At 40.3% G+C, this 72,089-nt stretch overlaps 1 long non-coding RNA gene across 1 annotated transcript; it reads right to left on the bottom strand.

Moving 5' to 3' along the window:
- Positions 1-52,769: 52,769 nt before the first annotated feature.
- Positions 52,770-64,260, bottom strand: LOC119841284. The gene is made up of 3 exons (XR_005288487.2): positions 64,100-64,260; positions 55,636-55,760; positions 52,770-55,218 (listed from the first exon to the last, which is right to left on the bottom strand). It is a non-coding gene; the product is annotated as an uncharacterized LOC119841284 (long non-coding RNA).
- Between the last annotated feature and the right edge of the window lie 7,829 nt (positions 64,261-72,089).

The raw sequence follows: 72,089 nt of genomic DNA, 5'->3' as shown, positions 1-72,089 counted from the left end.
ATGGGTCCAGGCCTTGCATGGAAAAAAGGCTGCTGCTCTCTGGAGACAACACCCAAATGAGTGGGTGAAGAGAGCAAAAAGGAGCAGAGTCTTAGGGCTAACCACTCCCTTACTTCCTGGACAGAGTAGTTGGCCTGATAAGAGTACAGGAAGTAAAATGCACCTTCTCAAGGGCTACAGCAACTTAGCTTTCCTCTCTGGCAAAAGGGGGGACCAGGCAGGAGTTACTGCTCTATGAGGGTTGCTCCAGGGTCGAGAAGTTACATGCTGCCTCTCACTCAAGGCTAAGCATACAGGATCAATCAAAATTGGACAAGGACTGGCTTTCACTATATGTGCATGTAAAGTGTCAAGCACAATGGGGCCCTGATCTCAGATGGGGTCTCTAGGCACTACTGTAGCCATTATCACACTAGTAGCACTTACGGGACCAGGCTCTGATTTTACTGGAAAGCCATTTCTCCTATAATGACAGGTTTCAGAGTAGCAGCCATGTTAGTATTATCACTACTGTCTTTAAAAAAAAGAAGGAAGCTGTTTTGATTTCCAACTCCTTAGCAAAAGAAATTTAAACACTAGACAAGGCTAGTGCAACCCAGTTTTTAGAAAGCTTTAATTGATTTTGGAAGCACCGAGAAAGTCATTATGACTAACCAATTGTGGTTTACAAGGCAAATTGTAACCCTCTACCTTGTCACTGTATTTATTAAATGTTCTCAGTATTGCTGAGTTTTTAGCAAACTTTTTTTGAACAAAACAGTGCAAGAGAAAGATTCCCAGCCAAAATGCAATGTAATTCATCCTATGCAATTGTGAAAGACAGTTGAGCAGTAGCAGCAGTGAGGGGAGCACACCTTTCCTTCTAGTCTCTGCAGCTAAAGTAAGCAGACCTGTCTGCAGTGCCCCCCTCCTCCCACGCTGGTAAGATAAAAACTCCTTCTCTTATTTCAATCTAGTTTAATGACTGATCAGCAGAATCAAAGCTTCCTCTTATCTTTACGTATGAAGGGATGGGTGATTTTCAGTGGCATAACCACAGGGCTGGAAGCTAGGAATTCCTGTGTTCTAACCCCACATTCAGTCATGCTGCATGGCTTGGACCGAGTCTTCCATCTTCTTCCCCTCAGCTTCCTCATCTGTAAAATGAGGAGAATAATCTTCATTTAAAAACCCCCTGATGAGGTAAGTAAAGTGAGGGTTAATTAGCTTACATTTTACAGAGCTTGGAAAACAAATGTCTGACAATGTAAAATTCTCTTCACTTCACAGATGGTTTATACAAAACTGGAAAGTCTTAGCCATATCAAAAACTACTAGCCCTAGGATCAATTCATACAACTGATATCTGAACAAATGAATGCCTTTTATCACTCATGCTGAATCTTGGTGCAGGATTAAATGGCAACAGTTCATGAACTTTTCTCCTTATTAAGATCCCACATGATACTTATGACCAGCTGTGATCCATGGGACCATTTCTTTTCTTTTCTTTCATTGGTATTTTCTGTTAGACTCACTTTTTTTTTAATTAGTGACCACAACATTAATATATATGCTAGATGCTATTTTAATAATTTTTTTACTTTACATAGTTAACTTCTACAAACCTGAGAACCTAATAAGGTATTTGAATATTTCTAAATGCTCTACATGTAATATGCTCATAAGAATCAACTCAGCGATTAAGCATTTGGGAAGATATTCCTATGGTCTCAGCACTACACTCCCAAGTGTCCTTAGACTGATAGCACGCAGAGCAGGGACTATCCTTCTGGAGCGTTTGAAATGTGCCCAGAGCACATTAAGCACTATTGTAAAGCACAGTGTCTTAAAGAACCCCCCCCCCATATGATTCTGGCAAGTCCTTCTAAAGATAGTAAGTCTAGAGGGGCTGCTGTTTAAAGGTTGATTTACATGATCTCCTCTCACCCCACTCACTTTAATACTGTTTTCTTTGCTCTCCTTTTTTTATATGAATCAAAATGTTTCTGCTGTTGGAAATCTTGCACTCAGAATGCCTCCCAGGTCTCCCCAACTAAAACAATCTATAGCTCTGTGCACTGTGAAGAAATGACTGCTGGAAATGTTAATGGGTGGGCAGAGTGTGAATTTCTTTCTGGTTTTGTTTCTAGTCTGTCACTAGAGTTGTCCAATCAGTCTCATTTCAGCTAAACAGTTACATAGAAGATGAAAAACTTCAGTTTCCTTTAGAAAAAGGCACATTAAGGCAGAGAATGTAAAGCTTCATGGGCCCTTGTTTATGGCTCTGACTGCAAATGAGCAGAATGACGACAAACACCATTAGTGGCTGCTTTACTCCCCCTAAAGCCTTTCCTGATGTGCCAGAGAACTAGGAGATTCTTTTTAGAACCCAGGCTGTTCTCTAGTAAGGCTAATAATAAACCCCCTAGCTGGTGCTGATTAGAATAATCAATTACATGAAATGATCCCTGTGGTATAAAGGAGACATGTCAGGACAATTGTCATTGGAAAAATTGTTCCTCCCCACGCTCTAAAATAAAGGTGATTTCAGCTGACTGCCAGTAAATAAACACTCATTTCTTTCAGCATTAACCTTCCCTCCTCTGCCCCAAAACACCGAATATTTTCCTCTTATTAGTAACTTACTCTCATTCCTTAATGTCAATTTTAGTAACACTACAGCAACCGAAGGGAATCTTATAGAAGCCAAAGGATAACAAAAGCTCTGTTATATATACACAATGCACAGAGAGTACTGAACTAGGGACCCAACAGAATTTGCCTGGTAGAGTAAAACGGCTCTTTTCCACGTTTGTATCTTTGCACTGGATGGTAGAAACATGGCTAATGAGATGAGTTCTGTTAATTCCTGTTGACAGAATTTAGCAGTTAACTGGACTCTCCTCTGGGATCTGCAGATCACTAAGAGTTTTCCAGCTAGACACAGACTTTGCCACCAAACCATCCCTCTATCTTGACTTCATGCATTTAACTTCCAAAGCCAGGGCTCCATCCACCTTCTTGTGATTCACAGACTCAGCATCTGTCCCTCAGTTGCTGGCATGCAGTGTTTCTGAGTTGATTCAAAATACTGCAACAAGGTTGCTGCCTCCAGATCACCCTCTTGTGGCATAAGGTGGCTCTGCTGTATCCTGGCTTCATTTCCCTTTAGTCAGTCTTTGGCCTATTTCTGCTGTAGTGATGACTTTCTGCCATAGATATGACTTGGCCCTCTGGCCAAGCTACTTACAAAATCCCACACTTCCATTGAATCCCACCACATTCCATGGCATCCAAGTACAAACCAAACAAAAGTCAAAATCTTTGCCCCAATCTCCAACTGGGCCCAGCACGTCCTTTCCAAGGAGGCCATTGCCTCTCCTCTAATTTCAGACACTCTTCTGCCTATCCTCTGGCCTATGTTTTCGCCCTTCCTAGGTTCCTTTCTGTCTCTTCTCAAAGCCTCTCCTGGGCTCTTTTGTGTTGCCCCCTACTCTTTCCTGATCAGTAACTCCTAAGCTTTCCTATCTGGATCCTCCCGCAGGCCTCTCTCTGCCTTGGGCTCCCCTCTGGCTCCTCACATCATCTGTTCTCTCCTCCAGCCAATCTTCCATTGCAAGGCGTCCTGCCTCTTAAGTCCAACCATGCACAGGAGTATCAGGGCAGCGCTAATTGAACAGGACTGATTAAGGCCAAGAGGTCTTGGCCCAGAGGTAACAAGGTGGCCTGCCCAACACCCAAGGCCTCATAGTACAGAAACATTGTATTGACTTAGGAGCTAAATCCTTTTGGCACCTGTGTCCTGTGGAGGTGTGCCAACAACAGGAAATCTGCACAGAGGACATGGTGTCCAATTCATCTGTGATGCCTTCTGAGCTAGTGCACCTAGGGATCTCAGTTTCTGTTCTACATGGCTAAATATACAGAGAACAAGAGGATATGGTTAGAGAAAAAGTGTGGGGATGCTAAAATATGTCTCTAGCTCATATAGGTGCTCCTCTTCCTATGTGATTTTCTCTGTCAGAAGTGGAAAGTGAGGAGCAATTATGGTCATAACCCAGCATATCAGACCTTGTTAATGTGAAGGAGACCCACTGCCCTCTGGCTGCTCACCGCCACAATGCTGACATAATTCCTGAGTGTGAACTACTCCTCATAATCAGTATGTGCATCATGAACCACGCACTTCACCCAAACATCCTCCTCCAAGTAAAGGATAAGCACTTCCCTCTATCCTCCCCTTTCATGAGGACGACTCTTCCCTTTTTAATGCAGGGTTCTCAGGTTCCTTTTGTATCTTGTGTGCAGGCAGAAGATGAGAAAGATGTAAGCAGAGAAAACTCAGCATCTTCTGTCCTGTGTGGGGCTCCACCCCTAACTCCTCCACAGGCAGACCAAAATCAGAAGAGTATTTGTTCCCTTGTCAGCATTTCTGAGAGAGAGAGAGAGAGAGAGAGAGAGAGAGAGAGAGAGAGCGCGCGCGCGAGCACGCAACACTATGAAACAAAGATTATAATATGAAAGGACTGACCACACTTAAAACTGAATCCATGATTTAATTATATGTGATACTTTTCAAAATGAATCATCAGCTATTCTTAAATATTACTATTTCTGTCTTCCTTAAAATAGCTAAAAGTAGGGGAGGGACAGGGACAACCCACTCCTGTATATCAGCTCTGCATGCTTGGCAAACAGGGTTTTGACCCAGCTGTGTGTGGTCCTCTTTATCAATAAGGATCCCACTATACAACAGGGGGAGATGGGGAAAGAGGACAAAAATGTACAATCAGAAAGATAAAATTCCATCCACTACCCTTATGATATTTTCTTACCTGTCCCATTCTAGATAAATTACCTAATCCCCAGACGTGTGGATTACATAAACACAAACCCCACAATGTAACAAGGCACTTGTTACTAATCTCTCAATGGTACATTCACATTTAGAACTGGGGATGTGATTCTCAGCTTGAGTAGAGATACACTAGCTCTCATTGACCTAGCACACTAAAAATAGAAGTGTAGCTGTTGTATCATGGGCTAGCCATCCCACATATGTACCCACAAAATCCAGGTGTGTTTATACTTGGGGCAGCTAGCTCATGCCTCTACTAGTCACTGACCATGCTATAGCACAGCTACAGTGCTATTTTCAGTACACTAGCTCGATGAGAGCTAGCAGGGGTATGTCTGCTCATACTGGGAATTCACCCCGGCTCTAAGATGTAGCCATTGAGATGGATACACAACATGCCATCCCTAATTTGAATGGAAAAATGTAGGGAAGATTGTAGTAAGTGGTCAAGGGACTGACAATTATCACTTGTTTAGCAGATGTAGCCTTCTAATAAAAGTGAAGAATTGTAGCAAGTATGTTTGGAGTAGTCTTTTTAATACAGGATGCTGCCTAATAAGGGTGGTTTCCAGTACAGGTTTCATTGTAATTCAAAATCAATATAAAAGGAACAGGCTAGTGGAAATAGAGAGGTATAATTTATCTAAAGCTGGGGTATCAGATACTTCTCCCTTGCAAATCATATTATAGTCTAAATGTGTGTGACATATTTCATACTGCCTAGTCTTATCAGTAGTCCAGGATGAGTATGAAAATCCTTTCATTAAATGAGATGTTGTATGTCTCCTTCAATCATGATGTGCCTGATTAAAACTCTGCTATATTTTTTCTTTCATGAAAGACCTAATCCCATAATACTTTTTAAAAGATCTTATTATGGATAGATTGAGCTCTTTCCCCCCAACCCTTTCATCTTATTCAGTTTGATTAGGGTCACTGGGCCAAGTTTATCCCTGACATAATTCTCCTGAAGTTAAAAAAATGTTACTCCATTGATCAGTTTGCCTCAATGCAAGCAAACATTTGGTGCCCTATATTTGGCAACTCAAAAGGATAATGTCCCATTTACTCTGCACTCAAGTCTGAACCATACTTTGATACTGCATCCCAGATGTGACCGAGACAGATTACTGCCTTGGATATAATGTGTGACCAAAATTAACTCTCCAACCTGAATCCAAATCCCATTGCTTATTTGTCCTCAGCATCTGTAAGATGTGACCTTTTCTCTCTCTCTCTCCTGACTGCAAAATCTCTGATCTTGCCATTTGTCATCTCCAGTCTAGATTACTGTAACCTCCTCCTCTCTGGCCTCCTTGACATCCATTACACCCCCCCCCCCCAATAAACTGTACAAAACACATCTCTCTATATTATCTTCCTGCCGATCAATTGGACCACTTCACACATTCTCTTTGAATCTCTCCAACAGCTCCTCCACATCAAATTTAAGTTTGTCATCCTTGCCCTTAATGCCTTGCAGAACTCAGCCTTCTTCCAATTTATCCACCTTCATCTCATCACTTTTTTCTGCTCAGGCAATTATACCAGCCGTATTCCCTCAATTGTCCAGTTCTCCCACAGCTCTCTTTGTGCTTCTTTCCATACTCCCTATGTATGGAAAGCCCTCCTTGGACTAACCTCATCAGTTGCATCTCTCCCCATGTGTACTGCAAGACCTGCAAAAAATTACCCAAGTAACAAAACAAACAAAAATCCACTGAACTAACTGCACTTGTGCCATCAGCCTGGTCAGCTAGCTTGTATGTTTTTATGACATTCCCTCATTTTCATCTATTTCTTTTTTTGCCGCTCACATTGTTCTTTACTAATGCATTGGGGGTGCATTATAAATAATGAAATTTAAATAATCCCATGCAGGGGTCCCCCATATGCCAATCCAGCTTCTACTCAAAGAAGAGTCAGCCACCTCTACAGCATTGTCTCCTCCCTCCCTCCATCCTCTGACTGTGGCAAGCCCTTCATGGTCCAGGCATGTGTGTGCAAGAGAGGGGAGAGTGCGTGAAGCCATGGGTGTAGGGAGTTGGATGCAGTTCATTCCCACCAGCACTAAATCTGCTAAGAAGTTAATGCAGTAGTCTGCATCCTTTGTCCATAATGGGGCAACTCCCCAGCCCCCACTCATGGGAGTGAGACACACAGATGGCTCCAAAAGAGCTGCACTGTTGGAGAGAAAGAATTGGGTTGCGGGGGACAGAGGCATGACACTTCTATGTAGAGGGACCTGTGACTCTAGAGGATCTTAGGAGATCCATGGAATTTGGAAGCTGGTCTGCTGGGCCCATAGAATGATCCAAGGGAACCGCATGAAGATTTTCTTTCCCAGGCCCACTGTACTTGAGAAGAGACACTCCACTTCCCTCCCACTAGCACAGAAATCTGACCCATCTTAGTCCAACAGATAACTGAATGGAACTGGTGCTTTCCACCCTTCTTACACACTGCTAACTATATGATGAAAAAACCTCATTTAAGTGGGTCAAAGAGCAGACCCTGACCATGAAAATATATTATATATATCAAGAATGTCTATCGTAATGCCCAATGAGATATTACAGCACAATGCTGTCAATTCTGCCTTATTCAACAAGTCTCCACGATACCGAACAACTGAGTTAAATAGCACAGTTGTCATATCCATTTGGAATGGAAATGTACAAAAGGCAGCTTAAAAAATAAAAAAAGCTGCTAAAGTCCTTGCAGCCAAGTTGTATTTCAACTGCAAATCTTTATAATTTTTATCTCATCACATAATATTTGGATTTTCAGATCCATTCAATTTAACATACACTTTTAGTAGAGGTTGTTAGTCCCCTTTCATTTCATATTCCCTACTTTTGCTGCCTTTTTATTCTATTAATAATAAAAAGGTGCCACAGATAATTAAAGACAGACTCAATCCCAACATTCATTAAAGAAGAAAATACGATCTTCTGAAAAGCTGTCACCTATCACAAAGCAGCGATATCTGCCTAGAGTTACAGTTATTTCAAACTGATAAGTGTAGAGGAAGAAATCCACTGAAATGTAGTTAAATTAATTGCTATTTTACAAGGAGGTGTATAAAAATGCAGTAATTAATTGACCTACTATTTGAGACAATTTTCCTATAGTTAACAACCACTCTTGCAAGAGATGAAAAGACTGCTCTTTCATTTTGAAAAAAAAATACACTAAGAAAAATCAGCATGCAACAACACTGCCAACCTCTTCTACTATGCACAGAATACATAGTGGAGACTGGAAAGTGTTGTACCAGATAGGCTAAGTTCTGTATGCAATTACACTAGTGTCTACCTGGAACAACTCCATTGCACCTAATGGAGTTACTCCAGAGTGGGACTGCTCTACTCCTTTGTCCCGATCTTTGTATATTTAGCCTTGGGCCTAAATTGAATAGGAGGGGGTGGGGGAGTAATTTGAGATTAATTGAAAAAATAATTTGAATTTGGGGTGTGGCAGGGTGGTCACCCTGCCATGCTTCAAAGGGCTTAAAACAGCCCTAAGAGAATGCTGTAGCCAGAGGAAAGCTAGGCTGATTGGGGGAAGTAGCCACAGGTTGGGCAATGCCCCAATCAGGCCACAGCTGGCCCTACAAGAGGGCTGTTAGCCAGGAGCTGAGATAGAGACACTCTCTCTAGCTACATGGAGAGAGGAGGGCCTGGCTGCCAGGGAAGCTGAGGAGGGTACCTAGGGCAGAGCAGTGTTGGGGAAGGGTAAAGGGAGCTGGGGCGCTCCAGCCTAGCAGAGCTCCAGGCCGAGGTAAAGGCCCATGAAAGGGTACTAAGGCTGCAGAGGAGCAGCCCAGACCTAGACAGAGGCAGCTGGTCTGACCCCCCGTTGCCAATGATGAGTGGTACAGACTAGTCTGCCCCAGGGAGCAGGGGCTAGACAGGGACTGACAGTAGCCACTGAGGCAAGGGAGGGATGGGGCTTGGGGGTTCCCCTGGGAGGGGAGACCCAGACTGAGGGGTACTGACTGGGGGCAGAGCCCTAATCTAGAAGGGCACCGGGGTCTGGCAGGGGCAAGGGGCCAGCAGCATGCGAGACACCGACTGGCAGAGGGCACTTCTGGCTGAAAAGAGCTAATTCCCTGGACAACCAGCAGGAAGTGCCGCAGTGGTGAGTTGTCACTCCGCGACAGGGATTTAGAAAAAAATGGCTATTATACTATTATTTCCTTGTTCATTCATAACTCTTAAACCGCTTGGGCTAAATAGTTCAAACCCTTTTCTCCTCTATGGGATGGGCATCCCAGCTGGACTGCATCTCCTATTATGCATCTGATTGAACCACATGGTGCATTATAGATGATACTATTATGGTGCATCATGGAGATGTAGTCTGGTCAGGAAGCCTAGCCTGCAGAGGAGAACAAGGACATGAGCTACCTGAACTACAATTTCCCCAAGGCAATGCAGCCACTAAAGCAGATGCAGTTTAATATCAAACTGACTAAGCAAATGTCTGCATGTGTTGACCAGAACTGTGTTGGCAATTCCAAATCAAACATTTTCCAGAAAAAAAAATTGACATTTCAACTTTTCTTCCTGATTAGGCACAAAACCACAATTTCAAAATACTGGAATTTCGCATCAGATGAAAATTGTTTTGTTTTTGTTTTTTTGCTCATCTCTAATAGAAAGCTTGCTCTGAAAGAAAGATACAAGTGGAGACTTGGTTGCTGCAACACTAGGTATTAGAACAAAAATGTGATCTGAGAATTTTAACTTTCTGTTTATTGCACATTTTTATTGAGGAGTTCTAAGCATCTCAGCATGAGCAACAGGCCTAAACAAAGATCTCAGATCTGATCACCTCTCAACTTTGGAAGGATTGCAGGATGTAAGTTTTACAGATGCCCCTTAAGTAGAGGTCTGAAAGAGACATCCTGCAGGTCTGAAACCCAATGAATTTTGGAGAACTTTGGATCCAGCACCAGCTAGCCACTTTGAAGATTGGGCTCACCTCTACTCACAGCTGGATCTATAATCGAAAGGCAGACTGATCTTTATTACTGGTTGCAGATGGAAAAAAACATATGCTGTATGATTTTTTTTTAATTTTAATTGCATGGATTCACTTTTTGTTGATAAGATGCTTTAAAGTAAATGCGTATTTTTAATTCTATACGCACACACACTGTCCAAAAACCCAATAAAGAAATGTTTGACAGCACATTATATTTTCCATGTATAATATGTGGTGCGATGTTCACCCCCACACTATCCTGAAAAGGTTTAACATGTAGCAGAAAGGACCAATCAACCTGATAGGCCACACCTGAGTGACAATTAGGCTTGATAAGTAATCTCTATCTGAGAACAGAACCCACCTGAGCAGGAACAGACGGGGAAGGTATAAGGCCAAGAAGAGAGAATAGAAAAGAGCTGCAACATAGAATCTGTCACTCTCTCTGGACTTAGAAAGGTAAAGGAGGAAACACATGGGGCGAATAGAAACCTGGGTATCCCAGGCCTGAAGGTAGAGTTTACTCAGAAGGGTGGTGGAGCAGAAGCCAGACAGAGGTGGAGTAGAAAAAGGCTCAGGGAAATAGCCTCAAAGTTTTGGATAGTGCAGACCTATGCTGCTGATTTGAGGGTCCCTGAACTGGAACCCAGAATAGCGGGTGAGCCCAGGTTCCCCTAGGGCCACTAGGAAGTGACACAGTCTGGACAATAGAGTGGAAGGCTGCCTGAGACAAATCATCCAGGGAGACTTTGATAATCTGGAAGGGGGAAACTACAGTGACCTGGCTGGAAAGCCAAGCCACAAAGAGGGAGCATTCTGAATTACAAGAGGGAGCAATTCAGGTGAGAGAGAGAGTCATGCCATGGGGCGAGCAACTGAAGGCAGGAGCATCATACAAGTGGAGAGCTAACCCGGATATGAGCCACAATGAGGTGCTGCAGTGCTGAGTAGCAAACCCCATGACAACATATTCCATTAGTCTTTACTTGTGCTCCCAACAAAAACCATCTACTGAATTTTTTTCTAAGTCAAATGGATCCTACTTGAACAGGTTTATTAAAATATATAGCTCAGATTTTTCTCATGAAGAAAGCTGAGGTATATGCATTTCAGGATCAAATCCCTTAACCAAACAAAAAATGACAAACTGTTCCAGCTAAGGATTAATTGAGCCAATTCAAGTCAAACAAAATATATTTTGGCATTGCTTCTGACAGAGGGAAATAAAACAAACATTAGGAATCAGCTTGCAGCTAAAAATATGTAAAATGAAAATATAAAAATCTTAAACTTTTGTGGAAGTGATGATTGGTTTTTGTTCTGAAAGTCTCAAAAGAAAGGCTTAGCTGTTAATCTTGTTATGCATCCACTTAGCAAATGGAAACAAGGATCCTTGAAAATCCTGCTATTCAGGGAAGATAAATATTATTCATACAATATCTTAAGTAGCCTATGCAAAAATGGCATATTTTATTTCTGATTAATAAAACAATCAAAAAGTTAAATTCTTCTAAATTCATGTAAGACTACATAAGCTGATTATAATGAAATCTAAGGACTAAGTATTTTTCATTTGAAGGTTAAATTCTCAATTTTTTCAGCATGTTGCCATCTCTACTAAGCACCGCCGCTAATTGCAGTAAAACAATAGCAATCTCTGAATTCAGCATATAATTCAAGACACTGTCAAAGATCTAATAGGCTTGAGTTCTGGAAGTATAAATCAAAATTACTGTATTCAAACACAATGTCAGTCTCAGGTTGTTTTTGTTTTATTTTTGGTTTTGGTGGTTTGTTTTGTTTTTTAAATGAATATCTTATAGTAGGAAAAGCTTAGTCTGTTCATTTTTAAAAAGTTTGCGTTTGAGACCCTTTGTCTAGCTTTTTTTTAATGTAAACAAAAGGTTTAAATACTTATTTCCAATTATCTCCATTAACATGTACATACAAAAAATAAGGAAAGCAAGCAGAAATACTTTTAAAAAAATCATATACTGAAGTTAGGTACTTCAATGTGTATTTGGCCTGGATAATGCCCATATTTGGAGACTGCAAACTTACAACACTAGATATTAAAATTAATGTATTTGCACATTAGTGAATTGAACTATACACAAAATATAATTTTGAAATTTGGTTCTTTGGGTAGCTTCAAGACAATGCAAAAACAGTATCTTGCATAATTTATACAGTGCTTTTCATTGTGAAGGACCAAAATCCATTACAGATTGTATATTAGTGAAAGATATGCACAACCTAGGCCCTGATTCAGGAAGGCATCCTTATTCAGAAAAGCACGTAAACATGTGCATAAGGTTAAGTGAATGCAGCTGTCCCATCAAAAGAGAAGAACTTAAACTTGTGTCTACCTGAATCAGGGCCTTCCTCAGATAACTCATTTATATTAGTGTGTGTATATACATATGTATATATACATATATACACACACACACACACACACACACACACACACACACACACACACACACACACCCCTACTTCCATGAGAATTTTCAAATAGCTGCAATGAAAATAAAAATTGAATATACCACAAATGTGTTTCCCCTTTTCCTTCCAGACATGGAATTTCCTTTCAAACCTACAATAGGTTTTATTCGGTTCTGGATCAAGTAGACCAGTGTAAGGGCTGTTGTCTCATGGTCCTTCATGACAGGAAGTGGGACCTTTATACCATTGGAAAAGAAAGGTTTCCAGTTTCCACATAGAGCAATTAGACTTTAAAATCATGATATTGTTGTGTAAACAAAAGCTATTTTGGGTTATGTAAGAGGTTTTTGTGTCTCCGGCTCAGTCACGTACAGTTGGTCTTGAAATAGCTAGAGTTCCTGTCATTACAGGAGAGGTACAAAAACAATAGCTCTAATGCATTTCTTCAAAATACACTACACCATTTCTAAAATTTCCCACAGAATATGTAGCACATACAGAACACCACTCAGGAATAATGTGACCAACCCAAACTGTAGTCCCTCTGTGTGTGTGTACACATACACATACACACACACTTACCCATTCACCCAGAACAAGGAACTTTGACAGGCAAGTAAAATGTCATTAGGTTTTTCATTATCACCATCATTCCTGATGGTAAATGTTTTGTGCCTAAGCTGGTACATTTTCATGACAGTTTTGCAACATTGATGACATATGTATTATGGGGTCTGTTTAAGTTTCCAAGTATATCTAAATCTAGCACTCTCTCTTAGAGTCTCTCACCACTTTGTGCTACACTTTAAGGGCAAAAGAAAGAGAAAGCTGCCATGGGTATAAACATCATGCCTTTAGTACATCTCTCATCTCCCATTCTAATGGCAACTTTTCTTATCTTATAAATGCCAGGAACAACTTATTGTCTGTTATAAAACAGTTTGCGTGAAGAAAGCTTTGAGGTTGGTGAAGATTCTAAAGGTGAAAGATAAATGCATTAGAAACCACACAAATTCACTGCTCAGGATTTTGGCCCAGAAGAATGAAAATCTTCAAAATAATGTGATGACTTTTATAATAGCAAAACGTCTCAATGAGGTGTGGTTGTGATCAGATAATCAGACCCTTACCAGATTATGGGAGATGTGGGAAAGCTTGGTAATACTTTCTTGTAATAATGGGATGAGAGCTGAAGAATGAGTTTCTCTCACACACCATGTGTCTGGCTTAGTTCTAGATTCCATTTCCTCTGAGCCCAATGCTGACTTATTTAATATTTTCACAAATTAAACCATTCTCCTAGTCTCAATGCCTAACAAGACCTCTTCTCCCTAACCCCCACTTTGTCTGAAGTAACATTTCAGGTAAATGTTCCATCAACCAAGCCTACATAAGCAACAATTGGAGTATAAAAGTACAAAATGCAACAATAGGGCCTCACATTTATCCAGTTTATTCATCACATTTATATGGCCTCATCACCATAGTACCTGAACACCTCAGGATCATTAATAGACTTCTCTCTCTTAGTTATCTCACAGGAAGTTGGGAAGATAGGGGAACTGAGGCACAGGGTAGATTAAGTGACCTACCCAAGGTCACACTGGAATCCTGTGTCAGGAACAGAACCCAGGTCTACCAAGTTCCAGTTCAGAGTTCCACCCACTAGACAATTCTTGCTAACCATTTCCTGCCCTACCCTTGACAAAGAGGTACTGCTTTACAAAGTTCAGGCCAATTCAAAAGGGAGTCTAAATTAATCTTAACTCCTTTACACCAATGGACTGAAATGAGTGGAAACAGAAGGAAAGGCAATTAACAGAAGGCTGAGGGGGAATAATAACCATACATTGTTTTCTTAAAAGTCCTGGATGTCTAAGGGTATGTCTACACTACGAAATTAGGTCAAATGTATAGAAGTCGGTTTTGTAGAAAGCGTTTTTATACAGTCGACTGTGTGTGTTCCCACACAAATGCTCTAAGTGCATGTAGTCAGCGGACTGTGTCCACAGTACTGAGGCAACCCTCTACTTCCAGAGCGTTGCACTGTGGGTAGCTATCCCACAGTTCTCGCGGTCTCCGCCACCCATTTGAATTCTGGGTAGAAATCCCCAGGTCTAATGGGGCTAAAACATTGTTGTGGGTGGTTCTGGGTACATATCATCAGGCCCCGCTTCCCTCCCTCTTTCCGTGAAAGCAAGGGCAGACAATAGTTTTGCACCTTTTTTCTTGAGTTACCTGTGCAGACACCATACCACGGCAAGCATGGTCTGCTAACTGTCACCGTATGTCTCCTGGGTGCTGGCAGACGCGGTACTGCATTGCTACACAGCAGCAATTTATTGCCTTTTGGCAGCAGACAGTGCAGTATGATCGGTAGCCGTCATCAACATAGTCCTGGGTACTCTTTTAACTGACCTCAATGAGGTCAGGGGCACCTGGGCAAACATGGGAGTGACTCAGCCAGGTCATTTCCCTTTTAAGTTTCGTCTCATGGTGATTGAGTCCTACCGGCAGTGCACTGTCTTTTAATCAGCAGCCAGCAGAAGATGGTGGCCAGCAGTTGTACTGCACTGTCTTCTGCTGAGCACCCAGGAGATGACAATGGCTAGTGGTCGTACTGCACAGTCTGCTGCCAACAAGATATATAAAGATAGATGAAGTGGCTCAAAACAAGAAATAGACCAGATTTGTTTTGTATTCATTTTCTTCTCCCTCCATCCGTGAAATCAACGGCCTGCTAAACCCAATTTTCAGTTCTATCCTTGAGGTTTTGAGTTCTATCCTTGAGGGGGCCATTCTGTTTCTCACAAAGCCACCCCCTTTGTTGATTTTAATTCCCTGTAAGCCAACCCTGTAAGCCATGTCGTCAGTGGCCCCTCCCTCCGTCAGGGCAACGGCAGACAATCGTTCCACACCTTTTTTCTGTGCAGACACCATACCACGGAAAGCATGGAGCCCGCTCAGATCACTTTGGCAATTAGGAGCACATTAAACACCACACGCATTATCCAGCAGTATATGCAGCACCAGAACCTGGCAAAGTGAAACCAGGCGAGTAGGTGACGTCAGTGCAGTGATGAGAGCGATGAGGACATGGACACAGAGTTTTCTCAAAGCACGGGCCCTGGCAATGTGGGCATTATGGTGCTAATGGGGCAGGTTCATGTGGTGGAACGCCAATTCTGGGCTCAGGAAACAAGCACAGACTGGTGGGACCGCATAGTGTTGCGGGTCTGGGATGATTCCCAGTGGCTGCGAAACTTTCGCATGCGTAAGGGCATTTTCATGGAACTGTGTGTCTTGCTTTCCCCTGCCCCGAGGCACAAGAATACCAAGATGAGAGCAGCCCTCACAGTTGAGAAGCGAGTGGCAATAGCCCTGTGGAAGCTTGCAATGCCAGACAGCTACTGGTCAATCGGGAATCAATTTGGAGTGGGCAAATCTACTGTGGGGGCTGCTGTGATGCAAGTAGCCAACACAATCAAAGATCTGCTGATATCAAGGGTAGTGACCCTGGGAAATGTGCAGGTCATAGCGGATGGCTTTGCTGCAATGAGATTCCCTAACTGTGGTGGGGCCATAGACGGAACCCATATCTCTATCTTGGCACCGGAGCACCAAGCCGACAAGTACATATACCACAAGGGGTACTTTTCAATAGTGCTGCAAGCACTGGTGGATCACAAAGAACGTTTCACCAACATCAACGTGGAATGGCCGGGAAAGGTACATGATGCTCGCATCTTCAGGAACTCTGGTCTGTTTCAAAAGCTGCAGGAAGGGAATTTCTTCCCAGACCAGAAAATAACCGTTGGGGATGTTGAAATGCCTATCGTTATCCTTGAGGACCCAGCCTACTCCTTAATGCCATGGCTCATGAAGCCATACATAGGCAGCCTGGAGAGTAGTCAGGAGCTGTTCAACTACAGGCTGAGCAAGTGCAGAATGGTGATAGAATGTGCATTTGGATGTTTAAAAGTGCACTGGCACAGTTTACTGACTCGGTTAGACCTCAGCAAAATCAATATTCCCATTGTTATTACTGCTTGCTGTGCGCTCCACATATCTGAGAGAGTAAGGGGAAGACGTTTATGGCGGGGTGGGAAGTTGAGGCAAATCGCCTGGCTGCTGGTTATGCACAGCCAGACACCAGGGCGGTTAGAAGAGCACAGGAGGGTGCAGTGCGCATCAGAGAAGCTTTGAAAACCAGTTTCATGACTGGGCAGGCTGCAGTGTGAAAGTTCTGTTTCTCCTTGATGAAACCCCTCGCCTCTTGGTTCACTCTACTTTCCTATAAACTAACCAACCTCCCCTCCTCCCTTCAATCACCGCTTGCAGAGGCAATAGATTCATTGTTGCTTCACATTCATGCATTCTTTATTAATTCATCACACAAATAGGGAGATAACTACCAAGATAGCCCAGGAGGGGTGGTGGAGGAGAGAAGCACTAGGAGGGATGGTGGAGGAGGGAAGGACAAGGCCACACAGCACTTTAAAACTTATTGAATGCCAGCCTTCTGTTGCTTAAGCAACAGAATCCTCTGGGGTGGAGTGGCTCAGTGGCCGGAAGCCCCCCTACTGCGTTCTTGGGCATCTGGGTAAGGAGGCTATGGAACTTGGGGAGGAGGGAGGTTGGTTACACAGGGGCTGTAGCAGTGGTCTGTGCTCCTGCTGCCTTTCCTGCAGCTCAACCATACACTGGAGCATATTAGTTTGATCCTCCAGCAGCCTCAGAACTGAATCCTGCCTCCTCTCATCACACCGCCACCACCTTTCAGCTTCAGCCCTCTCTTCAGCCTGCCACCTCTCCTCCCCGTCATTTTGTGCTTTCCTGCACTCTGACATGAATGCATGGAGGCAGTCAGTGTGGGAGGACAGCATGAGCTCAGAGAACATTTCATCGCAAGTGCGTTTTTTTCACCTTCTAATCTTCACTAGCCTCTGGGAAGGAGAAGATCCTGTGATCCTTGAAACACATGCAGCTGGTGGAGAAAAAAAAGGGACAGTGGTATTTAAAGAGACATATTTTATAGAACAATGGGTATACCCTTTCACGGTAAACCTTGCTGTTAACATTTACATACATAGCACATGTGCTTTCATTCCAATATTGCATTTTGCCTCCCCCCCAGTGCGTGGCTAGCCCCTCACCCCTCCTCGCAGCTAACAGTGGGGAACATTTCTGTTCAGCCACAGGCAAACAGCCCAGCAGGAACAGGCACCTCTGAATGTCCCCTTAAGAAAAGCACCCTATTTCAACCAGGTGACCATGAACGATATCACTCTCCTGAGGATAACACAGAGAGATAAAGAACGGATGTTGTATGAACGCCAGCGAACATACACTGAAATGCTTTGTTTTACAATGATTCCCAAGTACGTGCTACTGGCCTGGAGTGGTAAAGTGTCCTACCATGGTGGATAGAATAAGGCTGCCTCCCCAGAAACCTTTTGCAAAGGCTTTGGGAGTACATCCAGGAGAGCCACGAATGCCAGGGAAAATTAATCATTAAACATGCTGGCTTTTAAACCATGTAAAGTATTTTAAAAGGTACACTCACCAGAGGTCCCTTCTCGGCCTGGCGGGTCCGGGAGGCAGCCTTGGGTAGGTTTGGGGGGTACTGGCTCCAGGCCCAGGGTGAGAAACAGTTCCTGGCTGTCAGGAAAACCGGTTTCTCTGCTTGCTTGCTGTGAGCTATTTACAACCTCCTCCTCCCCAAAACCTGCTTCCGTGTTGCCTCCATCTCCATTGAAGGAGTCAAACAACACGGCTGGGGTAGTGGTGGCTGAACCCCCTAAAATGGCAGGCAGCTCATCATAGAAGCAGCATGTTTTGGGCTCTGACCCGGAGCGGCTGTTCGCCTCTCTGGTTTTCTGATAGGCTTGCCTCAGCTCCTTAAGTTTCATGCGGCACTGCTTCAGGTCCCTGTTATGACCTCTGTCCTTCATGCCCTGGGAGATTTTAACAAAATATTTTGGCATTTCAAAAACTGGAACGTAGTTCTGATAGCACGGATTCCTCTCCCCATACAGCGATCAGATCCCATACCTTCCATTCGGTCCATGCTGGAGCTCTTTTGCGATTCTGGGACTCCATCATGGTCACCTCTGCTGATGAGCTCTGCATGGTCACCTGCAGCTTGCCACACTGGCCAAACAGGAAATTGAAATTCACAAGTTCTCAGGCCTTTTCCTGTCTTCCTGGCCAGTGCATCTGAGTTGAGAGTGCTGTCCAGAGTGGTCACAATGGAGTACTCTGGGATAGCTCCCGGAGGCCAATACAGTCTAATTGTGTCCCCAGTACCCCAAATTCGACCCAGTAAGGCCGATTTCAGTGCTAATCCCCTTGTCGGGGGTGGAATAAGGAAATTGATTTTAAGAGCCCTTTAATTCAAAAAAATGGGCTTCGTTGTGTGGACAGGTACAGGGTTAAATTGATTTAATGCTGCTAAATTCGACCTCAACTCCTAGTGTAGACCAGGGCTAAGTTAAACCAATATACATTCCCTTACACTTCGGCAATGTGGGTCAAATTCTGCTGTTGATTGCACAGTGTAAATGTGAAGAGAAATTTGCTCACTTGGTCTCATACCTTAACCAGTTATCATTATGTAATTTATATCACCTTACGGAACACCTCAAATTGGCTATTTTCAATATTGTAATGGTGAGCAAGTAGAAAGAAAGGAAATGAGAGAATTCATAAAAAAAAAAGCTTAGTGAGAGAGAAAGTCATACCAATGCAAGGATGCAAAAATCATTTAAGATCATCATAGTCTGAGATTTTTAGATCCAAAAGTGGATTACCAGATTGATTTTTATAGCATTCATTGTGGTATTATTTTCTGTTAGGATCTACTTGGCACACTGGATAGCTATAAAAAGGGTGGCTAGATCAGTCCATTAATACCATGACTCAAAAAGGGTTTCTTTGTTTGAAGCTAAGAAACATGGCCTTAACTCAAGCACAGTTACAATCAATGAAGAAAACATTAATCACTTGGAAAGTGCTGTTTTGGGACGCGTGAAACTGAAATAAATCAGAATATGAAAAATTCAATTATTTTTAAGGGGTTTGTTTTGTTAACGTTCAATCACTCACATTGTAATCACTCAATCTGCCCTCCTCACTTGTGTTCTCTGGGAGACCTTTTTTTGTTTGTTTCTTTTAAATAACTGCCTTTTTGGTGCTCAGTACATGCTGGTTCCACACCTGCTCAGCAACACACAATAGGTCGCCTGAGGAATACCTCATATACATTAAGCAACAAAAAACATTACGTGGCAGTGATCTTGCTCTGATTAACTCATCTCAGCATCTCAATTCAATCCTATACTCTAAGCCGTTTGAATTTCCTTGTGGCATGAGAGTAGAATTTCTGGCTTTATTTTTTAGGCTCCATCTTCATCCAAGGCCTAGTATGGATGCATTCAGGCTTGTGATGAATCAGGATTCATGATTGGCTGTAAACTTTGGGGCTTTGAAAGTCTTGTCCCTCTGGAGATCTGATCCTGCCAGGTAGAGTTGCAGTGAAGCAATCACCAGAGTTCTGTGGGACCATAGAAGCTACAGTCAGTTGATAAAAGTTCATTATAGATGCCAAAGGCCTGCACTGGAGACTGAGACCAGGAAGAAAAGCATGGCACAATAATAGCTCCCTGACTACTGTTGCAACCCAGCATAAGCAGGATATAGCTTTTACTCCAGCAGATTCTCTGGTAAATTATCTGTCCTGTTGAAATTTAGTCTGTCATATATATATCACACACACACACACACACACACACACACACACACACACACACACACACACACACACACACACGTAACTGAATACCAGTTTCAGAAATTGATTGCTTTCACTTTAGTTGTGATAAGTCATATGAGATAACATTTACCAAAAAAACCAGGGCATCTCAATTCCTTTGAATTAATACACTTCATTAATTATTTTATTATTCTGGCAAGCCATTAACTGGTAAGCAAAGTATTAGAAATATTATAGTTATGAGTATTGATCTACATATGCACCATAAGGACTGAATCACAATGAAGATCTTTTAAGTTCTATCATAATGCTTCTGCATGCATGAAAATATTGCTAAACATTTAAAGTTGTCACTTACAGAGGATAAAATCACATGTGCTCCTAAGGGACTATGGCCTTCCCTCTATGTGATGGGAAAAAAATTAGTCTTAAATTACTCTGATCAGAGAAAAAAAAAGAAAATGAGTACTTGTGGCACCTTAGAGACTAACAAATTTATTTGAGCATAAGCTTTCATGAGCTACAGCTCACTTCAGAATGCATTTGATGAAGTGAGCTGTAGCTCACGAAAGCTTATGCACAAACAAATTTGTTAGTCTCTAAGGTGCCACAAGTACTCATTTTCTTTTTGTGGATACAGACTAACACGGCTGCTACCCTGAAATCTGATCAGAGAGTAGTGGACCTGAATCTGTTCCCATGAAGTTTTTCCCTGGGCTTAGCAAGAGCAGGGATCATGTCCTTCGTTTGCAGACATCTACTTTTTGAACACTATATCGTACAACCTGAATAGTTTTCACAATCAAAGTCCCATTAACTTCTGTGGGATTCATTGTGTGAGCAGTAAGCACTTCTTGTGTTGTAAAATTGCATCCTATGCCACCAGCTGGGGGGAGGGGAGCTGGAGAAAAAGAAGCATAACAGAAGAGAACATGTTAATTGTAATTGCAGATTGAGATTGAGAACATGATGCCTTCAGCTGGATGAGCTAAGGACTTCTTTGTAGCATGGAGGTAGTATAATAAAAAGGTAGAATTACTTTAGCTTCTGGTAACATGGTATAGGCTCTCACTTTGGAAATCAAAGGCTTTAGAGGAAGTTAATCCATCAGAGAACTATTGTCATTGCTTATTTTAAAAATTGTTTCTTGCAGCCAGCAAGTAACAGACTTTTAGCCCTCATGAATCAAGTGAGAGATGAATGGGGTATGGAGAGACTTATTTACATCAGCCCTCAACCTCCATTCATCTCTCCGGCCCAACCTGCATGACAACATAAATGACCCTGTTTCTCAGCCAAAATTCTGATCGATAGGTTGGCTAGTTGCAGAACTGGGATCTATGTCACCCTCTGGAATGAACAAGCTCCAGACAATGGTTATCTCAACAGGGTTTGGCTGTGCCCTGGCTGGAAAAGCTGGACCTACAGTTTCTAAATACCACTAGAGTCCTGTGGTATAAGCTGCATAATAAATGATTGAATGAATGGTTCATAATAGGACAACACTGTGACTTTAAGCTTCTGTTTGTGTTAGTGTGTGTGATGGGGGTAGAGGGCTAGGAAGAGCTTTGTACTAGCAGCCATCCCCAGAGACATCGAGCACAAGGCAAGGGGAAAAACAGGCTGAGCTTCATCTTTTGACAGTGAGCAGGGTGTGCTGCCCACCCACAGTGAATGACCCGGCTCTGTTGGCTCCTATGGGACGGGGAAATAGTCCTGCTTCTGTTGCCTTTCAGGAGCTTGCTACCACATCAGGTAATGGAGTGAAACAGGTGTTCAACAGGGAAATGGAAGGGAAGCTTCATTGAATTCTCCCCACCTCTTGCTGAATCATGCCAGACTGGACCCCCTCCCCCAAAAGCCATATTTACTGTATTATCCTGATTTTACTGATAGAGAAACAGAAGGTTTGAGGGTCTTATGCTGTGTGATAAATCAGTAATAAAACTCACATTGAAGATGGAAAAAATGACCTGGATAAATAATTGGCTCATTGATAGATTATCTCATGGAAAAAATCAGCTTTTTGTCATAAAACTGAATATCTTACTGTTCAGCAAGCCAAAACCACAACATTTTCAATTTAAAAAAGGTTTGTGTGGCTATATGGGGTGGAGACATTTTCTGTAAAATTTTCATTTGGTTGAAAACCCAATGTTCTGTTTAAAAAAAAAAAATAACAGAATTTTTTGACCAGACCCACTGATTGAGCCACTGTTTGCCCAATGCCACAAAGTGAATCAATGAGCTTGAGGTATAGCTCAGCAGTTTCTGGCATATTCTCAGGCCACTAGATCATGTTGATAGTTTATGTAAAATGTATCTAGTCCATTTTACGTTTAAACAGTGATTTAAAACCATGGTCTCAGACCATGTAAGAGATAATATGCTAATTTGGTTGCAAAATTCTGATAGAGAGCTCAATTCTCCTGATTTTATTTTACTGATTTCAAATGGAGCTACTCCTGATTTACATCATCATGAGGCAAATTTAGTGCATAAATTCCCCTATAGAGATAAACGGATCCTCTGCAAAGTCTTCAGATCTCATATTTGTCCACTGATTTCTTATATACTATGTTGTATGCATACCTGAGTGCTTCGATTTTCTAAATCATTGGGGGCAGATTGTGAAGTAGTTGCTTACATGAACAGACCCAATTAAGTCAATGGGATACTCATGTGAGTAATGGATTTGCAATCTGGCCCTTAGACTTCCACTCTTACACATCCGATATTTATGATAGACATATAAACAGACGTATTAAACCGACATGAGCAGACTCACATCAATTACAAAAGCTGTATCGTGTATTCCGCTAGACACCAAGGAGCCCTACATGCAAAGCAGCATCACAGCTATTGCTCTCCAGATGTTGAATTCAATCATTACACTAGTTTGTATTTTACTAATTATTTTCAAATGATATTTAATGGAAATAATTTATTTGCATGTCTATTTGTGTCTCATTAGCAACATGCGTAGAGTCAATTAGGTTAATTGACTGTTCTGCCAACCAAACAGCTTCTCACTCAATGATTTCATGCAGAATTTATTTCTTGCATTTTGACCACTTGAAGGTGTGATAGATATGGGAATTTCATGCAATATATTTTAAAGACTTTATTGTATTATGTTTATGCATTATTGTGGGCCAGGATTGCATGTAATCTCTCTAGGGGAGATATGTGACATTGGGAGTTCAAAAGACTATATTGAAAAATATCGCAAAAGACCATACTTTTCCGATTCTTCAGGAAATCCACTTAGGCAGAACTTAATGCAAATCCCCCAACTTTGTGTCAAGATCCTGACCAGGGCCATGAAGGAACAAGGATCAGAGAAGGGTCAAACCTGAGGCTGAGAGTAGCAGAGCAGTTTGTAGTCAAGGTCCAGGCAGGGATCGATACCAAAGATTGGAGTCTAAGTCAGATTTCAGGGTCAGTTTCAGGAGACAAGGTCCAAAGCAAGCAGAGGTTGAAGCCAGGAGTTCAACAACAGGGAGCAGAAATAGTCATGGTAGCTATAGGAGATCCATGCTGTTGCTTGGACACTTCCTGAAATGCCCCTTGGGTTTATATAGGGCAGGGAGCCAATTAGAAGCAATGAGGCTGCTGCCTGGCAGTCCCTTTGAGGTGGTACTTGCCGTGGCTTGTGAGTAGAGGAGTATAAGCTAGTCAAAGCTGTCTCAGTGGTAGCTAGGCACGCTTGAATTTGAGACCCACTGGGCATCACACTCTGGATATGCATAAGGGCAGCTTTTTAAAGATCTGCCATGAGGAAAGGGTTATTGTCTTCCAATGATCTGTTACAGAAGCCCTAAATCAAAGGCCCAAGCTATACAAAGAAACTGCTCGTCTGCCCAGCCTTTGTTCTGGATCTAAGACTTATGACTTTTAACCACTGGGAAAACCCAGTTGTGAGTTTTGAAGAACTAAAACATACCAGGGCCCTAGATTGGTAAGGTGTTTAGTATGAATGTAGGCACTTTTACTGTTTTGATGTCTTCTTTGTAATGCTTTTACCTTAAGATTAAATGCGCTTACTTGAAGGAGCTCTGTGATAACTTATAACTGAGCAATACACTGGTCATAGCCTCTGGAAAGGAAGAAAGAAAAGCACAGACACTGGCCTTTTAGGTTTCAGAGTAGCAGCCATGTTAGTCTGTATTCGCAAAAAGAAAAGGAGGACTTGTGGCACCTTAGAGACTAACAAATTTATTAGAGCACTGGCCTTTTAGGTAGTCTGGCTTGCTGGGGATATCACAATGGAGGCAGGAAGCTGTGCATCCTTAAAAATCTCTGGGCAGAAAGGAGCGAGATGTGGGTCTCTGCCCAAGAAAGTCAATGGCTGGGCAGCTGGAAACTTAAAAGTGGGTGCGCTGGATGGACCATGCCAGGGGGAAATACAGGAGCAGTTGCCATGAAACTGTGACAGAAGTCCATGTGCGTGCGCATGTTTTAACATGGTGATTTGCTAAACCTTGATGTCAGCTCAGTCCACTGGTTATCAGATTGTAAAAAAACATGCATTTGAGAGCAAGGAGAAGTGAAAAGTTGTCTTGAAGCGTGAATAGAAAAACCACAGGGAAAGAAACAATAAAAAGAGCTCACCAATAAGAAAATTTGATTGTGGTGGTCTCACTGTGTGAAGCATGCTGTTTCCCAGATAAAGTTTATTTTGCAGCTTAGCAGACTTTTTTTTAAACAGGGAAATAGAGACCAGTGTGGAACTTTTAGAACAAACAAGATTTGATCTTTGACTCCTAATCTTTTATTTGCTACTTTCTCTTTGCATAACAAACTGTTCCTGGCAGGTAGTGGGGTTTGGTTCCAGACTTTGCTAACTGAAGTAATACTTGTTGATGGTAAAAACACCTTAATACATGTGTGGACACCGCAGGCCAGAGGAAAAATCTTTGGTTTTGTTGCTGTTTTATCAGCACATTTGTAATCTCAACTCAAAGATTCAACTGAAGCGTAAATATTTGTTTCTCCTTCTTATACTGTTGTGTAGCCCACTGTTTCTTTATGGATATGTGTTAGTAATACATACAGAAAAGTCAATAGTTTTCTCAAAACATCAGTAACAGAACATATCTACAGTGCTTCATTAGTGATTAGATACTGTACAGATGCTTTTTTCAGACCAAAACCTGGTGTCGTTGGGATATGGGGTACATTTTTGCTGAACCAAAGTTCAGACTGGAAAGGGATCTGATGTTGGTTTCATTCTCTTCAGTAATATGGCAGACTGGGACAGTTTTTGTTTTGCAAAGCCTTGTCAAATCACACTTTGGCAAAACAAACTAATTTTTCCAGGTTTGATTTTTTATCAGAACCATCAAAAATTAGATGAAAAGTTCTGGTTTTGGTCCATCTCTAGCTACAATAGAATGTCTAACAGAAAATGATGTGTATATGAGCTCCACAGTACTACCAAGCAATCATTATTATAGTCCTTACTGTAATTAAAATTGATTGTACTTGCAATTTATATATTCTGTGGACTTAGGGTTTTTTTTGGGGGGGGAGGCACTAGGCAAAAAGACAGGAGGGCAAAACCTAGTTCTATTGATGTCAATGGGAGTTGACTTTAGTGGGATCCAGATTTCACCCAAGGACTAGGAAGTTCTGCTAGTCTGCAAAAGACCCGGCAACAGCACATAAAGCTATCAAAATCTGTAACTCTTTGGCTATACACAACAGGAACATGTTCTCTCTCAAACATTCAGAGGTTTGCAGGAGTAACCCCCCCTTTGGTGAATTGCATCCCTGTGCATAGGGCCAGCAAACATACTATGCAGTGGAGTGAATTTTAACGTAAGTAGCTGCTGAGCTCCTGTGACAAATCAGAGTTCGGTTGCCTTCTATGAACCTTACAAAGCACTCAGCAGCCTTTCCAAACCTTTTCATACTTAAGGTCCAGAGGGACTGAGTCAAAGGGTAGTGCATTGTTCATTCACACCCTTGGTTCACTACACAGCTATATAGAGTTACAGAATTACTTTCTTAGCTATGCCTTTTCTTAGTTTACTGAAAACAGTAGAAAATATTACTTGCATGTACAGATTACATTATATTATAACCAAATTTCATCTGAACTCTTAAAAGTCCTTCCTGGAGGGTGCTATTCCATGACAAATTCATACTTGATACTCCAGCTGACAGCTGTTCAAAACAGGTCACGTTAATTGTTTTATAATTGGGAAACATGTATTTGTTTCATCCTCATTATACTCAAACACGGCAGACCAATTTTTGCTCAAACTTCTAAAAAACAAAAATAATAATTCATGTTTAGGCAGAGATCAAGCCTGGAATACATCAGCCCTGAGGGAGAAAACAACTGTCAGAAAGTGACATGAGTGTGGAAGCAGGAGGTTAGAATAGAAACCTTCATGAAAGCCTTAAACCACAGCAGTCATGCTCTATCCAGTTCTTTGTGAAAAGCAGTGTCAACATTTTAAAAGTTAATTTTAAAGTTCATACACAAAAGTTCAGAACAGGAAGCTAAAAATAGCCTTATGGTACTATGGACACTTTAAATAATTTTTTCCCCACCAGAACAATGTTCATTTGGTGTATGGACAGGTAAATTACCCCCCCACGCCCTCCTCCAAAAGAAATTGCAAATGACCACTGAGGTGGGTACAATACAGCCATCTACATACAACCCTAACCAAGTTTCCTGACATACCTGAGTGTTTCTACAACAGAGCTTGCTACAGATAGAAGAATGTTCATTTCATTTATCACTACATCACCTATTCTAAAAATCCACTTATTCAGGGTGTTCAATTTTCCTTTGAAATTAATCATCAGCAGCACTGACATGTTGCTAAGGGGGCAGCTAATATCTGCTCTACATACTTTCTGAAGACGTTAGTTTTATGCCTTCTTGAACATTGTTAAATACTGCTTTTTATACAGAAATTGACATGGGTTAAATTTCCATGCTAAGAGGTAAATCTATGCAACACCCCTAAACCTTGTATGTTCTACATCCGAGTCCCACTGAAACCAATAGGAAAACTCCCATTGACTGCAATAGGACCAGGATTTGTCCCTTGTTATTGCAGTTTTCACTGAGTTCTTACTGGACTCCCACTGAAGACAATGTTTATATGAGAAACTAGACCATTTGGTATGATCACAGTGAGCCATATCCTATCATATCAGATCCTGAAGCACTTCTGAAATTAGTAATCAAAGGTTCACATGATCCAGCATTGAAATGTCATAATAGGTACAGGTTTCAGAGTGGCAGCCGTGTTAATCTATATTTGCAAAAAGAAAAGGAGTACTTGTGGCACCTTAGAGACTAACAAATTTATTTGAGCATAAGCTTTCGTGAGCTACAGCTCACTTCATCGGATGCATCGGAGCTGTAGCTCACGAAAGCTTATGCTCAAATAAATTTGTTAGTCTCTAAGCTGCCACAAGTACTCCTTTTCTTTTTTTGATAATAGGTACAATTATTGCATTATCTAGGAGGTTAGCTTCGTTATATTTTTAAATGGAGGATAGGGAGGTGAGTGGTTGGTAATGCAAGTTAGAGAGCTCCACTGGATGATTCAGACTTTCAGTGATGTGCCACTCAAAATTATGAAACAACATAACATGTTAAGTTTCTTTCTGGTGTGGGGGATATTGTTGCCGTCCCCCTCAAGCACTCCAATCACTCCACAGGTGTTTAAAGAGATGGCTATTAATACAGAATCCTTGTTTGGGATCCATTCCAAATTCACAATGTCAGATAACTCAAATCAGTGCAAAACTGTGCTTTCAGGATTACCTCAAGATATGATTGGAATTCTCCTTCTAGCAACCTTCTTAGCTGCAACAGTTTGACAGTTAAATACTGGTAGGCTCTATTTTATTTTAATTAATTTTGTAAGGTTTTATGTTCAATGTCTTTCACTGTGGTTTCTTTCCATACATGTAATTGCCTTGCATTAAGTAATCTCTGCAGAGCAGCCTCAGTAACCTTTTCCTATTGTCTTTAATTTTGTGATGTGGTCTTTGGCATAGCTTTGAGGGCTGTATAATGCCCTTTCTGATGCCTTCATCAAGCTTTCCCGAGCACTGTAATATGGTGTTCCAGCACATCTGTTAAAGCCATTGAGCGAGTTCCAGGGCTTTCCATTCTTTTTGTGCTGTTCACAATATTTTATTCCCCCCCCCGTCATTGTTATTAGTGCATAAAATATGATTATACACGGAAATGGCTGTGATATGCTGCAATTAATTAATTGAGTTCTGCTTTATCTCAGCAAATGCAAACCAGTAATTTTAAACAAATAAATTGCATGCTATGTCACACTAGAAAGTGTGAACCTCTGCACAGGTGGCACTGCACGTGAGGTTATCTAGAGGCTGTGGGAGACGATAGGAGTGCAAATATGTCTGTCTCTCACCTCAAGACCCCCTGCTATAGAGAGGGTGCTCTAAAGCCCACTGAAGATAATGGAAATACACCCATTGTCTTCAGGTCAGCCCCATAAGGGATAACCATGATCTTCGCACTGGCCCAAACACAAACAACATTAGTGACACTGGACACCCAAAATAGGTGAAAGAGCAAAGCATGCACTAGCCACCCATGGAAAACATTACAGGTGTTCTAAAGGGCTCAATGTATTTAGCTTATTGAAAAGAAAATTAAGGTGGTACTTGATCACTGGGTATAATCATTACCCACACAGGAGATCTTTGAACATAAGAGAGCTCTTTAAACCCAACATATAAAGGCATAACTAATAGAGCTGGTTAGGAATTTGACAAAAATGTCCAAAAATGCAACACGTCAAAAATGAAACTTTTTGTGGGCATGTACCAGTTTTAACAAAACTGTTTCTCTTTGACTACCTTTCCCAATCAGATTGCAACCACTAGCCTGGTTATAACGCTCACATGGGATGTGGGAGACCCAGGTCTCACTCAGGCAGAGCAGTCATTTTGAATCTGGATGTCCTCCATCCTTGGTGAGTGCTCTAACCATTGGAATATTCGGGGGGAGAGGAGGGCTGTTGGTCTGCCTTGTGGAAAAAAACTTGTAAAGGTCTAGGTTTAGTGTCAATGCGGAACAGGAAAACTTTTGAAATCTCAAACACTTTCATGGAACAGGAAAACCATTTCCCATCCAGCTCTAAACAAGAAGATCCTGTGGCTGGAAGTTGAAGTCAGCAAAGTTCAAACTGGAAATAAAAATGCATATTTTTAACAGTGAGATTACCTAAATATTTGAACAGATTACCAAGTGACATGGCCATCATTTCCCACATCACATGGAGTCTTTAAATAGAAATTGGATATCTTTCTAAAAATATATATTGTAGTTCAAGCACAAGTTGTTGGGCTACATGGAGAAATCACTGGATGGAATTCTATACCCTGTGTTATATAGGAGGTCAGACTAGATCATCATAATGGTCCCTTCGGCCTTAAAAAAAAAAAAAAATCTATGGATCTATGCTGCAACCTCTTTAAGGGTAGTACAGCAGCTACTGAAAGTCTGACACTGCGGTAACCCCCAATGCTGAGCAATAGCTTTCTATCCCTTTAGCTTTTACCTACATTTTCCTTCACTTCTGGTCATTGCTATACATGAATGCAAAATGTATTAAACACTATACCCTAATCAAAATATTACAATATATTTTCTTAATGTGATTTTTGAAAGCATCTTTATCTTAAACTCAGCCTAGCCTAGTTAGGTCTAAACAGTCACATTTGCCCAAATTTAATGGATTTTGATTTCCTGAAACCAACATTATGTATTCCAATGAAAGCCTAGTTTTACTGGCTTTGACTTACTTTTCAAAAAAGGCCAAAACTCTAATCTTGCTGGAAAGTAACCGATGTGTACATAGATAAAAAGGGGACAGAAGGAGGTTATCTCTACAACTTCAACTCAAGAACTCCTTAGGGCCCTCCTCTTTTTCCTCATAAAATCCTCCACAGACTCGCACCTGCCCATGTGACAGACCTTAACTTTCTGCTGCCCTTCCTGCTACCTCCATTCATCTGTCTCTGGCCTCTTCGCTGTTCCTCCACAAAACCTTATAGGTGCTGGAGCAGTGTCATTTTTACAGCTCATGATATAAGAAATGATCTTCCTCTCTCTCTACCTCGTTGATTCTACGTCACTTTTCAAATCTCCATCGTAAAAACTGACCCACCTTTGTCAAGTACTTTGAGATCTACAGATGAAAATTTCTAAATAGAGTAACTGCTTTGGAAATATTTACTAAGCACTAATAGATTGTTCCTTCAGTTTGAGCTTGGTTAATATCGAAACAAGAAATACATATATTGCAGTTTTCTTTTAAGCAGCATTGAAGTGTTTTGATTAATTCAAGCTTGCTTTCAGATAGAAATCATTTACAGGATTCTTCATATGATAAGAATTTTAATTATTGTAATTATAAATTTTATTTCAGTCAAATGGCATCCAAACTAAGCAGCTTAGAGTTTGTTATACGATTATGTCAACAAGATTCAAAACTTGCCTTTTAACTAGAGAGCCTACTCCAAGCTTCTGAAAAAATGCTAAACGACTATAACATCTCTCTCGCCATCCGAAATAGGTCCAGTAAAAGATGACCTCACCTACCTTGTCTCTCTAATGGCAAATACGTGCATTTTCACAAATATGTACACAAAAGCAATATTTTTCAGTGCTAAGTTTGTGTGGTAGAAACACTACTCCTCTCCAACATTTTAAGAGCTCATTGAAATAATAAAGTGGCTACAGTTATTTCCATTAGAAGGTTTATAAATATGTTTGGTACATTAGAGAGCTATTTTGTAGCTACTAGAATGTCAATACATCTTCCCTGCTAAGTTTTAAATTTTATGCAGAAGCATGTCTTACTGTAGGAAGTCTGTACAATGCTACCCACTTCTTTAGTCCAAGTATTGGCAATTTCATTTGAACCATGGATCAAATCCTGCTTACTTTTCCCATGCAATTAGTCCCAATAAATTCAACAGGACCTGCGATGCTGGCTCATGTAGATTTAGGTTTCATACATAATATAAAAGCCTGGAGATAAAGATAAAAGTAATTCTTAATTTTATATCTTTCATGAGTCCAAATCCGTAACCCAGCCCTTAGCAACAGTATTACGAGCTGCATTTTTCTATGTGTGGGGTGAGTGAAGTGAAGAGTATCCTCCCCTCAAAACTGACACCCCTCTTCCCTCTCCCCCAGCTACTTCAGTCACAGGGCTACAGATACCTGTGCATCCATCCACCCTGCAAGGAAGAAGGCTAATAGACACTGTTAGTGCTGGACCTATCAATCCCATCCCAGCTCCTTTGCTACTCATCCTAAAAACCTGCCTGTGCTGGGATGCAATAAGCACCCACAGAGAACATAGGATGAAGGTCCCCTGTATCCTTCCCAACTTTTCTACAGCAAAGCCAGTCAGAGAAGGTGAGGGAAAGGTAATAGGATTTGGCCCTACTTCATGGCAAGTCTACTTCACTACCTCTGGCTCTATTGAATGATTAAATAATCAGATCCATAAAATGGAAGTCAGAGAAATGTGGCTTATGCACATCAATGTGTTATATTTCTGTTTATCTGAGACTAATCACAGTCAAGTGATCATGATCATCTCCCTAGTTTGTCGTCATGGGTTACTCATATTTGTGGTCTCTTACAGGGGTATAGAAAGGAGACATGGTGACTGGTTTTTTTTTTATTATTATTATTTTGTTTAGGGCAGGACCCACAAAGGGCATTTAGACTCAGCATTGTGATACCTAACGTTTGGGCACCCTGCCATCAAGCAGAATCCACAACCCTGAGTTAGAGACCCAGCTCCCTATGCAATGCCTGGGGGAGTTAGATGCCTAAAACGTCAGCATGCTAAGCAGGGAACCACCTAAGATAGCCAAAAGAAAATGCCAAGCAGAGGAATGTGACCTAATCCCCACCCCTCAAAGAAATTAGGGACCTAAACAAGAACCAGAGGAATGCACTGTCCTTTGCTTGGGATTCACAGCCACGAAGCCTCTCTTGGAATTATGTGCCGAATATTTCTTGAAAGGAAAGGGGGGGAAAAAAAAACCACACACACACACACACACACACACACACACACACACACACACACACACACAAACACACACACCATAAGAAATGAGGAGGAGAAGGAGAACACAAGGTGGTGGTGGCAGTATCCTTCTTATGATTTTAGACCAGAGGTTAGAGCATTCTCCCAGGATTTCCTTGACTGGTGCTGTTTCACTAGCGGTAGGGAAGGTGTGAACACAAGCATAGACTCGTTGCTGATGCTTTAATCATTGTCTTGTGATCTTTGTCTAGACCAGTTCTGACCATGTAGTGTTTAAAATGCTGGGGATTGGTGGTATCTTGTTTACAATGGCCCTCCCACCAATGTGAAGCAAGCATGGTAAATGTTATGAACAAACAAGCAAACACATCAAAACCACATCAGTGGTACTGGGCGGTTGTTGCCGATTTGGTAACATATTATTGACCCTTCTTCTAATCACTAGAGTCCTGTTCTGAGTGTCATCCTTTTGCCAAGCAGTAGCAGATGTTTATGGCTTTGCAGGTGAGCTTGCCAGTGGAGGAGACATGAAATGTGGATAAATACTAACTGTAACTTGATTTTATTTTATTTAATATACACCGTCCTAGAACAGAGGTGGTCAACTTGCATGTTAGCAATTTCTTCTTTCTAGAACAGAGGTGGGCAAACTACAGCCCGTGGGACCCTCCTGCCCGGCCCCTGAACTCCTGATACAGGAGGCTAGCCTCCTCCCGCTCCCTTGCTTCTCCCCCTCCCCCCAGCCTCAGCTCACCGCGCCACCGGAGCAATGCTCTGGGCGGCGGGGCTGTGAGCTCCTGGGGCAGTGCAGCTACAGAGTCAGGTCTGACCAGTGCTCTGTGCTGTGTGGCTGGCTCCAGCTGGGCGGCACAGCTGTAGCACCACCAGAGCTCCAGACAGCATGGTAAGGGTGTAGGAGGTGTTGGATAGAGGGCAGGGAAGTTCGGGGGGATCATCGGGGGCGGGGGTGGGGGTGTGGATGGGGTCAGGGCAGTCAGAGGGCAGGGAACATGGGGGTTGAATGGGGGCAGGGGTCCCGGGGAGGCAGTCAGGAAGGAGAGGGGGGTTGGATGGGACAGCGGGGGGCAGTCAGGGGACAGAGAGGAAGGGGTGGTTGAATGGGGCAGGGGTCCCGGGGGGGCAGTCAGGAATGAGAGAAGAAGGAGTTGGATGGGGCAGCAGGGAGAAGTCAGGAGCGGGGGTTCTGGGAGCAGTCAGGGAGCAGGGGGGAGTGAATGGGGCAGAGATCCCAGGAGGACCATCAGGAATGGAGGGGGTTGGATGGGCCCGGGGGCGGGCACGCGTCAGGGAGTGAGAAGGGGGGGAAGGAGGAGGAGGAGGATGGGGTGGGGACAAGCCACATCTGGCTGTTTGGGGAGCCATAGCCTCCCCTAACAGGCCTTCCATACAATTTCCGAAACCCAATGTGGCCCTCAGGCCAAAAAGTTTGCCCACCCCTTGTCATAAATATAAATGGAAGGGTAAACACCTTTAAAATCCCTCCTGGCCAGAGGAGAAACCCTTTCACCTGTAAAAGGGTTAAGAAGCTAGGATAACCTCGCTAGCACCTGACCAAAATGACCAATAAGGAGACAAGATACTTTCAAAGCTGGAGTGGGGGGAGAAACAAAGGTTCTCTCTCTGTCTGTGTTATGCTTTTGCCGGGGACAGAACAGGAATGGAGTCTTAGAAATTAGTAAGTAATCTAGCTAGATACGAGTTAGATTCTGTTTTGTTTAAATGGCTGAGAAAATAAGCTGTACTGAATGGAATGGATATTCCTGTTTTTGTGTCTTTTTGTAACTTAAGGTTTTGCCTAAAGGGATTCTCTATGTTTTGAATCGGATTACCCTATAAGGTATTTACCATCCTGATTTTACAGAGGTGATTCTTTTACTTTTTCTTCAATTAAAATTCTTCTTTTAAGAAAGAATGCTGACTGCTTTTTCATTGTTCTTAAGATCCAAGGGTTTGGGTCTGTGTTCACCTATGCAAATTGGTGAGGATTTTTATCAAGTCTTCCCCAGGAAAGGGGGTGTAGGGCTTGGGAGGATTTTGGGGGGAAAAGACATTTCCAAGCTGGCTCTTTCCCCGTTAAATATTTGTTAGACGCTTGGTGGTGGCAGCAATAAAGTCCAAGGGCAAAAGGTAAAATAGTTTGTACCTTGGGGAAGTTTTAACCTAAACTGGTAAAAATAAGTTTGGGGGGGGGGGTTTCATGCAGGTCCCCACATCTGTACCCTAGAGTTCAGAGTGGGGAAGGAACCTTGACACCCCTGTTCTAGAATCTCAGCCCAACAGCAATATCAGGTTCCCAGAGAGCAACTCTGTCTCCAGAATTGAATCCAATCTAATCAGAAACCAAGGCAAAAGTGAAAAAACTTTCTTGCTGCTTACATAGTTTCTCTCTACCAAGGACCTCTGCCCCTACACAGAAACGTGTCTAAAAAACCTTATAATTACACAACATGTCTTCCTGAGATTGAAAAACTTGCTTGCAAAGTAAGAGCACAAAACCTGGAAGTCAATGTGAAACAGTAACATCTGGGCACCCCTCCCACAACACATTTACAGAATATTCGTGATGCACTTAGTCTCCTGGATAAAAAAATAATACTAGTCATAAGGTCAGATATCTAGGGACCTTTCGGAGAAAGTAAAAGCATCAGTAGAAACGGGCAATGTTGGGATGGTGCCAGATTATTATGAATTACTGTGGCTGATATAAATGACTGTGGTAAGCACGAGTTTGGTGTGGCTTGGGATGTCTGAATTTGCTGGAGGATTCTGGGAGCAGGATTCTCTTAGCATTAGACAGATGGAAATTTACTGGAAGTGCTAAAATGGCTCAATTTGTGGGTATGTTTCGACATCGAATTTTGGAATACATCAGCCGGGGGACCAGCTCGCAAAATAAAGAAAACATAAAAACATGTAAACAGTGAGCTTGGTAGAGGCTGACCCGGGCTGGTTCAGGCTGACCCCTCTGGATGACACCACACTAAGAGCTCAAGTGAATGACTGATGAGAGAGTAAAAGTTGATTGAGCTTTGGTCTGTCTGTTTTGTAGCTCCCTTCTAAAATATTAATTTGAAAAACCAGTAATGAAAACACCCACAGGGCATATTTCCGGGACATGTGACTCCTTGAGAACAAAAAGGTATGAATATTAAGCAGGGTAAATTAGTTAGTTAGTTCCCCAATTAACATCTGAAGAGGTCCGTAACGTTGTGAAAAAGGAGGGCTCAGAGGAACCAAGACCCTGCTACAAGGGATTTTTGTGGGACTTTTGAACCAGAAGGCCTCGGGTAACCAAGACCCTGCTTCAGAGGCCATTTGACAGACCAAGTATCTGAGAGGGGGAAAGAAGAGAAGAAAAAGAAGTCTCCGTCTAGAATTGGTAGCTATACCTACTTTGTTTTCCAATCAGGATTCTGTGTAAGACCAACATAGTTACTGAGGGTTTATGCTTGTGGAATTGAGGCTTATTAGTAGGATTACCAGATAGCAACTGTGAAAAAATGGGAGAGCGTGTGGGAGGGGGGTAATAGGCACCTATATAAGAAAGAGTCCCAAAAAACTGGACTGTCCCTTTAAAAACAGGACATCTGATCACTCTACTTATTAGGGAGATGTGTATTATATAACCTTTACTGCTTGTGTGATTCTCTCTCAATAAAGTACTATGCATTAAGCATATTGTTTTCCGAATTTTCACTGGTACCAGTAACAATCTGCCCAGCTGTTGCCCATTAAAGATCCATTTCAACAGGGAACAGAAAAAGAAGGAACAGATTATCCAAGGTGCAGAGAATGAGGATTATTATTCAAAAATTTGAAATGGTATGTGGTAGCAATAATATTGGTTTTATTATTAATTACTTCCACATTAACAGTGTCCGTTAAATCAATAGGCTGGCAGGGGCCACCTCTGCCTGAAAAAGGAATTGATAATACTTATAACTATGATAGTTATAAAACAAAGGTAAAATCACACAGCACCTTCAATAAAGTACATTTCAGAACTCGATTGATGGCTAATCACCTATTTGCTGCTTTTTCATTGCAGTCTTTCAAGAGATCACTTATTTTGCTGGCACTGAGCCACGTTGTCATGTAGTTTCTTGGACTTTATTCTGTGCAAAATCTATTTCACAGTTTTATAAAGTTGTACAGACAGGAGTCATACACAAACTGAACAGAACCAAGGGGGATTCACACACATTACCTAAGATATTTTGAACTGCTGGTTGAATATGCCTACCAGAATCAGGTCTCTTACCAGTGTGACATCTCCATACACATGGTTTAATAATACTAGCAGCAAGCTGCATTTAAAGAACTGAAAACTTACCAACTGGAAATTGCAGAAAGCTGTTCATGCTGATGCAGGCAAGTAATAATTAGACAAGGTAGATGCTTCTCTGACCTCAGCTCACTGGAATCCTATTGCCAGGTAACTTTGCTTACATTTATTGTATGTAGAACTTTATCTCTTACATCACAAATACTATATATAGCATGCATGAACTCAAGTTTGAAACCGAAGGTGAGACCATTGCAATAACACACGCAGGATATTTTTAGGAGTGCAGAATAAGTAATATGTTGCCAATATTGCTTGACCCATGATGCAAGGACGAAACTAATCCTCTTTATGCATACAGTACATGTACTAATTGATAGAAGTATGTTCTTGTACTGCAGTATAAGCCATTAAAAATAAAACCACCGCCCCTGGCTTACATCCATATTCCCTACTGTTTTGCTTCTGTCAGATCTAACCAATTTAGCAAGTTGGGGCTACATCAGTAATTGGATGGGAACACTTGCCTGTAGATGCTCATGCTGTAAGAATTGGCATTGGAGAAGTGGTAGTTTTTGAGTCATTAGAGGGAGAAAGTCCCAGCCTGATTTTAGGAGGTTCTGTCAGAGCCATCTTTCATAAGAGATAAAATCAAGACCCTGGCCAATCATCATTAAAAATCTCTTGGAACTTTTTGTAAGAGTAAGCATGTTATGGACTTCAATTTCAGGTAATTAGATTCTATTAACCTAAATTCCTCCTGCAATTTTATTGATAGCCTTCACTTCCTGCTGCAAAATATTGTGTAATTTACTGTACAGGGTTCATCAGCTTCCAATTTACCCAGAGGTAGCTGCACTATAAATTATTAGTGTTGAAGCTCATTTCAAAAGTGTTTGTAGTGGGTGTAACAGGTTGATAGATCAACTGAAAAATCCTATCTTGTTAGCACAGGCTGGACACTGTACGAAGGGGTTGATGGATTCATGATGCACCAAAGTAGCAGATGGTGTCTGAGCAGGCTCTCTGAGCAGGGATGGAATAAGATCTCAGTCCTCAGGAAGGAACCCTAGGAGCAGCCAAGTACACATGAAAGGCTTGGGCTGAAATTTGTGTATAATAGATTCATAGATACTAAGGTCAGAAGGGACCATTCTGATCATCTAGTCTGACCTTCTGCACAGCGCAGGCCACAGAATCTCACCCACCCACTCCTATGAAAAACCTCACCCATGTCTGAGCTATTGAAGTCCTTAAATCATGGTTCAAAGACTTCAAGGAGCAGAGAAGCCTCCCTCAAGTCAACCATGCCCCATGCTACAGAGGAAGGCAAAAACCCTCCAGGGCCTCTCCAATCTGCCCTGGAGGAAAATTCCTTCCCGACCCCAAATATGGCAATCAGCTAAACCCTGAGCATATGGGCAAGATTCACCAGCCAGATACTACAGAAAATTCTTTCCTGGGTAACTCAGATCCCATCCATCTAATATCCCATCTCAGGGCATTTGGGCTATTTACCCTGAATATTTAAAGATCAATTACTTACCAAAATCCCATTATCCCATCATACCATCTCCTCCATAAACTTATCAAGTAGAATCTTAAAACCAGATAGATCTTTTGCCCCCACTGCTTCCCTTGGAAGGCTATTCCAAAACTTCACTCCTCTGATGGTTAGAAACCTTAGTCTGATTTCAAGTCTAAACTTCCTGGTGGCCAGTTTATACCCATTTGTTCTTGTGTCCACATTGGTGCTGAGCTGAAATAATTCCTCTCCCTCTCCTGTATTTATCCCTCCAATATATTTATAGAGAGCAATCATATCTCCCCTCAACCTTCTTTTAGTTAGGCTAAACAAGCCAAGCTCCTTAAGTCTCCTTTCATAAGACAAGTTTTCCATTCCTCGGATCATCCTAGTAGCCCTTCTCTGTACCTGCTCCAGCTTGAATTCATCCTTTTTAAACATGGAAGACCAGAACTGCACACAGTATTCTAGGTGAGGTCTCACCAGTGCCTTGTATAACGGTACTAAAACCTCCTTATCCCTACTGGAAATGCCTCTCCTGATGCATCCCAAAACCGCATTAGCTTTTTTCACAGCCATATCACATTGGCAGCTCATAGTCATCCTATGATCAACCAATACTCCAAGGTCCTTCTCCTATTCCGTTACTTCTAATTGATGTGTCCCCAATTTATAACTAAAATTCTTGTTATTAATCCCTAAATGCATAACCTTACATTTAGGTTTATTTTAATCAAGCCAAATTTTAGGAAAGGATGGTTGCTACCCCTTTTCTGATCCACATAGTGTATGTAGACTCTTTTTAGAGAAGATTGGGTCTGACACCTGTTCAGAGTGAGTTTATGCATTTTAGATAAAAGTAACTGAGATATAATGTGGTCAATAATTGCCAAAGGTGACATCCATGACCAAATGCTTCTTATTTTACTCATGTGAGTATTCCCATTAAGTATATCTACTGAAATTATGTGAGTAAAATGAGCAATAATTTAATTAGGGGGAGATTTCAGAGTAGCAGCCGTGTTAGTTTGTATTGGCAAAAAGAAAAAGGAGTACTTGTGGCACCTTAGAGACTAACAAATTTATTTGAGCATAAGCTTTCGTGAGCATCCGATGAAGTGAGCTGTAGCTCACGAAAGCTCATGCTCAAATAAATTTGTTAGTCTCTAAGGTGCCACAAGTACTCCTTTTCTTATTAGGGGAAGAGAAGTTCAATATTTTTTTAAACTGCTAAATATATGGCCTCCATATCCTATTCTTCTGTCACTTCCCTTCATCTTCTTAAGAATTATTCCTTTAGCGTTATTTACACAGTTCCATCAGAATACACTTTACAAATATAGAAGACAGGTCTCCCTAAAGAATCTTACAATTGCAAGTCTATAATCTCATCATAAAGGAAGGTTGATCTTACCTGGTGGTTAACACTTCAGACAACATGAAACCAAAGTCAAGATAGAGAAAGTATTCACTTTTGACAAGTGTATAGTAGGTATAATCAGAAGAGAATATTTTGGTTCACTAAGAATTTTTTTGCTACTTTGCTTCACAAGGAGCGTGGGAAAACTTCCTTAACTTTTTTATTCAATTTTTTAAAAAGTGAAAGATATTGCCTACAATTTTCTTCATTGTTATTTACTGACAATATTTGATCACTCATATCATTAACATTGATAAAAATTATGCAGAAAATTATAGTCAAACATATTCCAATCCAACCTAAGTCTAGGCACACACCTCCTCCTCCCACATTATTTTTAAATCAAAACATGATTAATAGGAGTACTTTTAAAAGTGTCCATTCCCGTCTAGTCTAGTATTGTACATTTTCCCCCCAAATAGGGAAGTGGGGCAGTCCTAGTTTTGGACGGAGATGTTTCAAATGTGACATATCACATGTGTTTCTACAAAATGTGTTTCTAAAATGTTTTGTTTTTAGTCTTAACCCTGTCCTGCATGTTCCTTTTTTATCCCACATCTTTCTGCAATGACCAAATACTAGGATATATTAAGTCATTGGGACAGATCCTCAGCTGCTGTAAATTGTCATAGGAGAACTTATACCAGCTGAAAATATGTCCCAAAAATCTCACTAAAGGCCCCTACCCTGCACTGCCTTCCCCCGAGACCATTTGAAAAAGTTGATAGGATCCCAGTGTAAGATAACAATTCACAAGTTCATCAAGAAATCACAGAATACTGAATATCCAGGCATATCTTGCCTCTTTTATGGTTCATTTGTGTAGAGAACAAATGTGAACTTTTGCGGTTAATTAATTAGTTAAGTTACTTAGAAGAAACAAACAGCATTTAAATAGCAAGAGTAGAAATGGTGACTAGTCCGGTATATCACTAGTTAATGTGCTACAGAGTACATAACTATTGGGAGTGACATGAAGGAAGGAGAATCAATCAGATTTACCACCTGAGGCAGGCTGTGAGGCAGTGCCAGTTATCTGAACTGAAACAATGAAACTTTGTGACTAGAATATTACTGATTGAGCTCTTGTAGGTTTCTGTCTTTCTTAATCCAACAGAAATTCTACTGTCTCATACCTGCCAATTAGAAACGACTTCACTTTAAAAATGTATTGATGCTGATAAAAACAATGCCAATTCTCATGAAGTGCAGCATTAATTAGATGTCAGGGAGACAGAGTAAATTTAGATATACATAAATGAGAGCAAATATTCAAGTTTCCCATAAACTTTATTCTGGCATCACTGTAGCAACACACTAATTATGGTTGAGGAAGCACTCATTTTAATCCACTGTTGCAAGACTCATCTTTCGGGGGGGGGAGGGGAGGACTACTCAATCATGAAAGGGGGCACAGTCGATGTTTTATGGAATTGATAATTGTATAAAAAGAAACCCTTCACTATTAAGAAGTAATCTCTAACGAAAACCAGATCAACAGTGACATTGTTAGAAGTAAAAATGGGAGGAATTTTTTGGCTTAAACTTTTTTGATGACACACATTTTACAAATTTGGTTTTTGGATAACCAAAATGGAATTTTTCTGGTTTGCACCTAGAAAACTGTCAACTTATCCTTCTACCCAGCTGCCAGGGAGGCACAAAGCCCAGCTGTCCAGTCTTCCATGACAACCCTGGGAAATGCAGAGCACCAGGGCTGTCTGCCTCTCCATCTCCTTGAGCATAGGGATTGGAGCAAGAGGTGGGTGGGGAGGGGGAAGCTCAGTCACTAGAGCCTAACATGAAAGTTTGTCAGTTTTCACTGTCAAACTGTCAGCTGTCCAGGCAGGCAGCCTTCATTTTTAATTTTTCCCAGGAGAAGGCTGGGGGTGGAAATCGATATTTTTAGGCAAAACCAAAATTTTATTGTAGAAAAAAAAAATCACTCAAATGAAAAAATTTCAACCATCTCAAGTCAATAGGTGTTTTCTGTCCAGATGCTAGTAACATTTTCCACAAAACCACCAATGCAGAACTCTCATTAACATTACTCTCATTACTAACCATAATTCTCATTAACATTAGCAATAATACAGAGGTCAGACATGGAGAACAAAACTTCCCTCTTAGCATCAGAAAGCTCTCACCCCCACCATTGTTTGTGTTGTACCTATTCCTTAGATAAAATAAAGGATATCTGTCGGACTCCAAAAGCATAAGCTTAAACAAGCATCAATTTATTAAAGGTTTTTTTTTCTCTCTTAACAGATTTCTTATGCAGATGAATTTCCGATGCACAAAAGGTGAATTTTTGTGGACAGTTTGATAAAATTATTCTTGGACATGACTGAGTGTGCTTTTAACACAGTTCATGCTTTCAGGAGGCTTGCTACCACTTATCTCTCAAAACTAGCTTGGGTGGAGGGAGGGGACTTTGACCTTGAAATGGATTAAGAACAAATTCTGCCCTCTGTTCTATCCTTCCAACTGCACAGGCTTCATGATAATGTTGAATCTTTCAGTGCTTTTATTCTATCCTTTAAAAAAGGAAACTCAGTGGAAAAGGTTATATTCTTATGACTGAGAATTCAAATATACAACCCCAAAAAATCAGTAACAGAGATGACAGCCACTGCAAATCAGCCAAGTTGAACATGTATTAATAGCGACATTTAAAAAGTGTGTAGATTAATATAGACTACAACAAGAAGTCAGTTTTATTTACACAGGGAACTGTAATTTTCCAATATCCTGACTTTAGTGTGTTAAAATTCTCAACTATAACATGCTTTTAAAACAACTACAGAAAATGCTCCCAGCAAATTATACTGGATTTGATTAGAGTCTGCATTGCCTTGTAACAGTCAAAGTTCACAGGATAATTACTGGGCAACTGAATGACCCACAAATTACTTTATTTTTCAATATTTTCAGTTTTAAGTTGTTCAACCAACATATTTCAAAATATAAATGCTAATTCTTTGCTCTGGACTATGTCACAGTGCCATGAAATGTCCTTGAGTTTATCTCCTCCTTCCTCTAACCCGCCACTCCCCCAGTAGTCATACTATATTAAGCTAAAATAATTGTTCCTGGTAGAGCATTCTTTTAAAGAGAAATGCTTACTGAATAGAAATGCTTAATGGATGCAGATAACAGGACAGTGTGTATATCTTTATCTTTGGCTGATATGTAAAACAGTTATTTTTTCTTTTTCTATAGAAATATTGAGCAGTAAGTAAATTGCTTTGTTTCTGCACTGCAGTAGGATTATTTCACTATTCTTGGAAATCTGGTTTACCATTTTATCGTGATGTGGGCTTTTATTCAAAAATAGAAGATGTGATTCTGCAAACCCTTATACAAATAATCTTTACTCACAAGAGTAATCCCAGTGAGGTTAATGAGCAGAGACTACTCATATGAGTTAGCATTTGCAGGATCGAGCCATAGACTATTTTGTGGTAATAAATGTCTTTCCTCTCTGACAAAGTCATGCTCTGAATATTAGTGACAAGTAATAATAAAAAGTTTTCTGGTTACTATGTTAAAGTGTTTTTTGGAGGCAGAGTAATTTATAACAACATTAAGCAGAGTTTTAGAGTAAATGGAGTGCAAATGGTGATCTTTCTAAAAAGTAGCATATTTCAGTTTGCAACATTCTCTCATGAATTTGCCACGTAATGCAAATACTGTGTGTTGATAAAAATGAGATAGGAGACATATGAGCTTTGGCTATTTGTATTATATTCTGAAGCCGAACAGTCACTTTTGTAAAGCAACATAACTATTAAGATGTGTTTATTATGGAATGACGCTAGTTGCTCCATACTTTGGTTTTGAAACTAGTTTCCTGTGGCATGCCCATATTTTCAATGGGCTTCCTCCCATCCCCAGCTTCCCCAAAATAAATCAATTGTTCTGAAGCTTAACATGGCATCACACCCCAGGACATAGTTTTGCTTGAAGTTTGGAGAAAAAAATGAGAAAAGACCTTAAAATGAGGGTGTTTAGACATGCCCCTTATACCTCCTGCATATACAAGGCTGCAATCTTGCAAGTGACTGAACAGGGATCTTCTCTGGTGGAGGCATTTGTAAGAACGTAGCCTCAGAGTGGAAGCGGTCAAAAAAGGGACTCATTAGAGCAGAGTTATAAAGGGGAGACAGTGAAAGTAGCTGAAGGAAGGCCCCATCTGGGGAGCTGGACAGGGTAGTAGTGAGCAATGAAGGATTATATGGCAATGGGGAACTGACTAGTTACCTTAAGGTTCATTTCAAACTCTTACAAAAATTCTCCACTTAACAATGCAAGTTAAGTGCAATTTCTCAGGGGTACTCAAGGTCCTTTTGAAAAACACACTTGCACCCTTAACTTTTAAAAAGGAAATAGATTTTTGTTTGGGAACATTCCAGGTTGTAGGGTTTGCAGAAGCAGGCAGACATTCACAGGTCTCTCTCAGTGCTATAAAACCCAATTCTGCCTTCAGATACACCCAAAGCACTTCCATTACCCTGAGGAGGATTGCACAGGAGTAAAAGCAAGGGTAGAATTTTGCCCACACTAGCTGCATTTTAACTCTAGGATTTATATATAATATATATATTAGCCAAATTCTGCCTCACTTTGCCCCATGCAAAACCAGTGAAGTCAGGGTTGTGCTATACATTGCTCAACATGTATAAATTATTATTGTGAAAACAATTATGTATTTTTAAACAAGGGCTTTTATTCTTGGGGGGGGGGAGAAATCTTTAAAATGTCCTTTTAAACTGCAATCAACTTGTATTCCGTGAGCATTCCGTAAATTTATTTTACCGCTGCTAATCAGAGAGACAAAAGAAAGGTTTTGTTCCTCCTCTTATTTGATTCTCAAGAGTCTAGCCCTGCAATCTCCATGCAGGCAAACCTCATGTGGGATTCAATAAGAGCTTGTCTGTGTAACAACTACACGATCTAGTCCACAGTGAACATTTTTTCCCCCGGAATTTGTGGCATCATAAATGTTTCCATGGAAGCAGACTATCCAACACAAGATTATGGCCTCTGTGGAGGATCAAGGGTAAGGGAAAGCTTAATTATAAAGGAAACTCATACCCAGCCCCAAATATGTTCAACACATATGGTAGCACTAGCAAAGAGAGCAGACTTTTTTTTTTTGGGGGGGGGGGGGAGAATAAATTATATTTTGTGCAGAGTAAATTATATATGTTTAAAGTCTCTCTTTTTGTGTATTACGAAGTGGTTATTGTATTTGGCATGAAGACAAAACAGACAGCCTCATCACGAACTCCATTTCACCTAAATATCTGTCAGACTCTCTTATCATATCACCCTCTTTGATCTGTCAGTGATTCCAACCTCTATATTCCTTTCATCCAGCTCTTCTTCAAGGTTGCCCATGCCTGTTGCCATGCCACCCTCTACACCTACACATGAAGGGTGAAAGCCTGATCCCATTGAAGTCAATGGGAATTTTACCACTGACTTCACCTGGATCATGATTTCACTCAGATTTTGATGCTAATCCATCAAACCATTACCCTTTCCTATTTCCATTTTTAAGATCACTTCCTCCACAGAGATTTGCTTCTCTAAGAAATGTACATGCCTTAAACTGAGTGCAGTCTCTTTGCTGAAATCCTTGTCCTTCCTCCTTCCAGTTTGGTAGCCCCATTTGTAGCTCCATGCTTAAAAGTAGATTGTAAGCAAGGACTACATCAAATTCTCTGTTGATGAAAATTATTATATTGCCATTGGCGTCAGTGGAGCTGCACCAGTTTACACCAAAGATTTGGCACCAGGTCATTCTACAAGTGGTGTCAAAACACCTCACCTACTTTTGAATCTGTAAAAATATACTATTCTTACTTAGGCAAAAATTCAAAGTAAGTACTGCAGGATCAGACCTACAGTGTACATCATCCCAGAGAGTATACAAAACATGTTAAATTGTTTAAAATCAATACACAATAATTCTTCAAATAACCAAAATTGATACTGTCATACACAAAAAAAACTTACTAGTCTCAAGAAACCTGTAGTTCTTCACATACACACAGAGAAAATATTCTGAACTAGCTACACAGTAATGTGGGTCTATATTTAGATCACCAGAAGCATTATAATTATAAACCTAACATGGAAGTATGTGAGTATATGTAGCTAATTGGAAATATATGACTACAGTTGCCTTAAACTATTAATTTTGGATCTGGAAATTTGTACAAGTTCATAAGTATAAGGAGTGTTTGGTTCTGCAGTTTTGGTCCCATCTAGATTTAAATGTAATGGATCTGATCTACATCTTGTGTATATCACTTTACACCAGTACAAAGTGAGTGCAAAATGCTAATAAAATCAGCACAGTAGTGTTCTGCACCTTGAATACTCACTGAAGCGAGTATAGAGCAATGAAAAAAAAAATCAGACTCCGAGTGAAGATCTGATTCTCATCTCACTTATGCCAGCGTAAATCAAGAGTAACTCCATCAAAGCCAGTCAGCTACATCAGTATTAGGATTAGGAAGAGGAGAGAGAGAACCATACAACAGAGGGGAGAATGAAGTCCAGACTGCCAACTGGTTGTTAAAGCATACTGTTAATTAAGGTGTTATCACAGATCATTTATACATTTTGCCTGGTATTCTGTTACTATTGCGATCCATGACATTTCACAAAGTTGTACCTGATGCTAATGAAAAATTCCTTTCTGATCCATAGACTGATCAGCTTGATATCTCAAGTGTGAGCTTTGATTACCCATCTCTTAATAGGGTAACCAATTTTAATTTTAGGAGAGAGTTAGGCATATTTTCCACAAAGATGTGACAATTTTAGAATGATGCATTGCCAGTCATGTTAATTTTATCGGAGGATTCTAAAAAGAAAGCCCTTCCTATTGTCAGGAAATTCTATTGCGGATTCCAATATTATATTTCTGTGAATCGATTCAATTAAGAAGACTTAAAAGGTTAGTGTTCAAGTTACTGCAAATACCGGGCAAGAAATTCAACCTCTCTTTAGTAGCAAAATTAGGAACTCAAATTGGACTAACTTAAAGACTTCTGAAGCATAAAAGCCCTCTGTTTTCGTCACAAAAGAAATCTGAATCCATCATAGTATTATGGTTGCATTTGATTACTCTACTGCTGATCTAGCCAACTTGGCAAAAAAAATTCATAATATAAACCAATCATCCACAATAAAATGATGCTATATATGAAGGGTTTTAAGTACTGAGTGTAATTTAGAAGAATATATTTGGATTTTTTTTATTTTTCCCCTTCATTTTCCCTTTTGTGGTATAATTGAAGGATAAACAATTTCATGAAAATTTAATGTATGCAAGCCAAGTCCCCCCCCCGCCCCATCCCGGCTCTTTGAAGTACCTACACACCTATCTGTGTGTGTTTTCTGGTATTTATCATTAGGAATTATAAGAGTGAACAAGATTTAGGCCAAATAGAAACATGGATTTCTGATCTTGTTCTAGAGTGCTATGCTTATTCAATAATGTAATGTAACATTCAATCTTAATGGTCAGTGAAATTGTATCTTACTTTTAAACAGCAGCTGTCTGCAAGAGTTAGTCAGTCCCCTACTATGATTATGCTTCCACACAGTTCATGGCTAAGCCAATATATATGACATTTCTGAAATACTGGGTAAAATTTTTTTCTTCATGCATGCGCATTTGTTTAAAGTCCTGAACTGGCATATATTTTATGGCTTGGCTAAATTCAATACTTGCATTTGTATCCAAATGTTATATAGTTTAAATGTTTCAGAGTAGCAGCCGTGTTAGTCTGTATTCGCAAAAAGAAAAGGAGTACCGGTGGCACCTTAGAGACTAACAAATTTATTAGAGCATAAGCTTTCGTGAGCTACAGCTCACTTCATCGGATGCATTTGGTGGAAAAAACAGAGGAGAGATTTATATACACACACACAGAGAACATGAAACAATGGGTTTATCATACACACTGTAAGGAGAGTGATCACTTAAGATAAGCCATCACCAGCAGCAGGGGGGGGGGGGAAGGAGGAAAACCTTTCATGGTGACAAGCAAGGTAGGCTAATTCCAGCAGTTAACAAGAATATCAGAGGAACAGTGGGGGGTAGGGTGGGGGGGAGAAATACCATGGGGAAATAGTTTTACTTTGTGTAATGACTCATCCATTCCCAGTCTCTATTCAAGCCTAAGTTAATTGTGTCCAGTTTGCAAATTAATTCCAATTCAGCAGTCGCTCATTGGAGTCTGTTTTGGAAGCTTTTTTGTTGAAGTATAGCCACTCTTAGGTCTGTGATCGAGTGACCAGAGAGATTGAAGTGATCTCCAACTGGTTTTTGAATGTTATAATTCTTGACGTCTGATTTGTGTCCATTCATTCTTTTACGTAGAGACTGTCCAGTTTGGCCAATGTACATGGCAGAGGGGCATTGCTGGCACACGATGGCATATATCACATTGGTAGATGCGCAGGTGAACGAGCCTCTGATAGTGTGGCTGATGTGATTAGGCCCTATGATGGTATCCCCTGAATAGATATTTGGACAGAGTTGGCAACGGGCTTTGTTGCAAGGATAGGTTCCTGGGTTAGTGGTTCTGTTGTGTGGTGTGTGGTTGCTGGTGAGTATTTGCTTCAGGTTGGGGGGCTGTCTGTAAGCAACGACTGGCCTGTCTCCCAAGATCTGTGAGAGTACACACAGTAGAATTAAAATGTACACATTAGGGGCACAATTCAGACCTGCTGCAAATAGAGCAGCTCCAGTTTAGGGTGAGATCCTTGAGGTTTCATCAAGAATGAAGATGGTTTTAACGCAGTCATGATTCTTGAACTGAGACAAAGTCAGGGGATGTAAAACATTTAGTTGATGGGCTTTTTTTATAGCCAGTACAAATGTTAAGGACAAATACTCTTTTTAGCTGCCACACCCCACTCCCCCATTCTCCTATAACTGACGTTTCTACTGTGCTTCTGAAGATTGTTGGTTCAAACACTGCAGAGATGACTGCTGAAGGGATGAAAATAGTTTATTTTTTCTGTTCTCACTTATTTTGGGGAGAGGAGGTGAATAATCAATTAAATATAAAAATATACACACACACACACACACACACACACACACACACACACAGTTAACACAGGACCTTGGACTGATTGTCAGTAACTTATTTCCTTTTGCTGTTTACCACAGCTGGAACAAAAAAGACTGCATGAATAGCTGACAAAAATGTGTAATTTTTAATAGGCTATGAGTTAGTCTGGCTGGGGGAGGGGAAGTTCTATTTATCCCTCAGTGAGCTGTAGATTATTTTACAAATAGCTTTGTGCAGGCTCCATTCTCTAGTCCATTCTGCTTCCTGCGGGTGTGTGAAAAGTCTCACCAAATGCCCTGTGACAGACTCAGTCATTCTGTTTTAAAAACCAGAAGGGAGATGACCTTGATGCTCCCCAGATGATAAAGGTCTCCAGGCTTGCAGTTTAGTGCACCCTTCTGCTTCCTCATGAAGCTGTAATGTCCAATAACAGTGAGATCTGGTGAGATCTTTCACCAGCTCACACCTCCACAGGAGGGAGAGTAGCCTAGAGAACATCAACAGGGAGCCACGAGAGCTGACCCAATTACCAATACTGCCTGCTCTAGACTGCACCACAGCAAAGCACTTCACTGAGGTCAGAATTATTTGTTTTTCTCATCTGTAAATGGGGCTAACAAGGAGGGGAAAGTACTTGAACAAGGTTTCACAGTGAACAGCAGCAGAGACTGGAATAGCATCCGAGAGCACCAATTCCTAGGCCCCTTCTCTAACAACTAGACTGCCCTCTCTACCACAATCAACAACATGTGAAGGGAGCTGGGACACTAAAGGAAATAACTGAAACAAGCTGGAGCCCTTCACGTCCCACATAACTCCATAAAAGGAGATGATGCACCACTGCTGGTACGTAAGCATCTCTTGCTCAGCTGGTACCTAGCAGTCCTGTAACTTTTGGGCCTCAGGAAGCAGACGGTCTAGATGAGTGGTAAGGGCTCCCTGTAGAGCAGGGAGGGATGAGACAGGATCAATGAGAGATCACCAAGGGAATGGTGATGGGGAGCAGTGAGGGAATCGTCAAGAAGAGCTGTGAGCTGGAAGATGAAAGCATTGTTGTGGGATCCTCAGAGGATTGATGAGGGAAGAGAGGAGCAGCAAGAGGATTACAAGGTTGGCAATAAAACTTGCTTGTGGTTGTATGAGAGCTGTCTCCTGTGGTTTGTTCCCCAGCCCTGGGAGCTACCTTAGTATGGTAGATGGGCTTCTTTGCTGAACAGACGCCCAGCTTCAGCTCGGCTCTGTGTGCAATGTCTGAGGTCAGTGGGACGTCATCAGAGGAGCTCAGTATCTGAGCTTTCCATCAAAATTTTGATTCAATTTTCTGCCAAAAATTGGAAAATTTCTACTGGCTCAAGCATTCACATGAGAAGAAAAACTTCAGTTGTCTCTTTATCATCAATGGCCCTGTGTCTCAGGTCTGTTGCAACATTGACCTTTGCTTATGAGGAGACTCCAGATATATCAGTCTCTTATATGCACCCTTGAAAATGTTAGTCCATGTCTATCCATCTTGTTTCCATGGAATGTCCACTTAAATGTACGTTTAAGAGCATTCCGGGGGTCCCAGCAGCAAAAGGGTATAAAGTGGTCACTTCTTAGTCCTTATCAAGTTCTAACAAAGTTTTAAGCAGACACTACCAAAGACTCCTTATGGCTCCCAGCACATGGTAAGAAACTTCAAGGACTCTTTAATGAATGCCACCCAAACAGAAAAAGGAAAAAGCAACCTGTGGGAATGTTAAAATGACACAAGGACGTGACATCTTATGGGCTCTTTCTTGGATACTAAAGCCAGAGCCCAGGAAGGAGAGGAGTTTGGACATCTGAGCATATGGATGATATAGGCAGAGTCTGTTGGCAAAGGTGTCTACTTACATAAAATAGAATTACCATTTGAGAACCTAGGCCCCTGTCCTGCAGTAGGCTCCAGGAAGGCAGACTCCTGAGCCTGCACAGAGCTATTTGTATGATAGGGGCATTAGTCATCCATAGGACACAGAAATAAATATAAACCTCCCCTCCCCCAGCAACACTAACTTGTAGCCTTTTAAAAATGAAACATTTGATCAGTTATTCAGTGCAGCATAGGATATATTTGGTAAAGAGCAACAGAAAAGCAGGAAAATTACTGACAATAACTTGAGGGCCCCTACATTAACTTCTATACCTATTTTTCCCCCCCTACACCCACATGGGTCATTAACGGTGTTTGACCCAACAGCCTTCAGTCCCCTTCCACATTCGCTGCAGGAGAAAAAGGTAGGTGTCAATGGGGAAAGCTTGCTGCTATTTTCTATGTACCATAGCCCATATGGGGAAACACAATACATACAAGGCTAGTGCAGTTATACAAGTATTTGTAAGCCAGCAGTAGGACACTGGGCACGAAGATTCATTGTTTCTGTTACTTGCTTTTGGAGCAGATTGCCATTGAACTATACTGGTGCAACTCACATTAAAGGCAATGGTTCACTACAAATGAGAGCCCAAGTGCTACCCTGTTTCATTCATTACATGTAAAAAAAGAAAAATTAAACCACTGAGTCTTTTCAAAGGAAGATATTGCAGCTGAATTTTTATGAACAAATTGAGTTAATTCTCCATATAGCAGAACTCTCTCCACCCCGAGACACTACACCTTTTATAAGAGAAGTTAATTGCTATTACTATCTCCTAAGACTTTAAATTATAGGAAAAACCTCTTTCCCTTCAAAGTCTAACAATTACATATTATACTCTGAATGAGACACTTTAAAAAAAATAGCATCCCTTCACATTTATTGTCCAATGCACCATGGCATTAGGCTTAAAAGCTAGACAACAGTGCTGTTCCGAAGGCAGTGTACAAAACAAGAACAACAATTAAATTCTGTATGTTTACAAGTGGAAGTCCACTGTAAATAACCATGTCAAGCAGACCTTGCTGTGGGAAGTTGGGATCAGAATATCGATAGCAACTGACTGCAGAGAGGAGGGAATAGGAGATCAGCAATAACAGACCACAGAAGGCAGAGGTGAGACAACAAGAGAGAAACCTAAATAAAGATCGAGGGACAGGAGAAGAGTAATACTAGTAGTCTGGGAGGAGAGAGATGATGAGGGTAAGGAATGGATCACACAAATGATATTTACTTCTGTTATTCTAAATCTCCTCTAAGATTTTGATTTCCTCCTTCTTAAATGTGATGTTTCCCATTCTATTTCCTCATTCAAAGTGATTGCTTAGTTTTGCAAGGACCAAGTCTGGAATACCCAAATGAAACAATTTGCAATTCAGGCAGGCCCTTCATTCTGAAAAGGGGAAAAAAATAAGTTACCCTAAGTGGTAACCTGCAGGGATGTCTACAGTGCAATTTAACAGCCGCAGCTGGCCTATGTCAGTAACTTGGGCTTGCAGGGCTTGGGCTAAGAGGCTGTATAATTGCGGTGTAGACATACAAGCTCAAGCTGGAACCCGAACTCTGGGACCCTCTCCCCTTCCTCAGTTCCAGAGCAAGGCTCCAGCCCAAGTCCAAACATCTACACAGACGTTAAACAGCCCCTTAGCCCAAGGCCCACGGCCTGCAAGCCTGATTCAGTTGACACAGGCCAGCCTCAGCTGTTTAATTGTGCTGTAGATATACTCTTAGAAGGTTTAAAAAAAAAAAAAAAAAAAAAAACCTCAAGGTCCTGTCTGCTCTTGTTGAATACACCTTAAAGATAACATATCCTCTTTCTGCTTTTCCTTTCTCTTGCTACTCTACCAATGTTGTGAAGCATGCTGAGTGCTGGCTAGCCGCTATCCTCCACCCAAGAAATTATGGTGTTGTATATAGTGTGTGAAGCCCTGAGGTCTTTGGGGATGAAAAGTAATATCCCTGTAAATACAGCATCCCCTTCTTTATCATCCCAAGCCTTTGATGCTTTTTTCTCCCTTTCAAGTGTCCTGCCGTCTGTTTTCCCTTCCACCAGTATCATTCTTTGGGTAGTTAACAGAGCATTCCCTCAGTGATGGATGATAGCCTACAGTTAAACAAACTATAAAAGTAAAAGATAAATAGTGCCAATAATTTCAGTTTCTCTTCCCAAGATTTCAAATTTGTTAGACAAATCTGACATTTAGAAATATTATAATAAATAAAAATAATAATCATTAATAGTATATATATATATATATATATATATATATATATATATATATATATATGTTTTGTCAGTGGTGCCATTTATTATAATGAAATTATACTCTTATTTATGCTTGTAAAGGTTTTTATGGCTTTAAAGCTGCAATTCTATTCATATTCTTATACAGGCAGATAAAAAGGTCTCATCATGTGAAAACTGACCATAACTTATTCACTTGTCAGGGGCCTGGCATTAAGAGTTGAGAGGAATCAATTATAGTCACAATCCTATAAGATCTCTTATTCATTGTCCTGCTGCAAACTTGACATATTAGTGTCACTGATGACAAAACAGCAATCACTAATTATAATTTTATTATATATAATCTCTCTTTTGATCTGTATGAACCGTGGAAGTAAGCTGAACCAGGAGAAGTCACAACAAATCTTACAATAGTACCAATACATCACTGAATGAAATTATTAGTTTTAGTTAACAGATGACAGGATTGGTGTATTGAGGATATCCTCATAAGAGAGCAAGGAAAAAAGATGTCTGGAAAGCTAAATGATCATTCCCATAACCATTTGAGACAAGATTTAAGAGGGACCCATGATTTTGGGTGCCCAACATGAGATACCAAATTAGGGATCAGTTTTCCAGTGTGGGTGCTCAGCACTTTCTGGATGTCAGGCCTCTTTAAGATGTTCCTCGTCATTTCTGAGAATCTTGGCTTTCATGTGATAGTAACTAGGACTCCTGGCCAACAAGAATAAATTTTTATTAGCCATTTGGTAGTTTGGAGCCAGATATTGCTAGTAAATGAGAGGACAGATTATGTATTAAACTAGAGTGGAGATGAAAGGACATACAATAGCAGGAATCAGTGTTATTCCTCTTCCTCTCCTCAAGCTGTTTACTTTCTCTCATTTTTTATTGTTATTTTGATATTTTCATAGACGTCTGCATCATTTATAGACTGTTTATAACAGCTGCAACCCCATCCACTGCAAGAATTCATCCCATTACACTTGTAAGTTCAGTGGCAGACTGTCCTCTTGTGTTGTTGCACATAATATTTACATTCAGCTGGTGCCTTTATGTGCAAATTGGAACCCTCTTGTCTTCGTTATAGTACATATGCATGATCAGAGGCACTCTTTGTCATGAAGATTTATTATTTGATGAGTGTTCTGTAAAGAACATACTCATACACTGGAATTGTATGAGCCAACAATGTCCTGATTAATAAAAATGGATTTATTTTGTTTTAGCACAAATAATTTAAGTCAGTGGCATTTCAACCACCACAGTCAACTATAAATATCAGCCCTTGTAAATAGCTTGAGGTCAATCCCACAGAACACATTTTCCAAAGACAAGATGCTGAAAGAACAAAGGACTCAGGGGATTTGAAAGAAAAGACGTCATTCCTCCAGTGTAAATATTTAATTTTTGTTCAGACTGTTCTAAATGGGAGTTCCTGGGTGCTGATAACTTTGGAAGATCTGGCCACAAAAGTCTAGCTGGAAAGCAAACAAACATTCTCTTTTGGGAGAAATTTTGAGATTCCAAGATTCTTTTTCACTCCACATTGGAACAAAAACTAGACCTTTCTAACAATTTTGGGAAAATGAACACACATGCAAGCGTGCGCACACACACAAACAACTAGCTAATTGCTCAGTCTCTCACTTGAGATGAGACAGACCAAGGTTCAAATCCCTGTTCTTCTTGATTCAGAGCAGGGACTTGAATCAGACATCCCAGGTAAGTAACCTAACTACTTAGGTGTGGGTCTACCTCAAATCTCTCTCTGACCAAAAATTCCATCCTGAACTTGAGAAAGTTTCACAGAAACCACAAAAAGTCTCAGTGTTGACCAATGAGGATTTTCAGATAAGGAAATATTTTGTCAGAAGTCCTGACTACCTCTACTGGCCACTTCAGTCAGGTGACTAAGGTGCAGCTGTCAATGTGGAAAATTGGCCCCAATTGTGAGCGCTGAAGTCTTTCCCCTTCCCCCCCTCATTTGGTCAATAGATAATGTTGAAAAAATCTAGATAGCTGTCAGAATCTTTCATAATTCCTTCTTCTGCTACAAGACCACTATTATATTGTCTTCATGATCAATGTGATCACTTTTACAGTTACATTACGTAACATACATTGTTTAATGGGATGAAATATTCATCCATCACTTCCTCTCAAAAATAGTTCTTTGCAACATACCACTCAGAGTTCATGATAAGTTCATAAACTCATTATTTCCTCAGACTCGTAATTTACAAGTGCCTAGTGGGGGAATGACCTCTGATGTGATGTTCCCCAGATCTCCCGTTTTTCCTTTATGTTGCCTTCTTGAAGAAAAGGGCGTTCTGTGGAAAAGACCTCCAAAAAACAAAACCAAAACAAACTAAAAACAACCACAACCACCTATGTTATTGCAAACATGAGTACTTGTAGCATTGGACACCTTATAAAAAAGTGTCAGATGAGCGACTTGTTAATACTCTGGCCTTTGAATTACTGCAGTTCAGATTATTAAATGTTTTTCATTGTTCCATCAGTTACATATGGTAAGGCCACATCATTTCCTGGGGTGGGATGTCATTTCTGGGTACACAGAGTTAAAAGGAAATAATGACAGCCAAGAAGGTGACTCCAACATGCGCAGAGGTCAATCAAAACTCCCAGCTCATTGGTTCTGAATAGCCCAAGCTTTATGTGTGGGTGTTGTGCAATATACAATTATCTTAACTAATTACATACTACAGAATGAACTTAGTCTGGATAAGCCTTCCCAAAATATCCAGGACACCTATAAACCCATATCACAGTGACGGGATGTTTCTGTGCTCCTTTGAATTTCAAATGAGTGTGTGCATGTATATATTTAGTATGTTTTTATTCTGAAACTGTTAATAATATGTCTGTTAATATTCAACAATTTTATTTTACATGGAAATTAGCAGTTCGTGTTCTGTGCAATGACATATACCCTGGGACTCAAACTTTGGAGTAGAAGGATACAACAGCAGCAGCAGCAAGATGCAATGATAACAGGACCTCCAGCACTTTGTTTATTTGAACTTCCTTCCAGACATCTGTGTCTTGTCTTCATGGAGTGGAAATAGTCTTTTTTCACCCTTCACAAGCTATAGACACAGTGTTGCAAACACATGTTCTCTTTTAAAAAAAAGTTCCATAGATTCATGTTTCAGAGAGTCACTTTAGAACCAGTCCCCCGAATGAAATATTAGCACGCAGTGCATTTTAAGTACTCTTGAAATAACATTTTATATAACTACAATAGCATGGCATAATGATGTGCACAATAGCTAGTGTCAACTGGCTTGTTTTTAAAACTTGAATCAGAATTTCCTTGATGCAAATATCTTTTCTTTTGATATGTAATCTTGTCTCCCACTCCCATAAAAAACAAAACAGCAACCTGTAAACAGTTTTTACCCACCTCAGAGCTTCACCTCCCTTTTTTCAGGCATAAAACAGCTCTAAGTCAGTAACTAGACATACAAACTGCTTTCTCCCTAAATAAGCATACAAGATTCAATTTCTAGTGTGCCTTGCAAAGTCTGCATTACTTTTAGTTTGTCTAATAAAATGACAAATAGCGAAGTAAAAATGAAGCTTTTATGTAAATACTTTTTATTAAGATTCTTCTGGTTAGAAAACCATCAGGATGCCTGTTTAATAACAACAAATCATTATAGCATCTTTCTATTTCTACATGCACAGTTTGTGACCTTGAGATGTGTAATGTCTAACAGTATTATTGTTAGTACTTCAATTTTCATGAGCATGTAACAACGTGTGTTTAATTTAACTGAACCAGCATTGTGCTGACAATCTTTAAAAAAAAAAAAAAAGATATAGGGATTCTATGTTCTCGGTGCAAAACTGGTCTACTTAAAGTACTCCATTAATATTCACAGCGTCACTATGGGAGAAAAGAGAATCACTCATATTTTAGACCAAGCTCTTTCTTTGGAATTTCATGGAAAAACTCCTGCTGGCATGAGTTAAATCTCCATTTCTACTGATATATGAACCCTGGTTAGAAGCAATTTTATGTTCGTATTTTGTAGAATTATGCAGCTATAATTATTTAACAATCTTGAATAAATAGGCTTAATTTCAGAGAGTAAGAAGAAATCAAGAGCATATTATTTACCAGCCAGTTCAGCAATAAATGTAGATAACAGGGGATTCTGCTAATACTCATGATTATGACTCTGCACTATAAAAGAGAATGCTCTTTTAAAATAGGCACTTTCACTGTGTTGCTGTGCCTGTTTTCCATAAGTAGGGGGCATGCTGCAGAGAAAGTGTTGCTGAACAAAGAATATTTCTTGGATTTGGGTTTTATCCTATTTGACTGATTAAAAGAAGAACTCATGCTACGCAGAAGAGGCAAAGCTTTGGCTGGTAGGCATATGCATCAGGAGAGCAACTGGACCATGGAAACAGATTTATCTAATCAGAGATAGGAGGTGGTATTTCTTATCAAATCAAGGTGACTGATATCTGAAAGTTTCATTTAGGGAGTCTTAGGCCACACTCAACTGAACTAGAGAGATATGGCTCAGGAATTGCAGAGAAAGGAGATTTTGTGTTTAAGGTACAAGACAGGAAGCAGAAGATGTGTGCTATCTTCCCAGCAGTGCCACAGAAGGTATGTATGCACTTGAATGTGTTGGACAAGATCTGGCATTTCATGGAATATTTAAATTTCAAGACAGGGTTAGCCCTAAACTTTCAGTCAGTAACAGAGCTGTGTTTCTAAACAGTCTTACAAGGTTCAGCTTTGAAGCCCTATCATACAAACAAGTAAATCAAATCCGTGGGACTACCCACGAGCTCGATCCAAAGCTCACTCAAGTCAATGCAAAGACTCCCATTGACTCCAGAGGGAGCTGACTCAGGCCCCATGTGGACAAAATTGTTCATGTGTGATTTCAGGATCAGACCCATACAACACAAATTATAAAAAGAAGTATTTTGTGTTTTATGGTGTGGTTCTGTTCCTGTGGATTTGTTTGTACCCATTTTCAAAAACTGGTGATAGAGACAAATTCACTTTTTGTATTTCGGTTTAAAAGGAGACTTTAAAATATGGAGTTTCCTGACATAATATGCAATGTTAAAAGATGCAAACTAATAATGTCGAAACCTCAGACAACAATATCAGGTTGGATTGTAAAGCTGCAGTAGTATAAAAGGTGTTCAAAATTAAAATACAAATACAATGGCACCATGAAAAGTACAGCCAAAAGTATATAGTAGGTGGAAAACTTTATGAAGAACTTGATTCATGACCTTGGCCCACTTTGGAGAACATTATGAATAGTCAACCAAAGATATTCTACACCCAGGCCTATTTGGTCTCATCCTGGATGTTAGAATCTGTCTTCCCACCCACCACTTCAGATAAACACTAACACAAACCCAGGCCTAGAATATGTAAAGACCACAACATACTTTATACATGCCTATGGGGAAATCAAATAGCCCTTTCTTCTTTAATGCTGTCATTATCAATTCTACATGCTAGAGACGGACAGTTATTCCACAAAAATTAAGCGGGATATCATACACAGTGAAGGCCCAGTTTGGTTTGCTAAAATTTTCAGTTTGTAGTTCTTTGCTTTGTCTATTCAGTTATTATTTTGCTGTGGCTAAAACTCAGTTTTCATCTTTGTAATTTGAATCTAGACGGATTGCAGGCTCAGATAACATAAAACTGGTTAGTCGACTTTCGTAGCATATTTATACTGCAACAGGGAAATTTTACTGTTGTCTGCAGTTTAGTAGTGCATGCTATGGAATACAGTCAGTGTTTTATGTACTCTTAAAACTGCAAACTGCAGCCCCTCTGTTGATAGTGACCCTAAATCTGTCTCACTAACAAAAAATCTCTTGCCTGTTCTGAAACAGTAATATTGAGTAAAATTTAATTCAAGAACATACCACCTCTTCAGCAAGAGGCATTATATTTCACTCATGAAATTTAGATGGTTTTTCTCCCTCTTGCTATATTTGATACACAGTATCACAGATCAATGGTAAAAGCTCAGCATCACAGAGCAACCAAATATTTTTAATTAATTTGCAATAGCATTACTGTCACAGTTCTGAATACAAGCTGTTGGCTGTATAAGGTGCCACAAGATATTTCTGCTACAGAAAGTGTAATATAACTGTTGCTCTAATTAGAATCTTTTGGTATATTCCCACTCTGATTTTTAATGCCTTTCTTTCCCCCACAGTACTGAAGAACTTGTATGGAAAAATCCTTCTGAAACTGGTCTCAGTTGGTGTGGTTTATAAATCATTTATTGTCATTCATGGCAGCAACTAACTTAGTAATTAAAACCAAATTCAATGGCTTTTCAGAAATGCCCAGATTTGGAGATGGCACACAACAATAAGCAGATATTTGAGCCACACTAATTACATTTAGCTTACAATTGACATGTTTACTAGTTCATTATCATAGATAATGGATGTTTAGTCTATGCATAGGGCCAAGAAGCAGGAGACTGGAGCTCTATCAGCTTTGCAACTGCCTTGGTGTGTCACTTTGGGAAAGTTACTCAAACCACTTGGTGCCTGGTTCTGTTCAAAGTTACACTGGTGTAAAATCAAGTGTAACTCTGTCAAAGTCAATGGAGTCGCACCAGCACACATAAGGATAGAATTATGCCCTCTGAGCCTAATTTCCCTTGTATGTGGAATATGGATCACACTGTCTCACAACAGTCTTGTATTGCTTTGCAAAAAAAAAAAAAAAAAAAAAAAAAAGTATTTCAGGTCCTTTAGACTGTGTCATGTGGTATAATTTACATGTGCATTTTTTTAAAAATAAAAAGGAAAGGATTTGAAGGCTTGCTGCTAACAATCAACCATGCTTTGTTTTCACTGTCCAAACAAAGTCATGCCACACCTCTTATGTAGTGTAGTATAACAATTGGTTTCCTGCACTAAGAATTACCACGAGGAGACCCAAGTGATTTACCACGAAATCACAGTACTCCTCCCATAATTTATATCCGTTAGATATAAACATGTTCATAGGCAAGGATAGGCCACAGTTTTCAAATTTGGGTGCCTAAAGTTGTAGATTTAGGAGTCTAACTGAAAGAAGCTAAGTTTGAAAATATATCCACAGATACCCACATTGCCTACTGAGAAGCAGTCAGAATACGAGTTATGCAGCTCCTCCCAAACAATTGCTTATATACATCTTTATACCATACTACCATGTGTTCTCCATATGCCCCGTATGTAGCACATATAAACATCTGAGAGTTTTTAAACAAAACTTTTTGTATCCTTTCACCACCATGTGTCCAACTTGACAGGCCTCAGAGAGCCAGAAAAATTAAACAATGTCAAGTCCACAATATTTCTATATATTAGAATTGTGACATTTTAAAGTCAGAGAACTTGGGTTTTTCCCAAGGACAGATGTGCTGCATCTGTCATTAGAAAGGGGAGAATCTCCACTTCTCAGTGATGTAAAGGACTTCTTTGTGGCTGGGGAGAGTCAGGGTAGGTCAAATCTGAAATTTGTCACTAGTGCAGGATTAAGTATTGCCCACTCCTGGGGCCTGGCCCAGTGTGATTTTTTTTTTGGGGGGGGGGGGGTTGGGGAGGAGGAAAGAGAGGTGGGGAAAAACAATGAATACAATCCCCCTCTCTCCTGCACACACACTTGCTGAGAAAGAAGAAATAATATATCAGCCTTTTCAAAAATAGTGTTTGTTTGAATCTGCTCAGAGATTTGGAGTTTAAAGTAAATCCCTAGGAGATGAATTAGCAGGCAGAGTGCAAATGAGGCAATTATAAGTGCATAATATATACTGTTTATCACATAGCTCTGCAACTTATCACAGGGATATCACCACCACCAATTTATCTTGCTCCTTTCTCTTACTGTAAATGCTGTTCCTGCTATCCTTCTTCTTTCTTGGCACATGTAGGTTGCACTCTTTGGCATATTGACTCAATGCTAGACTAGTGCAGGTTATGCTCTTTTACTAGATACATCCCAACTGCAATTTACAACACTTCATATCAGCTAAATTAGGCCTCCCTGGGAGTTGCATCCACCTAAATCAGGGATGAATTTGGTATTTTCCTAACCCTGCCATTTTTTATTAGATCATGTTTCAACTTAATTACATTGCATTTTGAAGAAATGCAAAAGTTCTCCTAAATAAAAATAAAAATCAATCTTATAGGGATTAAATATTCACTCATGGGATAAGCTGCTCTCTAAGTGGCAGAAATAAAAAGCTACTTCAAAATTTAGTTTTATTTATTATCATAGGCCAAATAGCTAGAAAAATAGAATGAAATTCTCTAGAATGGCAATGCATTACTGACCTCTTAAAGCCTTTCCCTAATGTTTTTCCATTCTCCATACAACAATGCCCTCAAATGAACAGTAGCAATGATTAAAAATCCATCTGGGATTTAGTAGCATGATCATCTCTCAGTTAAGGCTAAATCTTCTGACATAACCCGGGGCTACAGAAAGCATCAAGATGTACAGAACCAATGCTGGGGTGGGTGGCCCATTTTGCAGATGGGTGAACTGAGGCACAGAAAGGTTAAGTGGTTCGTACAAAGCCACATGGCCTGCATAGGAATTTGCACAAGAAATCACACCGGTGGCACACTAAGTAGTGTCCCATCTCTAGGTGAGCCAATATTTTGGAGGAAGGAGCAAGAAATGCTATACGAGTTTACATGTTGTAAATAGTTATGGAATAACCCTCCCATATGAAAAGTTCCTTGCATTTGGTTTATGGCCTGAAACATTGGGATTTATACCCATGAAAGTCTTACTTAATACTTTCTATTTCAAATACTTCAATCTCCCCCTGCCTTTTTCTGGATCTTTAATGAAAGAGATAATAGCGGTTGTTACAATGGAAGGAAGCCAATGATAACTTGACATAAAACTCCATATTGCACTTCACTGTTTAATGTAGTAACAGTAGACAAGGGTTCAATTCACACCTTATCTTTTGTTGGGGCTGAGACTCCCCATTTTCAACCAAGCAGGCCCATGGAAGGGAGCACAATGGAAAAACACAATAAAAAAACCTTCATTTTCAATAACAAGTTCAGATCGTGATTATCATTGATGAATTGACATCAGTAAGCATTTTTAACTCTGAGTCATAGCTGTATGCGTAGGGGGGAGGGGAGGAGCAGTAGAATAAATCAATAGTGCCATGTAATTTGGTCCCACGGTTCCAAAGAATGCATGGGCCCCCTGACCTCAGAGCACTAGCCAATTCCTGAAAGGGAGATGTCTATTAAATTCTCTTTTTGTTCCTCCCTTATTCTCTTCAGTTTGGCTTCAGTCCACGCCTTTCTCCTTCAGCCACTCCCTTCTCTTCCTCCTCCCCCTGCATCTTGTCCCCCTTTCCCCCTCTCCCTTCCTAAGTCTCCATTAATCCCCTCCCAGAAAACCTGACCAAAAAAAAAAAGAAACCCATGGAAATAGCATAGCATTTGCAAACTTACACCCCCTTCCCTGTTTTGTCAGTTTAGATTGCAAGCTCTTCAGGACATAGGGTGACCAGATGTCTTGATTTTATAGGGACAGTCCCGATTTTTGGGTCTTTTTCTTATATAGGCTCCTATTACCCCCCACCCCCATCCCAATTTTTTACATTTGCTGTCTCGTTATCCTATCAGGACAGGAACTCTCTCTTATTTTGTGTTTCTACAGTATCTAGCACAACAAGGCATGAAGCTGAGTTGGTCCCCAGATACTACTATAACATAGTGAATAACAAAATAATGCAATTTTGGTTCAGTAAGGTTTCTCCTTTAGCTTTTAAACACGAGAGCACTGGAAGTATTTCCCCCTCATTTGAGAGAGTCTACAAGGTCAGCCTTTCTGTGTTAGTCAATCCCAAAGAGAAAAAAAAATAATTTCTCCTTAGAATGCTCCATAATTTGAAGAATATTTTGAACACAATTCAAAGCCTGACCAACACCATTTGTAAGTCAGGAGCAATGTGTATGGTGTGGAATACACACAATACCTTAAACTGGATGATTAATATGCACCTCTTTTTTTCAGTCATTATTTTCTACCTGTTTATAAGCTCACAAAAAAAACAAAAAATCATATCACAAATCACTATGGCCCCTGCACTGAAGGAACACTGCATTTGTTTTCTTTACACCCATCAGCTTCATTATGTATAACTAGCTATCTCAATGAACCGTTTCGTACCAAGTTCTATATAAATTCTCCTGCAGCAAGACGACAGAGAGAGGGAGTGAAGAGGTTTCCACTCCCTAGTGAATATTTCTCTAGCATTAATGGTAATGGAAAATATTATTCAATTTCCAGACTTCATCCATCCTTGAGAAGGAATGGCAAATCCCCCTCACTATAGATGTTGAAGCAGATTATGGAACCTTGTATTTAAAGTTGTGGATAGAAATCTTGACCTTGGGGCATACTGCAGCTCCTTCTGTGGCTGACACTTGTGTACATGTGCTATCATGGTACTGTGCCTAACCACAAAAAGTGCATGTCCGTTTCAGAAGGGTACCACTGCAAACCAGAGTGAGATCTAGAAGCTTTGTCCTAATGACTTAAGATTTATTGGATCAACTTCTGTTGGTGAGAGAAACTTTAAAGATATTACCTCACCCACCCTGTGTCTCTAATGATTTAAGAGGTTTTTAGGCATTCTTCTAGAACGAATACACCACATTTATAACGTATGTTGTCATATTTGTTTTCCACTCAAATAGTGTTCCTGCACCCCCACCTCCATTAAGGCAGAATAGCAAAATACACTGTATGTACCTGGATGGTAAGGAAGATGTACAGAGCTTTATAAATCATGTGTGCTGCTGAAGAGCTCTTTATTTAGTAAAAGGAAGAATGGATATTATACCACAATGTTTAACCACATCACCTATGAACTAGAGTCACTAATAAATTAGAAACCTTAACTCAAACTCAGGCACTCAGATGCTATACTGATGGCAGTCATAAGTTTTTGGATACACAGAACAAAGGCATTTTTTCCCTCAAAGTAGGGCTAAGTGGATAACAGTTTCCACGCTGGTGGTAGTCTAAAAAAAAAAAAAAGTGAGATTGTAAAATCTCCTTTTCTCCTTTCTCAGTTTCATTCAAAGCTTACCTGGCCTTTTCCACTAAGACTTCATCAACAGTTGTTACAGCACAATAATGAGCCTGTATTGATTTATTCTACTGAAATTAACAGTACCAATCATTATTCCCTAGTCTAACAAATAGAAGGGAGGTTCCCTCATTGCCCCTTGTGGGCAGGTGGAGTCAAAAAGAACCGCACAGATATTACCTTTCAAGCTGCCTAGGTTCCTTTTTATCTCCAGAGGGCAATATTTACACCAGAAGCAACAAACCAAACTGATCTCAAATGGTTAGAAAACAAGAGGAAACACTCACCCTGAGCTTCTTGCTTCCCCCTGTAGCAACTGCTCCTTCAAAGCAACCACATCCAGTTTCCCAAACAGCCATGTTTGTTGAGTACTACTTTCTTCCTAAGAAACTGCCTGACCAGCAATCTCCAGCCCTGCCTCGTTATCCTCTTCTGAGCACTTGTGCAAAATAAGGTGGGTCAGTGTTAACCATTTGCCTGCCAGTGAATAGAAACAGGGCTCCTGCATCCAATCAGATCCTCAAACCTACTGCACCCTTTACCCGTTTGAAATCCCTCACAGCACCAAAAACAGACAATTTTCAGCACACGGTCTCCCATCCTTTCTGAACAATGGCATCTTCTCTTTACTTTTTTATTCACAGTAACACAGTTCACATTTACCATTCTATACCTGTTCCTCCACTCTCCTGCTTTTGGCATGGTCACCTTTCTAAACAACTCCCCTCCAAAGCTTTGATTTCCCAGTATGTTATGTAGTGCAACAAGCTGGTTCTTGTCATAAGCTCTTATTCTTAAAGAGCTAAAGAATACAACATTGTATTCACATGCTTTCCTCCTGAATATCTGAGCAGAGAAAGCATGAAACCCTGAATTACTTACAGTTTATAGGGATCCTCTCCATGTTAGTGGCCTGATTCACTATTGTCTTGCACCTTGTGTACTCAGTTATCTCTGCAAAGTGAGTAGAAAGTTTAAAATGCCATTACCATGCAAGAGATTTGTGATATGGTACCATTTTGAACCTGCTTTGCATAGGTGTAAATAACTACGGGAGGTGCATGCCAATGGAGGTCAGTGCCTGAACCTAGGAGCTGCTTGCAGTGAAGGACTGCAGGTAGGCGGGAAAGGTACTTTCAAGTTCAAAGACAAATATTGGTAGATTTTCAAATTTAGTTTCATTTCTTTATTCTAAAATGCAATATACATTTTCAAAGGAATCATTTTTTTTGTTTTTCTATTATACATGTGTAAGTACATGTGCAGTGAATCAAAAGAAGTCTTTCTATGGACTCCAACAGGCTTTGAATCAGGACCTTATTTAACACTAAGAACAATATCTTGACTACTCTGAAAAGATGCATAGGAAAATGACAACTTTATAACATTAGGTTTCAGTAGTCTATCACAAATAGAGAAAAGAAGCCAAAGAAAGTAGCAATTTAGGATCAACATGTATAGTATATTAGGTTTTGCATTGTGCAAATATCCTATATCCTTATTTCTCAACACTGTATTAAATAAAGAAAACACAATAGTTTTCATTTATTTTAATGATGTTCCTGCTAAACAAATGTTTGGATTCTTTTTACATCTGAAGCTTCAGCTTATTGGATTTATTTATATGTCCTTCAGTTTTATTTAAAAAAAAAAAAAGCTCTCCCTAGAAAGACAGGGTTGTGCCATCTGGAATTTTACCAGATGAGTTTTCATTGATCTTCAGTCAGTCTTTGTTTAGTCAACACCTGATATTCTGGATTCTTGTGAGGAAAAGGGGTAGGGGGTCTGAAAGTTGGTTTGTTTATAGAGCTGTCATAATGGAAAAGTCTCAGAGGACTCCAAAGTAAGAGATTGTTTTCAGTGAGGAGAAGAAAACAGCTAGACTGTCTCCAGATATCTTTTCTATGGAACTGGAAGGAATTTTCACTTTTCATGTTGATTCTCCAAGCACATCTTTCTTCTGCAGGTTATTTCCATTTAACAGAACATAAGTAATTATTGTGATGTTACACCCCATACTCTCCATAGAAATATGGTTATGGTATGAATATGGAATAACTAAGATATACTTTCTGCAAGATGTCTTATGTAAGGTATCATTGGGAAGGTTATGATTTACTGAATGTGATTATCCTGTTTGTAGGCATGTATCATTTCTGTATCTATATTTAGGAATATTGACTATGTAACAATTACAACTGTGTTTGTATTTGCGAGACACCCACCAGACAACCGGCCATCACAGCCTTAATGGGCCATTAGGAAGAAACAATAAGACTGTGAAGATACTAATCTCTCTCCTTCCTGAGAGGCATCCTGGGATATAGCTGTGACACTACCAGGTCAGGTGATAAGATCACCTGATACAAAATACCACCTTAGACACTGATGGTACTTTTCCTCTGTAGGGGGATGGTGATCAAACAAAGGTTTCATGCCTTAGGGAAATCCTTTTTAAGGCTGGGGAAGGACTCTCTTCCATTGCCTACCTAAGAAGAAAGACTGCTGAAAGCACCTGAGGGGAAAGGCAGGGGTGAGTCCAGACTGAGACAGGGGTCCAGTCTATAAGAAGAGATAACTGGAACTGTAAACTACAGAAACTGTATCCTGCCTAATTCAACATTTAGGGCGAGAAATTACATTTTGTAATCTGTTTCTTTTGTGAATCAAGCTTAGTTTGCATTTTTGTTTTATTTGCTTAGTAATCTACTTTGTTCTGTTTGCTATCCTTTATAATCACTTAAAATCTGTCTTTTGTAGTTAATAAATTTATTTCTTGTTTATAAGATAACTCAGTTTGTGTAATCCATATCGGGGGGGGGACACAAGAAACTGTGAATATCTCTCTTCACATTGAGGGAGAGGGCAAATTTTTATGAGCTTGCGCTGTGCAGATTTTTCTTTACAGTTCAAGACAATATACCTTTGGGTCTTCACTCAAAAGAAGGTGGGAACCTGAGTGCTGGGGCAAGTCCCTTAAGATGAGTCTTCCCAGAGCTGATCACAGTGTTTGTGTCTTTCTGAAGCTGGGTGGGGCCCTGCCTGTGTGTGTCTGCTAGAGGAGACTGAAGAGCCTGGCTCAACAAGACAGGGTAAAGGGGGCCCAGGCTGGGCTCAGTGGTATCCTAGTACATCAGGTGGCACCTTAAAGGGGGGGCAACCCATCACAATATATATATATATATATATATATATATATATAATCTTTTGGCAAACCTTTGATGAACAAAAGAATACTAAAATTTCTCAAATTCATTTTGTTCATGTTGACAAGAAAAGTCTTACAGTCAGAGTATCCCTGCTGCTATTAGATTGAATGCCCAAATAGCAATGACATTTTTAATATCTCATTGTGTAAGGATGCCCCAAAAGCCATGGCAGCAACATACAAACAAAGCTGATACTTGGTCCCTACCCCACAGAGTTATAGTCTATCATCTTGTTCTGTTTGTTCACCACTTATTGCACTGGGGTCCTGACCCAGGATTGGATCAATACACAATACAATACAAATAATAATAATACCTATATTAAAAAGTCTGTGAAGACTACTTTTAAATGGGGCATGTGCCCTTTTTTGCTTCCTTATAATTTTTAAAGAAGTCTTTAAAACTTTTGTTCTCCCACAATTTTTCTCTCATTATTTCATTACAAATATCAGGAATGCCATGTCTTTTCCTCTCTGATTTTGCTAGAAGTCTTCTTGGGTGTCTCATGGCATGTGTCTGGTATTCTTGTGCACTGTAACTGAAGGAGTAAAGGAGTTTAGTCTTTAAGAAAGATGCCACTTATCAAATTATTTATTAATCATTGAAGTTTTGAACAGCCTGATTAAAAATCTCTCCATCCCTCTCTCATCGGCTCAGCTTTCAATCTCTTGATTTGTGTAATGCCATTATTTTATTCCTTCCACTTGTTATAAAGCTTTTTAGGCTAGATAAGACTTGAATTTCTAATGCCAAAAAAGGGCAGGGAATGGGGAGGGACACCTTTCTTTGAAATGAACTTTCAGGCTACCTTTCTACAGCATAAAAAGGCATAAAGGGACAACTTTTTTTCTTTGTAGCTCATATTTTTTAAAAACAAACACAACTAAAAGACATGAATGATCCTATTATATTAAATAGGAAAAATTAACATAATGCAAGACACTTCTCAATGTTCTGGTGAAGATTATCACCATCATATAGGTATCACTTTACTGCTGCACATACAGCATAAAGTCCTTTCAAGCGAATTTCAGAATATCTAATGAAACGCAAATGCTTGTTAAAAATATTCTGTTTGAGTTTAAACTACAAATCACTCTGTGCAAAGGGATACAGGACCATATGAGAGAGCATGCTAACAAAAAGAATATTGTAAGAGAGGTAAAGTCTCATGTTTCAGAGTTTAAGCCAATCTCTAAATATTAGGGATTAGGATGGGACTTTCATGGGGGATAGATTTTCCTACATCTGCCAACAGCAGGATTTCTTGTACTCTTATCTGAAGTATTTAGTGCTGGCCACTGTCAAGAGACCAGATACTCAATCAGATGGAATGTGGGTGTGGTCCAATGAGACAATTTCTACATTCCTATATGGCCTAAATTGTGTCAGAAGAAGCCCGTGAGATGGCATTCCATTTTCCACCTCAACCTCTAAACTCATGGAAGCCTGGCCACGTGATCACTACACAGTAAGGTTCTGTAGATTCAAGGTGCATGGTTTAGAGTGAGAAGGCAGAATTTCTGGGGTCCAGTGCTACTATATAGCACTGTTATTGGGGAGCCCAGCATGGAAATACCTTAAGGGGATTTACTGCTGACCTTAAAAATATTAATTCTCATTGGTTCCTGCCTGGGGAGGAGGCAGCACTGGTAGCATGGCTGTAGGGAAGAGGGCCTCAAGAAATAACATAGGTGGGACTTACATGTGGATGTACTAGCCCTTCCAGCTGTCACCAGAGATCTTGTAATACTTGTGGGGTTGGAAGACATGACCCTCTTTCCAGATAGGCCAACCCCATTTCCCATCAGCCTGATTCCTTGCAAATTCCACAAGTGGAAAGTCACAAAACAAAATTAATGTGTTTTTAGACTCTTCTTGGCAGGGACCATGTATATTTTTGTGTTCAGACACTGCTGTACCTGTTTGGGGTCTCTGGGTACTACCAGAGTACAAATAATAAACAATAATAAATTATACTAATGGTGATGATCCTGGGGTTAATCAGGTCTATGGAAATCCCCATGTCACTAGCTCTCCTTTGTGGGTTTTCTGCTGCAGGCTATTCTGTAGCCCAGTAAAAATACCTGTTACAGTTACTCCTGTTTCAGCAATGGTGGGAAGAACCTTGCACTCTCTTTTCATCATTGATTCTACAGAGACTTTCCAACAGAATGTGTTGCAAGAAACTCTGCTAAAACCTGTTACCTAAAACTATTGTAATACTCACTTATAGAATAATAATTTATTGGAACACTTAATTTCCTGCTAGTCCTACCTCCCAGGTCAGAACCACAACAACATAACATATAAGATAACATAATAAGATAAAGATATAAAACCATCTGTTGGTGGAGGTGCTGACTACACTAATCATTACAGTATCTTCCTATCATGACCTAATTTCAGAACATTGAGACTGAAGTTTGTGACTGCGCATGGGATGAATGAAATGAGATGCAGGCAGGGGAAGAGCCTTAAAGCCTTAATGACTCTTCATGCATGAACTTCAGAAAGCCAGGAAAGCGGCTTGAAAAGGGGAACAAAATGATATAATAAAACTAGAACAGATGCAACTGCTTGCCAGGCAGGGCCACATTACACCAGTTCATCAATAACTGTAGTGATTCCCCACCTGCTTCTGGATACAGTTTGGGGTGTTTACTTTGGTCTCCTAAACTGTGTGTGTGTCTGAGATTTTGCCTTTTCTTCCTGTGACCCACCATGGCAGATGAATTTAATACAGCCCCACATGACAATCTCGTAAGAAAACTAGGGAAGTTACTATAACATGAGTGCACAACTGATTGAGAGACTGCACTGTAAGTGTAGTTATCAATGGTGTCAAACTGGGAGGGCATATCGTGTAGTGTCCTTTAGGAGTCCATCTTGGGTCCAGTGCCATTCAATATTTTCATTAATGATTTGGATAATGGAATGGAGAATATGCTTTTAAAATGTGTGGATGACACCAAGTTGGGAGGCAAACACTTTGGAGGACAGAATTAAAAAGGACCTTTGGAATTGGAAAATTGATCTGAAACAAACAAGATGAAATTAAATACAAATTAAATGCAAAGTACTGCACTTAGGAAGGAAAAATCAAATGCACAACTACAAAATGGGGAATAATTGACTAGGTGATAGTACTGCTGAAACAGATGGGGGGGTATAGTGGAGCACAAATTGAGTGAATCAACAGTGTGATGCAATTGTGAAAAAGGCAAATATTCTGGGTTGTATTAATGGGAGTGTCACATGCAAGATACAGGAGGTAACTATCCCGCTCTACTTGGCACTGGGTGAGGCCTCAGCTCGAGTACTGTGTCCACTCGGTGTCATACTTTAGGGAAGATGTTGACCAACTGGAGAGAAGCCAGAGGTGAACAATAAAAATGATAAAAAGTTTAGAAAACCTGAACTTTGAGAAAAGGTAAAAAAACCTGGGCATGTTTAGTCTTGAGAGAAGTCGTCTTAAAGACAATCTTCAAATAGATTAAGGAGTGCTATAAAGAGGAGAGGGATCAATTGTTCTGCATGTCCACTGAAGGTAAGACAAGAAGTAACCTGCTTAAGGGAGATTTAGGTTACATATTTGAAAAACTTTCTAACTATAAAAGATTGTTAAACACTGGCAGAGACTTCCAAGGGAGGTTGTAGAATCCCATCATTGGAGATTTTTAAGAACAGGTTAGATAAACACCTGTCAGGGATGGTCTAGCTTTACTTGGTCCTGTCTCAGCAGAGTGGGCTAGGCTGATGACCTTTCAAGGTCCCTTTCAGCCCTACATTTCCATTGTTCTTTGAATTGAGCTGGGGAATTTGTGCTAAATTCGGTCCTAAACTGATCTAACTGAGGCTGAGTTGCTTGAAGTTTAGCGCAAGACTGATCTCTTTTGTCAAGCATTAGCCTCGGATGTACAGAACAGGGTTTGTTTGTTTTGGTGAGGAAAAATTTGCCTCATACAACAGCAGAAATGTGTCTGTATGGTATGGCTGTCATCATCATAGTAACTGAACACCTCACAAACATGTAGACTACTAATTAGAGCTGTATGTATGATTTTTCCAATTCAGTGACCAACCTGAAAAAAAACTTGTTTCAGGTTTATCCAAAGCACGTTTTTCAGCAAGGTCTGGTTTCATTTGAAGTTTATTTAATTTTACTTACGTTTTAAAGTTATTTTGAATTGAAAAGTCAAAATGGTTCATTTCAAAGATGGCACGACAAAGACTGATTTGTTCTTAGCTGGATAATTTGATGAATTTATGCCCATCTAGGCAGTTCTAGTGAACAGAGACGTTCCATCTGAAAAATTTTACCCAGCTGTACTACTAATGTACTTAACCTTCAGCTTGTGCTTAAATATCTTGTTGAACTAAAGATATAATCAGTCCTGAAACATCTCAAACTGAGATCTTGCTATTTTGCATATTAGTTCATTTCTCTTTATTGTTTACTTCAAGTTACAAATTGACCCACATTTAAAATACGACCACGTGTTGACTTGAAATGTCGGCCATGTATCTAGCTTTGATCTGTTGTCACACTCTCTGGGTGACAGCCAATATCTGAAAAATTTTTTAATCCAGGGAAAAGCAAAAAATATAGTTTACTAGTTTCATAGGGAAACAAATATTGCTTTTTAAAAGCTTCAGCTAATGTCATGTGAACTAATCAGTTAGAACAAATCTGCCAAGAACTGGCTGCCTCGGGTAAGTGACTTCAGAATTTGGAGGAAGACATTTTAAAAGTCCTACAGGGGGCATAATTCATTCACTGCCACCCCGCACCCCACCAAAAAAAAATACAACATTAAAGCTGTAAGTTCAAGTGTTGATATTATTTTTCTGTTCAGATATTCATGGAGCTGCAAAAGAACTAATGAGACAACATATTTTGCTGACAATTCAGCCTACAGATGACACCCAACTCCATATCTTGCTCACACCAAAGAGAAACAGCACCAACCACCAGCTTCCTTAATGCCTAGCACCTATATGAAAAGCAGCTGGCTAAAACGGAATCCAGGCAAGACTGACTGAGGTAGGTAAGAAGAGGGAAGCA

The sequence above is a fragment of the Dermochelys coriacea genome, chromosome 12 (assembly GCF_009764565.3).
Source record: "Dermochelys coriacea isolate rDerCor1 chromosome 12, rDerCor1.pri.v4, whole genome shotgun sequence".
In the NCBI taxonomy this organism is placed as follows: Eukaryota; Metazoa; Chordata; order Testudines; family Dermochelyidae; genus Dermochelys; species Dermochelys coriacea.
Note: the sequence above shows the minus strand (reverse complement) of the source record. Positions and strands in the feature narration are given on the sequence as shown.